Raw genomic sequence first — 72,089 nt, 5'->3', positions numbered from 1 at the left:
GTGCGGCCAGCCCTAGATGGCAAAGGGGAGGCGGCCAAGGGGGAGAGGAGAGGGAGGCGCACCAATATGGGCCTTAAGGCCCATCTGGACTAGGGTTTGCCCCCTCCCACTCTCTCTTGCGCCTTGGACTCCTTGTGGGGGGCGCACCAGCCCTCCTAGGGGCTGGTCCCCTCCCACACTTGGCCCACGCAGCCTTCTGGGGCAGGTGGCCCCACTTGGTGGACCCCGGGACCCTCCCGGTGGTCCCGGTACAATACCCATATCGCCCGAAACTTTTCCGGTGACCAAAACAGGACTTCCCATATATAAATCTTTACCTCCGGACCATTCCGGAACTCCTCGTGACGTCCGGGATCTCATCCGGGACTCCGAACGACATTCGGTAACCACATACAAGCTTCCTTTATAACCCTAGCGTCATCGAACCTTAAGTGTGTAGACCCTACGGGTTCGGGAGACATGTAGACATGACCGAGACGTTCTCCGGTCAATAACCCACAGCGGGATCTGGATACCCATGATGTCTCCCACATGTTCCACGATGATCTCATCGGATGAACCACGATGTCAAGGACTTAATCAATCCCGTATTCAATTCCCTTTGTCTATCGGTATGTTACTTGCCCGAGATTCGATCGTCGGTATCCAATACCTTGTTCAATCTCATTACCGGCAAGTCACTTTACTCGTTCCGTAACACATCATCCCGTGATCAACTCCTTGGTCACATTGCGCATGTGATGATGTCCTACCGAGTGGGCCCAGAGATACCTCTCCGTTTACACGGAGTGACAAATCCCAGTCTCGATCCGCATAAAACAATAGATACTTTCGGAGATACCTGTAGTGCACCTTTATAGTCACCCAGTTACGTTGTGACGTTTGATACACCCAAAGCACTCCTACGGTATCCAGGAGTTACACGCTCTCATGGTCAAAGGAAGAGATACTTGACATTGGCAAAGCTCTAGCAAATGAACTACACGACCTTTTGTTCTAGGCTTAGGATTGGGTCTTGTCCATCACATCATTCTCCTAATGATGTGATCCCGTTATCAACGACATCCAATGTCCATAGTCAGGAAACCATGACTATCCGTTGATCACAACGAGCTAGTCAACTAGAGGCTCACCAGGGACATATTGTGGTCTATGTATTCACACGTGTATTACGATTTCCGGATAATACAGTTATAGCATGAATAAAAGACATTTATCATGAACATTGAAATATAATAATACTTTTATTATTGCCTCTAGGGCATATTTCCAACATTACGCACATTTGTATTGATGAGAATCCCGTGATAAGGGGGACACGATCTCTGCTTTGACAAGACGTGTCAAGAAAACCGCCTCACATTATGTGCGGAGCTGGTTGAGAAAAACGGTTCGAATAATGACCGGGCCATGGCGTGATGTCATGCTGTCAAAACGTGTCAGCAGATTAGATTTGTGGAAATATTATTCTCTCTACGGTGGTATGTGGAACTTAGTTTGCAAGGTCGGACATTGTCCTTGTATTCAAACTCTTCCATGGTGTATTCGGAGGAGGAACCCGCCTTGCAATGCCGAAGACAACACTGCGCGCCGGACTCATCATCATTGAAGCCTGGTTCAGGGGCTACTGAGGGAGTCCTGGATTAGGGGGTCTCCAGACAGCCGGACTATATCCTTTGGCCGGACTGTTGGACTATGAAGATATGGGATTGGAGACTTCGTCCCATGTCCGGATGGGACTCTACTTGGCGTGGAAGGCAAGCTAAGTGACGGTGTCCTGGACTAGGGGGTACTCACCATGTCGTCTCCCGGTCAGTTAGATTGGGCCGAGGACCCCCATGGCCGTATACTCATGGGCCAGTTCGGACAGCTACCGCATACAAGGAAGATTCTACAAGACTTGGTGGTCAAGACAAGGACTCCTCCCCCACCAGCGTATTCGGCTAGGACTCTTGTTATCCTAGGCATCTGGTGCATTATATAAACCAGGGCCAGGCTAGTCAATAGATATACAAACAATCATAATCATAGGCTATCTTCTAGGGTTTAGCCTCTACGATCTCGTGGTAGATCAACTCTTGTAATACTCATATCATCAAGATCAATCAAGCAGGAAGTAGGGTATTGCCTCCATCGAGAGGGCCCGAACCTGGGTAACATCGTGTCCCCTATCTCCTGTTACCATTGATCTTAGACGCACAGTTCGGGACCCCCTACCCGAGATCCTCCGGTTTTGACACCGACATTGGTGCTTTCATTGAGAGTTCCGTTGTGTGATCGGCAAAAGGATCGATGGCTCGTCTGCAGGTCAACTGCGATGCCGGCATCTTCGTCGCCGGCTCGACTGGTCACCTTGGCTCGACCGAGGACCGCGCTCCATCTCCGATCATCATTTTTGGAAGAGGGCCTTCATCAACATCAACTCCAATATCTATCATGATCATAGAGGAATCATCCATGGAGCTCGAGAGCTCAACGTCAACATTGCCCTCGCGCGGCCGTGCTGTTTTTCTGGACAGCGAACTTGTACCCGCCGTCACCGCCTCCTCGAGCATTGGTTTGACGATTGCTTCGGTGGAATAGTGTGGAATTATGTCTACAACAGCCATGCAAAATTTCATCGAGTTCCAATGGAGGAATCTCCGACAATCTATGATATACCGGAGCCTTGTCAAATCTGGACGGGAATCTGGACGAGTTTAGGGCGTGGTGTCCAGCTTCTAGCTCGGACGTCCTTTGGAAGTTCCAACCGTTGATCGGCTGCAGAATTACTATATCTACCACCCCTCAAAATTTCAGCTCGATCTGACCGTCCAAACTCCGGGAACCTTCCGATTAGTGCATCACTTTTCGGATCTGTTTTCTGTGCGAGAACGAATCCGACCCGAATTCATCTTTTTTATGAACGGGATTTCAGACATCCTTTTTGAAGGAATTTTGTATGGGGTATTGTGTTTTGTTCTCAAACACATCCCGCTAATTTTGAAGTCTTTTCCAATATGATCTTCACCATCGCGTTGGTGTCAAACCAGCCCGATAACGTTGTTCTACGGCTGCCGACCTGCGCTAGACACGTTGTCACTTTATTGAGCCGAGCTCAATTTCTTCGGATCATCATCTCGGCAAGCCGAACAAGAGTTCGGCATCGCGAAGGATAAATCATCACCAACATCGCCGCCCCACGGATTACACGGAGCGGGCACACGGGCATCGCCGCACGGTCACTTCATCAAGCCGGCATTGACCACGTCACGACCGGCATCGGCAGGGCCGCACAGTAGCTTCTTCAAGATGATGTCCATCACCCCGACCTACTTCGAATCATCGGCTGACATCGAGGCTTCCACATCTCGGCTGGACCGGGGGCTTCGCCATCTCTCCATCAACCTACTCCGGAGACTTCGGCGTCACTAGCCGACCAGCTCCGTCACGCTAGCTGGATCGAGGGCTTTGCCTCGGCGAGCCAACCTTTGCCAGCATCGCCATGTCGTCGCTTTATCGCCCATCAGGCAATGGGTGTGCGGATCGAGTCCCAATTTTGGGAATCACCTTTCTTCGGATTGCTACAACAAATAAACCAGGTGCTATTAATCCTAGTATTTTTTTGCTTGTTTGGGTTCATTTTTCCCAAGGAATTATTACTCTGGTTCGTCCATCATATGTACACAGGTCTATCAAATGGTGGCTGCATTAACGACGGTCGCATGGTGGTTCGGTCAGTTTCCGTACATAGTCCGGCGAATGCCGCATCCAGAACTCGGACTGACCTGTGAATTCAGGACTTGCCACGCCTTTACCGCATCACGCCGACGCCCTGCATCGACATTGACTTCGGCACCAGGCCATATTTCTTTCATTACTCACTTTACATAAATTATTTATTATGCAACGATTTTTTTAATTATTATTATTACTATTATCTCCTTTTTGCACTATTTTTTGTGCATAGGAAAATGATCTGGGTTGGGCAGTATCGTCAACTCGGCGTACTGACATACCATGTCACCTCGCCTGCACGGGGGGGGCTTAGTCAACACTTCATTACCCCATGACAGGGACTTCGGCATCACTCTACCGGCATGCATTGACTGTACTATGTCACCACTTCGGAGTGCTTCTCTCTGAAAGTCGCTTGAGTTTAGTTTGCTAAACTGACCTCAGAGAAGTTGTGACGCCCCAAGACCGGAGCTTCAGATGCCTTCCTTGTTTTTCCGAGTTTCGCCGTGTGTTTCATTTGTGTCTGCTATTTTATTTTTGCATTGCATCATGTCATCATGTCATCATGTCATTTCTTTTCTTAACTCAACTAAATAAATGGCATGGATCTTTGATCCATTTAAATCGAGGGAGTTCACATGGTGAAATTCTCTTTATAACATATAAAAGTCTCCTACTATTTTTAGGGAGCTATTATAAAGTATTCCAATTATTTGGATTTACCGCAAACACACTTGCAAAATATCCCAATGCTTTTGTTATCTTAAGTCTTGGACTCCAACCTTGTCATATATTCGTTCATCTTATTCCGGTGCTCCACCAAAAATCCGAACATTTTTGGACACCTCTAATTCCTAGCCCTTGTTCGAACCATTTGAATTAAATTCAAATGACTTTGAATTAAATCCTTGCAATCATGCCTCTCCTATTTTTCTTGGAACCAGTGCACTTTTGCGAGTCCGGAAAATTTATTCCCGTGCCCAAACTCTTTCTCTACCTTTTTCTTTTCTTCCCTTTTCTTCCTCTTTTTCTGTTGTTTTTGAATAAGAGCAAATAGAGGGAAAGAAGAGCCCAGCCTCTTAGGCCTGCCAGGCCTGCCCTTCTGCCTTAAGGCCCAGCTGACCCCCCCTCCTCTCTACTGGGTCGGCCCCAAGGCCACCTCCCCTGCATGCCCACCTAATCCCTAGCCCAGTCCAGCCTCCTGCTAACCCTAGCCCGACACCCTCTCCCTCGTTTCCCTCCAGTGCGCCGCCACCACCCACGACGACATGAGCCCCGCTCGATCCCCTCGCGCACCCCATCTCCCTCGAACCCCCTCCTCCTCCTTCGTCCCTTTTCCCTCGCGCCGCCAGAAGCTCCCTCGAACTGCCCGCGCCCCTGCCGGCCCTCCTCCGACCTCATCCTCACGAGCACGGCCACCGGGACGCCACTTTGCCGGTCCCCGTCGCTCCGCCTCTCGAGGAGCCAGCAGGCGCGCCGCCGCCTCACCAGGAGATCGTCGCATCGTCGGAGTACGCCGAGCGCCACCTGCCCCGTTCGGCTTCCTCACCGAAGGCCGCCACCGCGACCCTGCCGGCGCCCGCCGTCCTCCACGAGCAGCCAAGCCCCGCCATGGTCACGCCCCTGCTGCTGAGGCCCTGCCGCCAAGTTCCTTCTGCGACCTCGAGCCCCAAGCACCACCTCGTCACCCTCCTTCGTCCGGCCGCCGCGTCGCCATGCTCCAGCACCGCTTCGAGCTCATCTTCCTCGACCTCCATGCCATCCCGGAGCCTCTCGCCACCATGCCGAGTCCTGCTGCTGCTGTTGCTTCGCTGTAGAGCTCCGCCATGTCAAGTGCCCCTGCTTTCGAGCGACAGGACGGGGTCCTGTGTCTGCGCTGACTTCCCTGTCGCAAGCCTCCATGCGGCTTCGTCGTTCTCCCGAGGTCCTTGTGCTACTTCTTTTCAGACCATCAAGACCGGCAAGGTCAACTACAGGGATACCACGTACCACGACACATGGATGCATGAACGAGTACCATGACAGACCGCCCAGTACCCCTTCGAATCCTTCAAGACCGTCAAGTGAACGACTACCATCGCTCCAAGATCCGAACGGCTACGACGACAAGTGTGACCCTTCGAATGTGCCGAGTTCATCTCCACAAAAACTCCAAGTACCACTCATGTCGGCAAGACCCACAAGTCGGACCCCGAACGATCGACGTCTCGTGGACCGTGTACAACTACCGTCGCAAGAACAGGTCCGGAAAGTCCAAAGACCCCAAGTACCACGACATCGATGACATGAACATCTACAGAAACTCGTGCAATGATAAACATGTACCACTACCGTCGCCGAGATCGCTAGAACCTCTACCGTCGACCCTAGAGCATGCGAGAACGGATACTTCCACTACCGCCGTCACGAGAACGTCTACTTCCTCTACTTTGCACCGAACGAGAACTGTCCCGCTTGCACGCTTCGAAGGTATAACCTCGAGACGATGTCCGTGAAGAATGCTTGCGATGTTTGAGATGCTCGTGTTTGCACCGTGTCCAAATTTGTCACTCGTTTCCTTGTCGCCAACTCGTGGGATACCTGGAATCCGGGAGCGCCCCATGATGACCCACAAGTATAGGGGATCTATCATAGTCCTTTCGATAAGTAAGAGTGTCGAAGCCAACGAGGAGCAGAAGGAAGTGATAAGCGGTTTTCAGCAAGGTATTCTCTGCAAGTACTGAAATAAGTGGTAACAGATAGTTTTGTGACGGGATAAATTGTAACGAGCAACAAGTAACAAAAGTAAATAAAGTGCAGCAAGGTGGCCCAATCCTTTTGTAGCAAAGGACAAGCCGGAACAAACTCTTATAATAGGAAAAGCGCTCCCGAGGACACATGGGAATATCGTCAAGCTAGTTTTCATCATGTTCATATGATTCGCGTTCGATACTTTGATAATTTGATATGTGGGTGGACCGGTGCTTGGGTGCTGTTCTTACTTGAACAAGCATCCCACTTATGATTAACCTCTATTGCAAGCATCCGCAACTACAACAAAAGTATTAAGGTAAACCTAACCATAGCATGAAACATATGGATCCAAATCAGCCCCTTACGAAGCAACGCATAAACTAGGGTTTAAGCTTCTGTCACTCTAGCAACCCATCATCTACTTATTACTTCCCAATGCCTTCCTCTAGGCCCAAATAATGGTGAAGTGTTATGTAGTCGACGTTCACATAACACCACTAGAGGCTAGACAACATACATCTTATCAAAATATCAAACGAATACCAAATTCACATGACTACTCATAGAAAGACTTCTCCCTTGTCCTCAGGAACAAATGTAATTACTCACAAAGCATATTCATGTTCATAATCAGAGGGGTAATAATATGCATATAGGATCTGAACATATGATCTTCCACCAAATAAACCAACTAGCATCAACTACAAGGAGTAATCAACACTACTAGCAACCTACTAGCACCAACCCTGGACTTTGAGACAAGAATTGGATACAAGAGATGAACTAGGGTTTGGAGATGAGATGGTGCTGGTGAAGATGTTGATGGAGATTGCCCTCTCCTGGTGAGAGGAGCGTTGGTGCTGACGATGGTGATGATTTCCCCCTCCCGGAGGGAAGTATCCCCGGCAGAACAGCTATGCCGGAGCTCTAGATTGGATCTGCCAAGGTTCCGCCTCGTGGCGGCGGAGTCTCGTCCCGAAAAGTTCCTTCTTATTTTTTTCTCATCGAAAGACCTCATATAGGAGAAGATGGACGTCGGAGAGCCACCAGGGGGCCCACAAGGTAGGGGGGCGCCCCCCACCCTCGTGAGCAGGGTGTGGGCCCCCTGGCCTTCATCTTTGGCGAGGATTTTTCTTTATTTATTTTAAGACGTTCCGTGGAGTTTCAGGACTTTTGGAGTTGCGCAGAATAGGTCTCTAATATTTGCTCCTTTTCCAGCCCAGAATTCCAGCTGCCGGCATTCTCCCTCCTTATGTAAACCTTGTAAAATAAGAGAGAATAGCCATAAGTATTGTGACATAAAGTGAAATAACAGCCCATAATGCAATAAATATTGATATAAAAGCATGATGCAAAATGGACGTATCAACTCCCCCAAGCCTAGACCTTGCTTGTCCTGAAGCGAAAAGCCGATAACAATAAATATGTCCTCATGTTTAGAGGTAGAGGCGTCGATAAAAATAAAATACGGACATGAAGGCATCATGATTATTCTCATAACAGCAACATATATAGATTTTGTCATATGATTACTTATGTTCAAGTGATGATCTATTCACAATGCAAAAGTATAAATCATAAACCTTATTGGGCTCCGACAAACTATAATCTCAGTCATTGAAGCAATTCAATTTATCATAACATAGGAAAGAGTCTATGTCAGAGCTAAAAAGCAAGTCCACATACTCAACTATCATCTAGTCCTTCATGATTGCTAACACTCACGCAATACTTGTGGTTATGGAGTTTTAATCGGACACAGAGAAAGATAGGGGCTTATAGTTTTGCCCCACAACCTTTTACCTCAAGGGAAATGTCAACAATAATGGTTCATGCTCCCCTACATCCAATTAGATATATATATATCATGTTCTTTCCAACATGCTGAGCTTGACAAAGGATAAAATGAAAAAGAAAAGGTGAAGATCACCATGACTCTTGTAGAAGGTAGAAGATAATAATAAAGGATAGGCCCTTTGCAGAGGGAAGCAGAGGTTGCCATGCGCTTTTATGGTTGGATATATAAAATCTCAATGCGAAAGAACGTCACTTTATATTGCCCCTTGTGATATGAACCTTTATTATGCAGTCCGTCGCTTTTATTACTTCCACATCACAAGATCGTATAAAGCTTATTTCTCCCACACCAATCAATCATACATATTTAGAGCAATTTTTATTGCATTGCACCGATGACAACTTACTTGAAGGATCTTACTCAATCCATAGGTAGATATGGTGGACTCTCATGGCAAAACTGGTTTAAGGATATTTGGAAGCACAAGTAGTATTTCTACTTGGTGCTGAGAATTTGGCTAGCATGAGGGGGAAAGGCAAGCTCGACAAGTTAGAGGATCCATGACAACATACTTTATCTCAGATATAAGAAATACATAACTCATTACGTTGTCTTCCTTGTCCAACATCAACTCTTTAGCATGTCATATTTTAATGAGTGCTCCCAATCATAAAAGATGTCAATGATAATATATCTATATGTGAAAACCTCTCTTTCCTTATTACTTCCTATTAATTGCAACAATGACCAAAGCTATGTCTGCCAACTCCCAACAACTTTTAATCATCATACTCTTTCTATGTGAAGTCATTACTCTCAATAAGATGAATATGAACTCTTTGTTTCTTTTTATTCTTTTTCTCTTTTCTTTTATTCACCCAAGATCATGGCAAAATAATCAAGCCCTTAACTCAACACTAATCTTTATTATATATAGCTCACGGACTCGATTACAAAGAGAGATCATAAAGCAAACTAAAAACTAGATCATGCCATAAACTTTATTCTACTAGATCAAGATACTACTAATAGGATCAAACTAAGAAAAATGGTAAAGATATGAGTTGTGATTGTGATACGATACCGGGGCACCTTCCCCAAGCTTGGCAGTTGCCAAGGGGAGTTCCCATACCCATGTGATTATGTCTCCTTGGTTGGTGAAGAAGGTGGTGGTGATGTTGGCTTAGTTGATGGCTTAGGCTTCTCCCTTAATTTGCGCTTGAGGACGGCATTTTGATCCCTCGGATCATCAATCTCCCACTCCAGGGTTAATATCTTTTTGCATAGGTCCTGCTTATTTTCCCGCAAGAGACGAAAAGGGATAAAATCGAACTTGGGTTTCTTTACCCTATCAGGGAGACTTGACTTTTTGAACTCCACGTGCATGTCCCCAGGTTGAGGTAATGGTGCTTCATCTTCATCTGAGCTTGTCTCCTCCTTCCCCTTGGGTTCATAGTCCTCTTCTTCCTCCGTGGTCCATCCATTATGTTCCACATCTCCATAGACCTTTGGATTTGCTAAGTAATCATCCACATAGCTTTCTCCTTCTGAATCCTAGGAAGACATGTTGATTTAATCTGCAACGGGACAGCTCGAAACAAAGACAGGAGATTTTTGCGTGATACGTGAGTCAAAACCTTCGGGAGAATATATAATGATTTTTTACTGGCCAAAATACATAGCGTGCAAGAAAACGGAGTCCGGAAGCCACACGAGGTGCTCACGAGGTAGGGGGCGCGCCCAGGGGGTAGGGTGATATGTCTCCAACGTATCTATAATTTTTTATTGCTCCATGCTATATTATATACTGTTTTGGGCAATATTGGGCTTTATTATCCACTTTTATATTACTTTTGGGACTAACCTATTAACCGGAGGCCCAGCCCAGATTTGTTGTTTTATGCCTATTTCACCGTTTCGAAGAAAAGGAATATCAGACGGAGTCGAAATGGAACGAAATCAACTGGAGAAGTTATTTTTGGAAGGAAACACACCTGATGGACTTGGACCCCACGTCAGGGGAGACACGAGGTGCTCACAAGGGTGGGGGGCGCCCCCCCCCTACGGCGCGCCCCCCTGTCTCGTGGGACCCCCGTGGCTCCTCCGACGTCCTCCCTGCACCCATATATACCTACGTGACCTAAAACTTCCAGAACACAAGATAGATCGAGAGTTCTGCCGCCAGAAGCCTCCGTAGCCACCAAAAGTCAATCGGGACCCTATTCCGGCACCCTGCCGGAGGGGGGAACCCTCACCGGTGGCCATCTTCATCATCCCGGCACTCTCCATGATGAGGAGGGAGTAGTTCTCCCTCGGGGCTGAGGGTATGTACCAATAGCTATGTGTTTGATCTCTCTCTCTCTCTCTCTCGTCTTCTTGATTTGGCACGATCTTGATGTATCGCGAGCTTTGCTATTATAGTTGGATCTTATGTTTCTCCTCCCCCTCTCCTCTCTTGTAATGAATTGAGTTTCCCCTTTGAAGTAATCTTATCGGATTGAGTCTTTAAAGATTTGAGAACACTTGATGTATGTCTTGTCGTGGATATCTGTGGTGACAATGGGATACCACGTGCCACTTGATGTATGTTAAGGTGATCAACTTGCGAGTTTCGTGACATTGGGAACCTATGCATAGGGGTTGGCACACGTTTTCGTCGTGATTCTCTGGTAGAACTTTGGGGCACTCTTTGAGGTTCTATGTGTTGGTTGAATAGATGAATCTGAGATTGTGTGATGCATATCGTATAATCATACCCACGGATACTTGAGGTGACATTGGAGTATCTAGGTGACATTATGGTTTTGATTGATTTGTGTCTTAAGGTGTTATTCTAGTACGAACTCTACGGCTGTTTGTGACACTTATAGGAATAGCCCAATGGATTGATTGGAAAGAATAACTTTGAGGTGGTTTCGTACCCTACCATAATCTCTTCGTTCGTTCTCCGCTATTAGTGACTTTGGAGTGACTCTTTGTTGCATGTTGAGGGATAGTTATGTGATCCAATTATGTTAGTATTGTTGAGGGAACTTACACTAGCGAAAGTATGAACCCTAGGCCTTGTTTACACACATTGCAATACCGTTTACGCTCACTTTTATCACTTTTTACCTTGTTGTTTTTATAATTTCAGATTACAAATACTCATATCTACTATCCATATACCACTTGTATCACCGTCTCTTCGCCGAACTAGTGCACCTATACAATTTACCATTGTATTGGGTGTGTTGGGGACACAAGAGACTCTTTGTTATTTGGTTGCAGGGTTGCTTGAGAGAGACCATCTTCATCCTACGCCTCCTACGGATTGATAAACCTTAGGTCATCCACTTGAGGGAAATTTGTTGTTGTCCTACAAACCTCTGCACTTGGAGGCCCAACAACGTCTACAAGAAGAAGGTTGTGTAGTAGACATCATAGGGCGCGCCCACCACCCTCGTGGGGCTCTCGTGTCCTTCTCGGACTGCTACTTATTTTTCTATTTTTCTAAATATTCCAAAACGGAGAAATATTGCCTTAAAAATTATTTTGGAGTCGGTTTACTTACCGTACCACATACCTATTCCTTTTTGGAGTCTGAAACGTTCCGGAAAGTGTCCCTTATGTATTCCTCCGGGGTTACGGTTTCAATAATATTGGTTTCAACATTTATGGGATTGCCTGAGATATAATGTTTAATTCTTTGACCGTTTACCACCTTCGGATTTGTGCCCTCGAAATTGTTGATTTTTATGGCACCGGAATGATAGACCTCTTTGATAACATAGGGGCCTTCCCATTTAGAGAGAAGTTTTCCTGCAAAAAATCTTAAACGAGAGTTGTATAGCAATACATAATCACCTATATTAAACTCACGCTTTTGTATCCTTTTGTCATGCCATCTTTTAACTTTTTCTTTAAACAACTTGGCATTTTCATAAGCTTGGATTCTCCATTCATCAAGTGAGCTAATATCAAATAACCTCTTCTCACCGGCAAGTTTAAAATCATAGTTAAGCTCTTTAATAGCCCAATATGCCTTATGTTCTAGTTCGAGAGGTAAGTGACATGCTTTTCCATAAACCATTTTATACTGAGACATACCCATAGGAATTTTATATGCAGTTCTATAAGCCCATAATGCATCATCAAATTTCTTGGACCAATTCTTTCTAGACCTATTAACAGTCTTTTCAAAATTAATTTGAGCTCTCTATTGCTCAACTCTACTTGACCACTAGACTGTGGGTGATAAGGATATGCAATTCTATGATTAACATCATATTTAGCAAGCATTTTATGGAAAGCACCATGAATAAAGTGTGAACCACCATCAGTCATTAAATATCTAGGGACTCCAAACCTCTAGAAAATAACTTCTTTAAGCATTTTAATAGAAGTGTTATGATCAGCACTACTAGTTGGAATAGCTTCTACCCACTTAGTAACATAATCAACAGCAACTAGAATATGTGTGTATCCATTAGAGGCAGGAAAAGGTCCCATATAATCAAAGCCCCAAACATCAAATGGTTCAATAACAAGTGAATAATTCATAGGCATTTGTTGACGTCTACTAATATTACCAATTCTTTGACATTCATCACAAGACAAGACAAACTTATGGGCATCCTTGAAGAGAGTAGGCCAATAAAAACCAGATTGCAATACCTTATGTGCAGTTCTATCTCCAGCGTGGTGTCCTCCATAAGCCTCGAAATGACACTTGCGTAGGATCTGTTCCTGTTCATGCTCAGGTACACAACGTCTAAAAACACCATCTACTCCTTCTTTATAAAGATGTGGGTCATCCCAAAAGTAATGTCTCAAATCATAGAAGAACTTTTCTTTTGTTGGTATGTGAAGCTAGGTGGTATAAATTTAGCAACAATATAATTAGCATAATCAGCATACCATGGAGTACTACGAGAAGTACTTATAACATTTAATTGTTCATCAGGAAAGCTATCATTAATAGGTAGTGGGTCATCAAGAATATTTTCTAACCTAGACAAGTTGTCTGCAACGGAGTTCTCAACTCCCTTTCTATCAACAATATGCAAATCAAATTCTTGTAGCAAGAGAACCCATCTAATAAGTCTAGGTTTAGCATCTTTCTTTTCCATAAGATATTTAATAGCAGCACGATCTGTTTGAATAGTTACTTTAGAATCAACAATATAAGATATGAACTTATCACAAGCAAATACAACTGCTAAAAGCTCTTTTTCAGTAGTAGCATAATTTCTTTGAGCATTGTCTAGAGTCTTACTAGCATAATGAATAACATTTAATTTATTATCAACTCTTTGCCCTAGAACAGCACCTACAGCATAATCACTAGCATCACACATAATTTCAAAGGGTAAATTCCAATCAGGTGGCTGAACAACAGGTGCAGTGACTAATGCTTTCTTAAGTATTTCAAATGCTTCTACACAATCATCATCAAAGACAAATGGTATATCTTTTTGCAATAAATTAGTCAGAGGCCGAGAAATTTTTGAGAAGTCCTTAATAAACCTCCTGTAAAATCCGGCGTGACCAAGGAAACTTCTTATACCTTTGATGTCCTTGGGACATGGCATCTTTTCAATAGCATCAACCTTGGCTTTATCAACTTCAATACCTCTTTCAGAAACTTTGTGCCCCAAGACAATACCTTCATTAACCATAAAGTGGCACTTTTCCCAATTCAAGACAAGATTAGTTTCTTCACATCTCTGCAAAACTCGATCAATATTGCTCAAGCAATCATCAAAAGAGGAACCATAGACGGAAAAATCATCCATGAAAACCTCACAAATCTTTTCACAAAAGTCAGAGAATATAGCCATCATGCATCTTTGAAAGGTAGCAGGTGCATTACATAAACCAAAAGGCATACGTCTATAAGCAAAAGTACCAAAAGGGCATGTAAAAGTAGTCTTTGATTGATCTCTAGCCGACACAGGTATTTGAGAGAAACCGGAATAACCATCTAGAAAGCAATAGTGTGTATGTTTGCATAATCTTTCTAGCATTTGATCAATAAAAGGTAATGGGTAATGATCTTTCTTAGTAGCTTTATTTAATTTGCGGAAATCAATTACCATCCTATATCCTGTGATAATTCTTTGTGGAATCAATTCATCTTTATCATTAGGAACAACAGTAATATCTCCCTTCTTAGGGACACAATGGACAGGACTTACCCACTCACTATCAGCAACGGGATATATTATACCTGCCTCCAGAAGCTCTAGTATTTCTTTTCTTACCACTTCTTTCATTTTACGATTCAGACGTCGTTGAGGATCACGAACTGGTTTGGCGTCTGCTTCCAAATTTATTTTATGTTGACATAGAGTGGGACTAATGCCCTTAAGATCATCAAGAGTATATCCAATAGCAGCACGATGCTTCTTCAGAGTTTTCAATAATCTTTCTTCTTCATGCTCTGAAAGGTTAGCACTAATAATAATAGGGTATATCTTCTTTTCATCTAGATAGCATATTTAAGATTATCAGGCAAAGGTTTAAGCTCAAACACGGGATCACCCTTGGGTGGAGGAGGATCCCCTAAGATTTCAACAGGCAAATTGTGTTGCAGAATAGGTTCCTGTTTAAAGAATACTTCATCTATTTCCCTTCTTTCATTCATGAACATATCATTTTCATGGTCTAGCAAATAGTGTTCTAAAGGATCACTAGGAGGTACGGCAATAGAAGCAAGACCAATAATTTCATCCTTACTAGGTAATTCTTCCTCACTATGTTGTTTACTAAATTTAGAGAAATTAAACTCATGAACCATATCATCCAAGCCAACAGTAACAACATTCTTTATGCAATCTATGGTAGCATTGACAGTATTTAAGAAGGGTCTACCAAATATAATGGGACAAAAGCTATCTTGTGGGGAACCAAGAACAAGAAAATCAGCAGGATATTTAGTTTTCCCACACAAGACTTCAACATCTCTAACAATTCCAATTGGTGAAATAGTATCTCTATTGGCAAGTTTAATTGTGACATCAATATCTTCTAACTCAGCAGGTGCAATTTCATTCTTAATTTCTTCGTATAAGTCAATAGGTATTACACTAGCACTAGCACCCATATCACATAAGCCATGATAACAATGATCTCCTATTTTAATAGAAATAACAGGCACGCCTACCACAGGTCTATGTTTATCTTTATCACAAGGTTTACCAATTCTAGCAGTTTCACCTTCGAACTGAATAACATGCACATCAATATTATTAGACAAGAGATCTTTAACAATAGCAATATTAGGTTCTACTTTAACTTGCTCAGGAGGTGTATAAGTTCTAATATTGCTTTTACGAACAACAGTTGAAGCTTTAGCATGATCCTTTATTCTAACAGGGAAAGGTGGTTTCTCAATATAAGAAGTAGGAACAATAGGATCATTATAAGTGACAGTCTTTTCTTCAACTTTAATAGGTGTAGCTACTTTTACTTCTATGGTAGGATGATATTTAAACCACGTCTCCTTAGGGAGATCAACATAAGTAGCAAAAGATTCACAGAAAGAAGCTACTATCTCAGAGTCAAGTCCATATTTAGTGCTAAACTTACGGAAAATATCGGTGTCCATAAAAGATTTAACACAATCAAACTTAGGTGTCATACCTGACTCCTTACCTTCATCGAGGTCCCAATCTTCAGAGTTGCGTTTAATTCTATCCAATAATTTCCATATGAATTCAATAGTCTTCATCATAAAAGAGCCAGCACAAGAAGTATCAAGCATGGTGCGATTGTTATCAGAAAGCCGAGCATAAAAACTTTGCATAATTATTTCTCTCGGGAGCTCATGATTGGGGCATGAATATAACATTGATTTGAGCCTCCCCCAAGCTTGAGCGATGCTTTCTCCTTCGCGAGGCCAGAAATTATATATATAATTGCGATCATGATGAACAAGATGCATAGGGTAATACTTTTGATGAAATTCCAACTTCAATCTTTTATAGTCCCATGATATCATATCATCACATAGCCTATACCATATCAATGCGTCTCCCTTCAAAGATAAAGGGAAGACCTTCTTCTTAGCAACATCATCGGGTATACCTGCAAGCTTAAATAATCCACAAACTTCATCCACATATATTAAGTGCTCATCAGGATGCTTTGTTCCATCTCCTGTAAAAGGGTTAGCTAGCAGTTTTTCCATCATACCCGAAGGAAATTTAAAAGGAGTTTCATTTTCAATAGGTTCAGTAGGTTGCGGAGCAACTCTTTGCTCTACTGGACGGGATGAAGATACCCCGAACAAGCCCCTCAGGGAATTACTTTCCATAGTAACAAGTGACAGTAAATTTCAGCACACTATATAAATTTTTCCTTACCAAATTCCACCTACCAAAGGCGCTACACTCCTCGGCAACGATGCCAGAAAAGAGTCTTGATGACCCACAAGTATAGGGGATCTATCGTAGTCCTTTCGATAAGTAAGAGTGTCAAACCCAACGAGGAGCAGAAGGAAATGATAAGCGGTTTTCAGCAAGGTATTCTCTGCAAGTACTGAAATAAGTGGTAACAGATAGTTTTGTGACGGGATAAATTGTAATGAGCAACAAGTAACAAAAGTAAATAAAGTGCAGCAAGGTGGCCCAATCCTTTTGTAGCAAAGGACAAGCCGGAATAAACTCTTATAATAGGAGAAGCGCTCCCAAGGACACATGGGAATATCGTCAAGCTAGTTTTCATCACGTTCATATGGTTCGCGTTCGATACTTTGATAATTTGATATGTGGGTGGACCGGTGCTTGGGTGCTGTTCTTACTTGAACAAGCATCCCACTTATGATTAACCTCTATTGCAAGCATCCGCAACTACAACAAAAGTATTAAGGTAAACCTAACCATAGCATGAAACATATGGATCCAAATCAGCCCCTTACGAAGCAACGCATAAACTAGGGTTTAAGCTTCTGTCACTCTAGCAACCCATCATCTACTTATTACTTCCCAATGCCTTCCTCTAGGCCCAAATAATGGTGAAGTGTTATGTAGTCGACGTTCACATAACACCACTAGAGGCTAGACAACATACATCTTATCAAAATATCAAACGAATACCAAATTCACATGACTACTCATAGCAAGACTTCTCCCTTGTCCTCAGGAACGAACGTAATTACTCACAAAGCATATTCATGTTCATAGTAAGAGGGGTAATAATATGAATATAGGATCTGAACATATGATCTTCCACCAAATAAACCAACTAGCATCAACTACAAGGAGTAATCAACACTACTAGCAACCTACTAGCACCAATCCCGGACTTTGAGACAAGAATTGGATACAAGAGATGAACTAGGGTTTGGAGATGAGATGGTGCTGGTGAAGATGTTGATGGAGATTGCCCTCTCCCGGTGAGAGGAGCGTTGGTGATGACGATGGTGATGATTTCCCCCTCCCGGAGGGAAGTATTCCCGGCAGAACAGCTCTGCCGGAGCTCTAGATTGGATCCGCCAAGGTTCCGCCTCGTGGCGGTGGAGTCTCGTCCCAAAAAGTTCCTTCTTATTTTTTTCTCATCGAAAGACCTCATATAGGAGAAGATGGACGTAGGAGAGCCACCAGGGGGCCCACGAGGTAGGGGGCGCGCCCTAGGAGGGGCGCGCCCCCACCCTCGTGAGCAGGGTGTTTGCCCCATGGCCTTCATCTTTGGCGAGGATTTTTCTTTATTTATTTTAAGACGTTCCGTGGAGTTTCAGTACTTTTGGAGTTGCACAGAATAGGTCTCTCGTATTTGCTCCTTTTCCAGCCCAGAATTCCAGCTGCCGTCATTCTCCCTCCTTATGTAAACCTTGTAAAATAAGAGAGAATACCCATAAGTATTGTGACATAAAGTGAAATAACAGCCCATAATGCAATAAATATCGATATAAAAGCATGATGCAAAATGGACGTATCACCCCACCATCTTTTGCACGCATCCGCACACTTCTCCTTTGCATCGGTATCTCAATCGAGTTACCGGAACTGGAATGCTGCCGTGGCACCGTTTTCGTTATCGTTGCCATGGAACCCCTTTCCTTTCCACCACTGTGACAAATGCTTCATAATGCTCTTGTCAGCTTTTAATAAAAATTGCATAAACTTGTTCATGTCATCCGCATCATGATAATAACATTTAGATGTTTAAAATTGTTGTTGCACCAAATTACTAATGCATATGGGGATTTACCGGATTCGTTGTTTGTTATATCCGGCCCCATTTAAATTGCTTAGATTGTGTAGTTTACTTTTGCTTCACCTCTTGCCATGTTTAACTACATTTAATATTGTTGGGTACATAACCGAGAGAGAATTAAATAAGTCATGTGGTGTTTCGTCAATATGCAACTCGTTGCATATTGAGCTCCACTTAATTTGTAGGATTGCTTGTGCACTTTGCCATGCCATGCATATTAAACCGGACATGCATCATACTTGGTTGTGCATCATGCCATGCTTATGTGGTGGATGTTTTACTATGTTGTTTGCTTCTTTCTGGTGTTGCTTCTTCGAGTTGGTTCCGATAACGTCGTGTGTGTGAGGATCCGTTCGACTACGTCTGTTTGTCTTCTTCATGGACTCGTTCTTCTTCCTTGCGGGATCTCAGGCAAGATGACCATACACTTCTATCTTTGCTTGCTAGTTGCTCGCTCTATTGCTATGCCTATGTTGCGATACCTACCACTTGCTTATCATGCCTCCCATGTTGCTAAGCCAAGCCTCCAACCCACCTTGTCCTAGCAAACCGTTGTTTGGCTATGTTACCGCTTTGCTCAGCCCCTCTTATAGCGTTGTTAGTTGCAGGTGAAGATTGGAGTTTGTTCCATGTTGGAACATGGATATTTTGTTGGGATATCACAATATCTCTTATTATATTAATGCATATATATATACTTGGTAAAGGGTGGAAGGCTCGGCCTTATGCCTGGTGTTTTGTTCCACTCTTGCCGCCCTAGTTTCTGTCATCCCGATGTTATGTTCCTTGATTTTGCGTTCCTTACACGGTTGGGTTATAATGGGAACCCCTTGACAGTTTGCCTTGAATAAAACTCCTCCAGCAAGGCCCAACATTGGTTTTACCATTTGCCACCTAGCCTTTTTTTCCCTTGGGTCGGCCAACTCAAGGGTCATCTTTATTTAAACCCCCGGGCCAGTGCTCCTCTGAGTGTTAGTCCAACCTGTCAGCTGCCGGTGGCCACCAGGGGCAACTCTGGGCTGGCCTACCGGAACCTTGGACAATCCGGTGTGCCCTGAGAACGAGATATGTGCAGCTCCTATCGGGATTTGTCGGCACATTCGGGTGCCTTTGCTGGTCTTGTTTTACCATTGTTGAAATGTCTTGTAACCGGGATTCCGAGCCTGATCGGGTCTTCCTGGGAGAAGGAATATCCTTCATTGACCGTGAGAGCTTGTGATGGGCTAAGTTGGGACACCCCTGCAGGGTTTTGAACTTTCAAAAGCCGTGCATGCGGTTATGGGCAGATGGAAATTTGTTAATGTCCGGTTGTAGAAAACCTGAAACTTAACTTAATTAAAAGGCATCAACCGCGTGTGTTGCCGTGATGGTCTCTTTCCGGCGGAGTCCGGGAAGTGAACACGGTGTTGGAGTTATGATTGACGTAAGTAGTCTTGGATCACTTCTTGATCATAGATTCTCGAACGTGCTTTGCCTCCTCTTCTCGCTCTCATTTGCGTATGTTAGCCACCATATATGCTAGTGCTTGCTGCAGCTCCACCTTATACCTTTTACCTACCCATAAGCTTAAATAGTCTTGATCGCGAGGGTGTGAGATTGCTGAGTCCCCGTGACTCACAGATTACTTCCAAAACCAGTTTGCAGGTGCCATTGATACCGTGTAGGTGACGCAACCGAGCTCAAGGAGGAGCTCGATGAAGATCTTGTTCGTTATGTTGTTTCATTTCCAGTTGATCAGTAGTGGAGCCCACTTGGGGTCGATCGGGGATCTGTAGCATTAGGGGTAGTCCTCTTTTATTTTGGTTCCGTAGTCGGACCTTGATTGTATCTGGATGATGTAATGCTTTATTTATGTTATTGTGTGAAGTGGCGATTGTAAGCCAACTATGCACCTCTTTTATTATACAGTACATGGGATGTGTAAAGATTACCCCTCTTGAGACATTGCCTTCAATGCGGTTATGCCTCTAAGTCGTGCTCCGACACGTGGTAGATATAGCCGCATCGAGGTTATTTCAAGTTGGTAATCAGAGCCTTCCTCGACTTAGGAGCCCCCTGCTTGATCGAATCATTGGCGTTGTTGAGTCTAGAAAAATGTTTTGAGTCTTATAGGATTATATATATCGGAGTGTAGGATTATTTTTACTCCTCAGTCCCTTCGTCGCTCTGGTGAGGCATCCTGACGTAGAGTTTTGACTCTTCTCTTCTCAAATTTCACTAAAAAAAATTAGGATCACGCGGGTATCTTGGAATCGTTCCGATGGTTTTGTGACGAGAACATTGTTCTTGGTGCCTCCTGACATTTAGGGCTTGTGGCAGTGTCCCGGGGAGTTGAGCTCCGAGGTGTTATCGTCACAATTTTATCGTTGCAGTTCTGGAATACCTGAGTTCGCCGACATCGAAAATCTCTTTTATGCAGTTGTTGGTGAGATAACCTCGACGCCACCCAGTACTGGGGCGGGAGTTCGGGAGTATTGCCATAACTCGTATAACGGATGCTTTTCGAAGGTTGAGGTAAACGATTTCCGAAGGTTTCTTGGTTATGTGTTGAAGGATGGATACAACTGGATGTAGGATTTGCTAGTTTTTGGTGAGATATTATGCTTCCCCTGTATCCCCAACACCTGATTGCATAACCGGGAGAGTTTCGGGAGTTTATAAGTGGGAATTCAAGTAGCTCTTAGGATATCTTTCCGATAGATGTATGATATGAAATTGGGGTTCGACGTCTAGTGGTCCGCCTATCCACGGTTGGTTTTACAGTGGTCTCATTGTGTCTTAAAGATTCCTTGGCTATGCTAACTCGGGGACGCTTCGTATGTCATGTGCACTGCCTTGTACATGATGGTGTTGTACGATCGAGCCCGTGTAGGCCCCACCACGAAAACTTCGGACGAAATCTCTATCATATGTTTGTTCCGGCTTTTTCTGCAAGCCAATCCTTTGTTTTGTTTTGAGTTGTGGTATTTGAGTTGCTTCGAAGCCAAATGTTGATTCCATACCTTCCCTAAGCGGTGTTCTCATATCTCTATGCGAATACTAACCCTTCTGGATCATCGAGATGGTCATGTCAATCCTTTTCAACGATGTGCTTCTCTTCAAGTGGATCCGATCTTTTTCTACATCCGTAAGATCAATTATCAGTTCTTCTCAACAATGTTTGTTTCATCCATCTCCAAGTTGCTTTTGTTTTCCCACCCACCCACCCTTTTTCTCCAAGGACTCGAATTTCTTAATCTAGTACCCTTTTATGGATGGGAAGTCTCTTCATTCTTTCCCTTCATGTTCTTATCCGGTGATTCTCATGAAGATGTTCTACAAGTTATCATTCTTCGTTCTCTTTTCTTATCCGATGGATCCAATTCAAGCTTTGGTATTGAGCATAGTCCTTTCATTTTGCCCAATGCTTTCTCATGCCGGTGCAACTCTTAATCATCCACTTCTCGTCATTCATTTGTTCTGGAGTGCTCAAGATATCTCGAAGATTCGTGTTTCCACTTTGCATTCATTCAAGATCTTTCGAGGATGTTCTCTCATTCAAGCCGTTTAATTCAACCAGTGTTATCTCCTTTTCAAGTAATCGTTTAATGGTGTATCTTTTAAGTGGGCCCTAACCCACAGGTCTTTTCCTAGGATCTTACCTGACTCTTCTTATTCTCCCGGACATATTCTCAAATCTTCTTAAGCTTGACGTAAGAATGAGTTATCATCAGTCAAATGCCTTTTCTCCAAGATCTTTCAAATTCTTCATCATTGACTCAACCTTTTCTATTCTTCATTCCGGAGTGCCTCAACAATTCTCGGCCGTGTTTCTCGTCATCATTCTCAGGATTGAAGACCGAATAAGATTTTCTCTCTCAATCATATCCGTTCTTTCAAAGATTCGCGATTCTAGCCTGATGCCATACTCTCATAATTGTTTTGATTATGAGAATTATTTTCATCCTTCCGGAGCAATACAGGAGTCTTTTCGGTCTGATTCTTCGGAGGCCATCATTTCGGGTTTATTCATTCTAGTTTTCAGCTATCATCCTCCAAATCTTACCGGTGCATCATTCAAATATTCTCTAATCAGTTCGTGATCTATTCGTTCCACTTGTATCTAAATTCTCTCAAGCATCTTCGTTCATTTGCGAATTCTTCCCAGTGTTTCTCTATCTTTTCTTCGTTCATTTTCAATTCTTACCGGTGGTTCGTTCAAGATTTCTCTTCCTTTGTTATCGTATCAATTCATTCGTTCTTTCATCCTACCGGTGGATCATCAAAGACCTTCTCAAGTTGCGCCATATCTATCCTAATCCTTTCTTCAAGAATAAGTACTATGCCAAATCCGTTGCGTGTCATCAATTATGAAGGATAAGCATGATGTAATTCTTATTCTTGCTTCATCCAAGTGATTAATTCCTTATTCCGGAGGTTCGTCATATCACATTCTCGGTTCAAGAGGCTTTATCTTTTCTTTTCCAAGAGTTCTAAGCTCTCGCAATTATATCATCACGGAGATCCATCTAAATCATTGCAAGGTTTCACCTTGCGTTTTCAACTTCTCTTTCCTTTCGTGTGATCATCCTTCTGTTACCGGAGTTCTTCATGAAGGCGCTACATGTTGTTTCGTCAAGGAATTATTCCTTATCGAAGTGTTCATCGAGATTCTTTTCAAAGGAGATCAAGCATTCTTCATCTCGCATTCCGGAGAGCAATTCTTTCTTTCGTATCATTGGAGGTGGTATTATGTCATTCTTGATAATTTGAGTTCATGTTTCATGATTCACATGTTGTTAAGAATGAGGTATTTTAAATCCATCAACTTCTTCGTTGGAGCTATCTTGGGTTATATCTCACCTAAAGCCTTCCCTAAGGATTGTTGCTATCTATGGTACTTATAAATGACCCAAGTTTCTTCATTTATCCTCCCGGTAAGATAAGCTTCTCATCTCCTTGTTGATATCAATCCAATCTATCGTTTCCGTTAGCGGCAGAATTTCACCTCATAGTTTTGAGATGTTTTCCATAAGCCCACAACAAGCTTATCCTTTTCGTTGTTGTTAATCCAACAACTCCGTTCGACCCTTCTCCTAAGGATGCCTTTTCAAGCTCTTTTGTGATAGAAGTTGGCATTTTCTTCTCCATTCTTTTATTTCAATGATCCATCTTCTATTCTCTCTTCCAGAGGTGTTGTGATGTTGCTCTTTTCTCTCATCATCTCGGATGGTGTTCTTTTCGTGCTTACCCATTTAACCGGAGTGTTGTGCCCCTTTGATCAAGTCCTTTTCATGCTATCAAGTCTTGCATCTCTTTTCAACCGGAGTGCTATACGAATTTGTTCTTCCTTGTTCCTCTTTTCTAACGGAGTGTTTTCAACTTCGTTCATCTCCGTGGTATTCTTTCTTTCATTTTGTTCAAATTTTCAAGGTTCTTTGGTTTCACTCGTTTGTCAAAGAAGCAACTTAGTTTTACCTCTTCTCTTTCTCTTCCGTTTTCCCTCTGGTGCCATCCTAGATCTCGGGACGAGATCCTCTCGTAGTGGTGGAGTGTTGTGACGCCCCAAGACTGGAGCTTCAGATGCCTTCCTTGTTTTTCCGAGTTTCGCCGTGTGTTTCATTTGTGCCTGCTCTTTTATTTTTGCATTGCATCATGTCATGATGCCATCATGTCATTTCTTTTCTTAACTCAACTAAATAAATGGCATGGATCTTTGATCCATTTAAATCGAGGGAGTTCACATGGTGAAATTCTCTTTATAACATATAAAAGTCTCCTACTATTTTTAGGGAGCTATTATAAAGTATTCCAATTATTTGGATTTACCGCAAACACACTTGCAAAATATCCCAATGCTTTTGTTATCTTAAGTCTTGGACTCCAACCTTGTCATATATTCGTTCATCTTATTCCGGTGCTCCACCAAAAATCCGAACATTTTTGGACACCTCTAATTCCTAGCCCTTGTTCAAACCATTTGAATTAAATTCAAATGACTTTGAATTTAATCCTTGCAATCATGCCTCTCCTATTTTTCTTGGAACCAGCGCATTTTTGCGAGTCCGGGAAATTTATTCCCGTGCCCAAACTCTTTCTCTACCTTTTTCTTTTCTTCCCTTTTCTTCCTCTTTTTCTGTTGTTTTTGAATAAGAGCAAATAGAGGGAGAGAAGAGCCCAGCCTCTTAGGCCTGCCAGGCCTTCCCTTTTCCCTTAAGGCCCAGCTGACCCCCCTTCCTCTCTACTGGGTCGGCCCCAAGGCCACCTCCCCTGCAGGCCGACCTAATCCCTAGCCCAGTCCAGCCTCCTGCTAACCCTAGCCCGACACCCTCTCCCTTGTTTCCCTCCAGTGCGCCGCCACCACCCACGACGACACGAGCCCCGCTCGATCCCCTCGCACACCCCATCTCCCTCGAACCCCCTCTGCTACGTATTGAGCTTGTGTTGGTTTTCCCCGAAGAGGAAGGGATGATGCAGCAGAGTAGCGTAAGTATTTCCCTCAGTTTTTGAGAACCAAGGTATCAATCTAGTAGGAGCCCACGCTCAAGTCCCTCGTACCTACACAAAGCGATAGCTACTCGCAACCAACGCGATTAGGGGTTGTCAATCCCTTCACGGTCACTTACGAGAGTGAGATCTGATAGATATAGTATTTTTGGTATAAATATGCAAAGTAAAAAAGTAAAGGCAAAGTAAAAAAGCAAAGCAAGATTAAAGTGATGGAGATTGATATGATGAGAATAGACCCGGGGGCCATAGGTTTCACTAGTGGCTTCTCTCAAGAGCATAAGTATTCTACGGTGGGTGAACAAATTACTGTTGTGCAATTGACAGAATTGAGCATAGTTATGAGAATATCTAGGCATGATCATGTATATAGGCATCACGTCCGTGACAAGTAGATCGAAACGATTCTGCATCTACTACTATTACTCCACTCATCGACCGCTATCCAGCATGCATCTAGAGTATTAAGTTAAAAATAGAGTAACGCCTTAAGCAAGATGACATGATGTAGAGAGATAAATTCATGCAATATGAAATAAACCCCATCTTGTTATCCTCGATGGCAACGATACAATACATGCCTTGCTGCCCCTTCTGTCACTGGGTAAGGACACCGCAAGATCGAACCCAAAGCTAAGCACTTCTCCCATTGCAAGAACTACCAATCTAGTTGGCCAAACCAAACGGATAATTCGAAGAGACTTGCAAAGATAACCAGTCATACATAAAAGAATTTAGAGATGATTCAAATATTATTCATGGATAGACTTGATCATAAACCCACAATTCATCGATCTCAACAAACACACCGCAAAAAGAAGATTACATCGAATAGATCTCCACAAGAGAGGGGGAGAACTTTGTATTGAGATTCAAAGAGAGAGAAGAAGCCATCTAGCTACTAACTATGGACCCGAAGGTCTGAGGTAAACTACTCACACTTCATCAGAGGGGCTAGGATGATGTAGAAGCCCTCCGTGATGACGGCCCTCTTCCGGCGGGGTTCCGGAACAGGCCCCAAGATGGGATCTCGTGGATACAAAAAGTTGCGGCGGTGGAATTAGGTTTTTGGCTCCTGTTCTGATTGTTTGGGGGTACGTGTGTATATATAGGAGGAAGAAGTACGCCGGAGGAGCAACGAGGGGCCCACGAGGCGGGGGGCACGCCCTAGGGGGGGCGCCCCCCACCCTCGTGACAGCCTCTTTTGTTCCTTGGAGCAGGGTCCAAGTCTCCTGGATCACGTTCGGTGAGAAAATCACATTCCCGAAGATTTTATTCCGTTTGGACTCCGTTTGATATTCCATTTATCTGAAACACTGAAATAGGCAAAAAAAAACAGCAATTCTAGGCTGGGCCTCTGGTTAATAGGTTAGTCCCAAAAATAATATAAAAGTGGAAAATAAAGCCCAATATAGTCCAAAACAGTAGATAATATAGCATGGAGCAATCAAAAATTATAGATACGTTGGAGACGTATCAGGCATCCCCAATCTTAATTCATGCTCGTCCTCGAGTAGGTAAATGATAAAAAGAGAATTTTTGATGTGGAGTGCTACTTGGCATAATTTCAATGCAAATCTTCTTAATTGTGGTATGAATATTCAGATTAGAAAGATTCAAGACAAAAGTTTATATTGACATAAAAATAATAATACTTCAAGCATACTAATAAAGCAATTATGTCTTCTCAAAATAACATGGCCAAAGAAAGTTATCCCTACAAAATCATATAGTCTGGCTATGCTCCATCTTCACCACACAAAGTATTCAAATCATGCACAACCCCGATGACAAGCCAAGCAATTGTTTCATACTCTAACTTTTTCAAAACTTTTTCAATCTTCACGCAATACATGAGCGTGAGCCATGGATATAGCACTATAGGTGGAATAGAATGGTGGTTGTGGAGAAGACAAAAAGGAGGGGAAGATAGTCTCACATCAACTAGGCGTATCAATGGGCTATGGAGATCCCATCAATAGATATCAATGTGAGTGAGTAGGGTTTGCCATGCAACGGATGCACTAGATATATAAATGTATGAAAGCTCAACAAAAGAAACTAGTGGGTGTGCATCCAACTTGCTTGCTCATGAAACCTAGGGCAATTTGAGGAAGCCCATTATTGGAATATACAAGCCAAGTTCTATAATGTAAAATTCCCACTAGTATATGAAAGTGACAACATATGAGACTCTCTATATGAAGAACATGGTGCTACTTTGAAGCACAATATATGAGACTCGCTATATCACGGTGCTACTTTGAAGCACAAGTGTGGTAAAAGGATAGTAGCATTGCCCCTTTTTATTTATTTTCTTTTTTTTGGGCCTTCTCTTTTTTTGGCCTTGCTCTTTTTTATTGGGACAATGCTCTATTGAATGATGATCATCACACTTTTATTTATTTACAACTCAATGATTACAACTTGATTCTAAAACAAAGTATGACTCTATATGGATGCCTCCGGCGGTGTAGCGGGATATGCAATGAATCAAGAGTGACAAGTATGAAGAAATTATGAACGGTGGCTTTTCCACAAATACTATGTCAACTACATGATCATGCTAAGCAATATGACAATGATGAATATGTCATGATGAACTAGATGGTGGAAAGTTGCATGGCAATATATCTCGGAATAGCTATGGAAATGCCATAATAGGTAGGTATGGTGGCTGTTTTGAGGAAGGTATATGGTAGGTGTATGATACCGGCGAAAGGTGCGCGGTATTAGAGAGGCTAGGAAAGGTGGAAGGGTGAGAGTGCGTATAATCCATGGACTCAACATTACTCATAAAGAACTCATATACTTATTGCAAAAATCTAGAAGTTATCAAAGTAAAGTATTACTCGCATGCTCCTAGGGGGATAGATTGGTAGGAAAAGACCATCGCTCGTCCCCGACCACCACTCATAAGGAAGACAATCAATAAATAAATCATGCTCCGACTTCGTTACATAACGGTTCACCATAGGTGCATGCTACGGGAATCACAAACCTTAACAGAAGTATTCTTTAAATTCACAACTACTCAACTAGCATGACTTTAATACTATCACCTCCATATCTCAAAATAATTATCATTCTTCAATCTTTTCTTAGTATTCAGCACACTCAAAAGAAAGTTTCACAAATCTTGAATACCAAGCATATTATTATTAAAAAAATTACCATGCTGTTAAGAGACTCTCAAAATAATTTAAATGAAGCATGAGAGATCAATAGTTTCTTTAAAGCAAATTCACCATCGTGCTCTAAAAGATCTAAGTGAAGCACATAGAGCAAAATTATAACACTCAAAAGATATAAGTGAAGCACATAGAGCAAAATTATCTAGCTCAAAAGATATAAGTGAAGCACATAGAGCCAAACTACTTAGCTCAAAAGATATAAGTGAAGCACATAGAGTATTCTATCAAATTTTAATTCATATATGGCTCTCTCAAAAGGTGTGTACAGTAAGGATGATTGTGGCATACTAAGACACAAATACACAAATAATACAAGACGCTCCAAGCAAAACACATATCATGTTGGTGAATAAAAATATAGCTCAAAGTAAATTACCGATGGAAGTGGACGAAAGAGGGGATGCCTTCCGGGGCATCCCCAAGCTTTGACTTTTTGGTGTCCTTGGATTATCTTGGGTGTGCCATGGGCATCCCCAAGCTTAGGATCTTGCCACTTCTTGTTCCATGATCCATCAAACGAATTCACCCAAAACTTGAAAACTTCACAACACAAAACTCAAAATAGAAAACTCGTGAGCTCCGTTAGCGAAAGAAAACAAAAAGACCACTTCAATGTACTGTAATGAACTCATTATTTATTTATATTGGTGTTAAACCTACTGTATTCAAACTTCTCTATGGATTATAAACTATTTTACTAGCCATAGATTCATCAAAATAAGCAAACAACACACGAAAAACAGAATCTGTCAAAAATAGAACAGTCTGTAGTAATCTGTAGCTAGCGCAAGATCTGGAACCCCCAAAATTCTAAAATAAATTGCTGGAAGTGAGTAATTTATCTATTAATCATATGCAAAAATAATTAACTAAATATCACTCTTCAAATAAAAATGACAGCAGCTCTCGTGAGCGCTAAAGTTTCTGTTTTTTACAGCAAGTTCAACAAGACTTTCCCCAAGTCTTCCCAATGGTTCTACTTGGCACAAACACTAATTAAACACAAAAAACACAACCAAAACAGAGGCTAAATAATTTATTTATTACTAAGCAGGTGCAAAAAGCAAGGAATAAAAATAAAATTGGGTAGCCTCCCAACAAGCGCTATCGTTTAACGCCCCTAGCTAGGCATAAAAGCGAGGATAGATCTAGGTATTGCCATCTTTGGTAGGCAATCCATAAGTGGCTCTCATGATAGTTTCATATGGTAATTTTATTTTCTTTCTAGGAAAGTGTTCCATGCCCTTTTTTAATGGAAATTGAAATCTAATATTCCCTTCCTTCATATCAATAATCGCACCAACCGTTCTAAGGAAAGGTCTACCAAGAATAATAGGGCAAGAAGGATTGCAATCTATATCAAGAACAATGAAATCTACGGGCACATAATTCCTATTTGCAACAATAAGAACATCATTAATCCTTCCCATAGGTTTCTTAATAGTGGAATCCGCAAGATGCAAGTTTAGAGAGCAATCATCAAAATTACGGAAATCTAGTAAATCACACAAAGTCTTGGGAATAGTAGAGACACTAGCACCCAAATCACACAAAGCATAAAACTCATGATCTTTAATTTTAATTTTAATAGTTGGTTCCCACTCATCATAGAGTTTTCTAGGGATAGAAACTTTCAACTCAAGTTTTTCTTCATAAGATTGCATCAAGGCATCAACAATATGTTCGGTGAAGGCTTTATTTTGACTATAAGCATGTGGAGAATTTAGCACGGATTGCAACAAGGAAATACAATCAATTAAAGAGCAACTTTCATAATTAAATTCCTTGAAATCCAATATAGTGGGTTTAGCAACATCTAGATTTTTATTTCTTTCAATCCCACTTTCATCAATTTCATCATTAAGATCTAAATACTCCGAATTTTTAGAACGCCTTCTAGGTAAAGGAAGATCATATTCAGTTTCATCAAGATTCATATTGTAAAATAAAGATTTAATAGGGGACACATCAATAACTTTTAGATCTTCATCTTGATTTTCATAGGTATTGGAGGAACACGCTTTAATAAAGGCATCTTTGGAAGCACGCATCCTAGCGGTTCTTTCCTTGCACTCATCAATGGAAATTCTCATGGCTTTGAGAGACTCATTGATATCATGCTTAGGAGTAATAGATCTAAGCTTTAAAGAATCAATCTCAAGAGAAATTCTATCAATGTTTCTAGCCAAATCATCAACTTTAAGTAATTTCTCCTTAAGCAAAGCATTAAGATTCTTTTGTGAATTCATAAACTCTTTAACACTAGTCTCAAATTCAGAGGGCACCTTATTATAATTTCCATAAGAGTTGTTGTAGGAATTCCCATAATTATTAGAAGGATTACTAGGATATGGCCTAGGATTAAAATTCCCTCTATAAGCGTTGTTACCAAAATTATTCCTACCAACAAAATTCACATCCATAGATTCATTGTTATTCTCAATCAAAGTAGACAAAGGCATATCATTAGGATCAGAAGAAACACTCTTAGTAGCAAATAATTTCACAAGTTCATCCATCTTTCCACTTAACACATTGATTTCTTCTATCACATGCACTTTTTTATTAGAAGATCTTTCAGTATGCCATTGAGAATAATTAACCATAATATTATCTAGGAGTTTAGTAGCATCTCCTAAGGTGATTTCCATAAAAGTGCCTCCCGCGGCCGAATCTAAAAGATTTCTAGAAGCAAAATTCAATCCGGCATAAAAATTTTGTATGATCATCCACAAATTCAAACCATGAGTAGGGCAATTACGTATCATTAATTTCATTCTCTCACAAGCTTGTGCAATGTGTTCATGATCAAGTTGTTTAAAATTCATAATATCATTTCTAAGAGAGATGATCTTAGAGGGAGGAAAATACTTAGAGATAAAAGCATCTCTGCACTTGTTCCATGAATCAATACTATTCTTAGGCAAAGACGAAAACCAAGCTTTAGCACGATCTCTAAGCGAAAAAGGAAATAGCTTCAATTTAATGACATCATTATTGACATCTTTTTTCTTTTGCATATCACATAAATCAACGAAGCTATTCAGATGAGTAGCGGCATCTTCACTAGGAAGGCCGACGAATTGATCTTTCATAACAAGATTCAACAAAGCAGTATTAATTTCACAAGATTCAGCATCGGTAAGAGGAGCAATCGGAGTGCTAAGGAAATCATTATTATTGGTATTAGTGAAGTCACACAATTTAGTAGTATCTTGAGCCATCGCGACAAACAAGCAATCTAACACATGGGCAAACAAAAAACAAATGGGCAAAAAGAGGCAAATAGAGAGGGAGGATAGAGAGAGAGGGCGAATAAAACGGCAAGGGTGAATTGGGGGGGAGAGGAAAACGAGAGGCAAATGGCAAATAATGTAATGCGGGAGATAGGGATTGTGATGGGTACTTGGTATGTTGACTTTTTGCATAGACTCCCCGGCAACGGCGCCAGAAATCCTTCTTGCTACGTCTTGAGCTTGCGTGGTTTTCCCCGAAGAGGAAGGGATGATGCAGCAGAGTAGCGTAAGTATTTCCCTCAGTTTTTGAGAACCAAGGTATCAATCCAGTAGGAGCCCACGCTCAAGTCCCTCGTACCTGCACAAAGCGATAGCTACTCGCAACCAACGCGATTAGGGGTTGTCAATCCCTTCACGGTCACTTACGAGAGTGAGATCTGATAGATATAATATTTTTGGTATTTTTGGTATAAAGATGCAAAGTAAAAAGTAAAGGCAAAGTAAAAAAGCAAAGCAAGATTAAAGTGATGGAGATTGATATGATGAGAATAGACCCGGGGGCCATAGGTTTCACTAGTGGCTTCTCTCAAGAGCATAAGTATTCTACGGTGGGTGAACAAATTATTATTGAGCAATTGACAGAATTGAGCATAGTTATGAGAATATCTAGGCATGACCATGTATATAGGCATCACGTCCGTGACAAGTAGATCGAAACGATTATGCATCTACTACTATTACTCCACTCATCGATCGCTATCCAGCATGCATCTAGAGTATTAAGCTAAAAACATAGTAACGCCTTAAGCAAGATGACATGATGTAGAGAGATAAATTCATGCAATATGAAATAAACCCCATCTTGTTATCCTCGATGGCAACGATACAATACATGCCTTGCTGCCCCTTCTGTCACTGGGTAAGGACACCGCAAGATCGAACCCAAAGCTAAGCACTTCTCCCATGGCAAGAACTACCAATCTAGTTGGCCAAACCAAACGGATAATTCGAAGAGACTTACAAAGATAACCAATCATACATAAAAGAATTCAGAGAAGATTCAAATATTATTAATGGATAGACTTGATCATAAACCCACAATTCATCGGTCTCAACAAACATACCGCAAAAAGAAGATTACATCGAATAGATCTCCACAAGAGAGGGGGAGAACTTTGTATTGAGATTCAAAGAGAGAGAAGAAGCCATCTAGCTACTAACTATGGACCCGAAGGTCTGAGGTAAACTACTCACACTTCATCGGAGGGGCTAGGATGATGTAGAAGCCCTCCATGATGACGGCCCCCTTCCGGCGGAGCTCCGGAACAGGCCCCAAGATGAGATCTCGGGATACAGAAAGTTGCAGCGGTGGAATTAGGTTTTTGGCTCCTGTTCTGATCATTTGGGGGTACGTGTGTATATATAGGAGGAAGAAGTACGCCGGAGGAGCAACGAGGAGCCCACGAGGCAGGGGGGCACCCCCACCCTCCTGACCGCCTCTTTTGTTCCTTGGATCAGGGTCCAAGTCTCCTGGATCACGTTCGGTGAGAAAATCACGTTCCCGAAGATTTTATTCCATTTGGACTCCATTTGATATTCCGTTTATCTGAAACACTGAAATAGGTAAAAAAACAGCAATTCTAGGCTGGGCCTCCGGTTAATAGGTTAGTCCCAAAAATAATATAAAAGTGGAAAATAAAGCCCAGTTTAGTCCAAAACAGTAGATAATATAGCATGGAGCAATAAAAAATTATAGATACGTTGGAGACGTATCACCCTCCTCCTCCTTCGTCCCTTTTCCCTCGCGCCGCCAGAAGCTCCCTCGACCTTCCCGCGCCCCTGCCGGCCCTCCTCCGACCTCATCCTCACGAGCACGGCCGCCGGGACGCCACTTCGCCGGTCCCCGTCGCTCCGCCTCTCCAGGAGCCAGCAGGCGCGTCGCCGCCTCGCCAGGAGATCGCCGCATCGTCGGAGTACGCCGAGCGCCACCTACCCTGTTTGGCTCCCTCACCAGAGGCCACCACCACGACCCTGCCGACGCCCGCCGTCCTCCACAAGCAGCCAAGCCCCACCATGGCCGCGCCCCTGCTGCTGAGGCCCTGCCGCCAAGTTCCTTCTGCGACCTCGAGCCCCAAGCACCACCTCGTCATCCTGCTTCGTCCGGCCGCTGTGTCGCCATGCTCCAGCACCACTTAGAGCTCGTCTTCCTCGACCTCCATGCCATCCCGGAGTCTCTCGCTGCCATGCCGAGTCCTGCTGCTGCTGTTGCTTCGCTGTAGAGCTCTGCCGCGTTAAGTACCCCTGCTTTCGAGCGACAGGACGGGGTCCCGTGCCTACGCTGACTTCCCTGTCGCAAGCCTCCATGTGGCTTCGTCGTTCTCCGAGGTCCTTGTGCTACTTCTTTTCAGACCATCAAGACCGGCAAGGTCAACTACTGGGATACCACGTACCACGACACACGGATGCCCGAACGAGTACCATGATAGACCGCCCAGTACCCCTTCGAATCCTTCAAGACCGTCAAGTGAATGACTACCATCGCTCCAAGATCCAAACGGCTACGACGACAAGTGTGACCCTTCGGATGCGCCAAGTTCGTCTACACAAAAACGCCAAGTACCACTCATGTCGGCAAGACCCGCAAGTCAGATCCCGAACGATCGACGTCTCGTGGACCGTGTACAACTACCGTCGCAAGAACGGGTCAAGAAAGTCCGAAGACCCCAAGTACCATGACACCGATGACATGAACGTCTACGGAAACTCATGCAACGATAAAACATGTACCACTACCATCGCCGAGATCACGAGAACCTCTACCGTCGACCCTAGAGCATGCGAGAACGGCTACTTCCACTACCGTCATCGCGAGAACGTTTACTTCCTCTACTTTGCACCGAACGAGAACTGTCCCGCTTGCACGCTTCGAAGGTATAACCTTGAGACGACATCCGTGAACGAATGCTTGCGATGTTTGAGATGCTCGTGTTTGCACCGTGTCCAAATTTATCACTCGTTTCCTTGTCGCCAACTCGTGGGATACCCGGAATCCGGGAGCGCCCCACCATCTTTTGCATGCATCCGCACACTTCTCCTTTGCATCGGTATCTTAGTCGAGTTGCCGGAACCGGAACACTGTCGTGGCACCATTTTCGTTATCGTTGCCGTGGCACCCCTTTCCTTTCCACCACGGTGACAAATGCTTCATAATGCTCTTGTCAACTTTTAATAAAAATTGCATAAACTTGTCCATGTCATCCGCATCATGATAATAACATTTAGATGTTTAAAATTGTTGTTGCACCAAATTACCAATGCATATGGGGATTTACCGGATTTGTTGTTTGTTATATCCGGCCCCATTTAAATTGCTTAGATTGTGTAGTTTACTTTTGCTTCACCTCTTGCCATGATTTAACTGCATTTAATATTGTTGGTACATAACCGAGAGAGAACTAAATAAGTCATGTGGTGTTTCGTCAATATGCAACTCGTTGCATATTGAGCTCCACTTAATTTGTAGGATTGCTTGTGCACTTTGCCATGCCATGCATATTAAACCGGACACGCATCATACTTGGTTGTGCATCATGCCATGTTTATGTGGTGGATGTTTTACTATGTTTTTTGCTTCTTTCCGGTGTTGCTTCTTCGGGTTGGTTCCGATAACGTCGTGTGTGTGAGGATCTGTTCAACTACGTCTGTTTGTCTTCTTCATGGACTCGTTCTTCTTCCTTGCGGGATCTCAGGCAAGATGACAATACCCTCAAAATCACTTCTATCTTTGCTTGCTAGTTGCTCACTCTATAGCTATGCCTATGTTGCGATACCTACCAGTTGCTTATCATGCCTCCCATGTTGCTAAGCCAAGCCTCTAACCCACCTTGTCCTAGCAAACCGTTGTTTGGCTATGTTACCGCTTTGCTCAGCCCCTCTTATAGCGTTGTTAGTTGCAGGTGAAGATTGGAGTTTGTTCCATGTTGGAACATGGATATTTTGTTGGGATATCACAATATCTCTTATTATATTAATGCATCTATATACTTGGTAAAGGGTGGAAGGCTCGGCTTATGCCTGGTGTTTTGTTCCACTCTTGCCGCCCTAGTTTCCGTCATCCCGATGTTATGTTCCTTGATTTTGCGTTCCTTACATGGTTGGGTTATAATGGGAACCCCTTGACAGTTCCCCTTGAATAAAACTCCTCCAGCAAGGCCCAACATTGGTTTTACCATTTGCCACCTAGCCATTTTTCCCTTGGGTCAGCCAACTCAAGGGTCATCTTTATGTAAACCCCCGGGCCAGTGCTCCTCTGAGTGTTGGTCCAACCTGTCAGCTGCCGGTGGCCACCGGGGGCAACTCTGGGCTGGCCTATCGGAACCTTGGACAATCCAGTGTGCCCTGAGAACAAGATATGTGCAGCTCCTATCGGGATTTGTTGGCACATTCGGTGGCTTTGCTGGTCTTGTTTTACCATTGTCGAAATGTCTTGTAACCGGGATTCCGAGCCTGATCGGGTCTTCCTGGGAGAAGGAATATCCTTCGTTGACCGTGAGAGCTTGTGATGGGCTAAGTTGGGACACCCCTGCAGGGTTTTGAACTTTCGAAAGTCGTGCCTGCGGTTATGGGCAGATGGGAATTTGTTAATGTCCGGTTGTAGAAAACATGAGACTTAACTTAATTAAAATGCATCAACCGCGTGTGTTGCCGTGATGGTCTCTTTCCGTCGGAGACCGGGAAGTGAACACGGTGTTGGAGTTATGATTGACGTAAGTAGTCTTGGATCACTTCTTGATCATAGATTCTCGAACGTGCTTTGCCTCCTCTTCTCGCTCTCATTTGCGTATGTTAGCCACCATATATGCTAGTGCTTGTTGCAGCTCCACCTTATACCTTTTACCTACCCATAAGCTTAAATAGTCTTGATCGCGAGGGTGTGAGATTGCTGAGTCCCCGTGACTCACAGATTACTTCCAAAACCAGTTTGCAGGTGTCGTTGATACCGTGCAGGTGACGCAACCGAGCTCAAGGAGGAGCTCGATGAAGATCTTGTTCGTTATGTTGTTTCGTTTCTAATTGATCAGTAGTGGAGCCCAATTGGGGTCGATCGGGGATCTGTAGCATTAGGGGTAGTCCTCTTTTATTTTGGTTCCATAGTCGGACCTTGATTGTATCTGGATGATGTAATGCTTTATTTATGTTATTGTGTGAAGTGGCCATTGTAAGCCAACTATGTACCTCTTTTCTTATACAGTACATGGGATGTGTAAAGATTACCCGTCTTGAGACATTGCCTTCAATGCGGTTATGCCTCTAAGTCGTGCTCCGACACGTGGGAGATATAGCCGCATCGAGGGTGTTTCAGAAGTACTCCGCCTTTGGGATAAGGAGTTTGAAGCCGTAGGCTGACCCGCGTAAAGTCTTGAGATCGGATGTGTCATGTTAAAGCACGACAGAAGCACATTTTTTTTCCAATTTTCGGATTGGCACCGGACACTTGATCTTGTTCGTACGTCAAGTTTTTACTGACGTTTTTTGGTTTTCCAAGCTTATGGCACTTTCAAACTATTTGTGTGTTTTCAGCACAAGTCTCACAGTGCAACGCCGGACACCTTTAGAGATTCGGCAAAAACATTCTCGAATATTGCTATATATGCATCGGTTTCGAATTGTGTCTTCGGTCAATAGTTGTGTTGCCCGGCTCCTGCGCTTGCCTCCTACGTTCCGCTTTGTTCGGCTAGGTGTGCAAAGGGAGAACCACTGCGATTGTGCTTCCAACTCACATGGTTAAGCACCTCAGTGGAGAAAGCTGAAAACTGACTGTCACAATAAGCGTAAACTGGTCAGCGATCCGATGACTGTGTTAAATGACGGGTCATTCATAACATTGGCCGAAGTGTTTATGGCTTGACCTCGACTGTCGCCGAACACTACCGGGGGCTAGTAATTGGCCTCCCAAACTAAATCCTCTATATTCTGCTCTTACATTAGAGCTGGGGTTTCATGATCATACTTAGCATAACAACCCAAAGAAAGGAACCGATAGCGGGACTATTTTCTTTGGAAGACATTTCTTATTTTAAGTAGTAATATAACATATCTCTCTGCGTACCTTTGTTTATAAAACCGTATGGCCAGATTGCCTTGTTTGTCGTAAATCTTTGCCCTCATAAAGGCTTTATAAAGTAGGACAAACACTCCTTGGCTACTGGCCGAGGAGGTGGAAGTCGATGGTCGGTCAACAAAGTTTTGTACAATGCGGATCCAAGCATTAATGACGTAAAGTACTTGGATACATAGAGTCATTACACATGATTTGTGATTTTACTATGGATATTGATCCTTAATTCGGCCACCCGTGCCCACATTAAGGCTCGGGGGCTACTGGGCTTCGGGCTTATTATTTACAAATATTAAAGGGCACATCGAACCCCTGATCTGGTGTTGCCACTCGACCAGTGTCTCGGGGGCTACTGCATTGCCTGTTCAATGCAGAAAATTTTAAGTGCAATACAGTTTCCGAGGAGATTTTGATCCTCAGGTTGGTCGGTCGCACCCAACCTGGGTCTCGAGGACTCTGCACACCGCTTTTTGTGTCCCGAAGTATTCTATCGAGCTAGGAATTGATCCTCAGACTGATTTTGCAAATCAACCTGAGTCTCAGCGGCTACTGGGATCAGCGGTCTTATGTCATCCTTCAGGTGCATCTCGGGTTTTAGACCGATACACACCTTGAAGGCTACTGGCTATATATCTCGGCAGAGAATAAATTGCACCAATCAAAAAATATTGACAAAAAGTCGGCCCCCATTCGGGGTGGTGCACCACCTCGGAAGCAGTCTGGCATAAAAGCGCGGGCGCTAGTGGCTGGCTCCATAGAGGGCATTTACGGCATTAAGCTCGGCTAAACTCCTTCAACTTCTTTGAACCAAGGTGATTTATGACAACTCGGATACATTCCAGCGTTGGAGCTCGGATACAGTCCGGTGTTGGATCTCGGATACATAGTCCGGCATTGGAGCTCGGGTACATTCCGGTGTTAGAGCTCGGAAGCGGTCCGGCGTTGGTGCTCGGCTGCAAAAGATACCTCGAATGCAGTCCGGCGTTGGAGCTCGGACGCAAGAGGACGCTGCCGCCCGGGAACAACTTCAAACCCGAGGTGTGGCATAAAAATAACAAGGCATTGATAAAGACCAAAGACTTAAAGGGCTCCTCGGATACCTGACATGTGAGATCTTCATATTTAGCTCGGCAATCCTCAAGATAGAAGATGGGAAGATTTGTTGAACCAGTGTTCAAGACCGACGACCGAAGACAAAGAATAGTTCGGAAGAATCGAGGAGCGTCCCCAACCTGAAGACCGGTTCAGGGGGCTACTGACGGTGTCCTGGACTAGGAGGTACTCACCACGTCGTCTCCCGGTCAGTTAGATTGGGCCGAGGACCCCCATGGCCGTATACTCATGGGCCAGTTCGGACAGCTGCCGCATACAAGGAAGATTCTACAAGACTTGGTGGTCAAGACAAGGACTCCTCCCCCACCGGCGTATTCGGCTAGGACTCTTGTTATCCTAGGCCTCTGGTGCATTATATAAACCAGGGATATCTTCTAGGGTTTAGCCTCTACGATCTCGTGGTAGATCAACTCTTGTAATACTCATATCATCAAGATCAATCAAGTAGGAAGTAGGGTATTGCCTCCATCGAGAGGGCCTGAACCTGGGTAAACATCGTGTCCCCTATCTCCTGCTACCATCAATCTTAGACGCACAGTTCGGGACCCCCTACCCGAGATCTGCCGGTTTTGACACCGACACTAGGCAATACGGATATGTATATCTCCTCCTTTGTAACCGACCTTGTGTAACCCTATCCCCCTCCGGTGTCTATATAAACCGGAGGGTTTTAGTCCGTAGGAGAACATACAATCATACCATAGGCTAGCTTCTAGGGTTTAGCCTCTTTGATCTCGTGGTAGATCAACTCTTGTAATACTCATATCATCAAGAACAATCAAGCAGGACGTAGGGTATTACCTCCATCAAGAGGGCCCGAACCTGGGTAAACATCGTGTCCCCTGCCTCCTGTTACCATCCGCCTTAGACGCACAGTTCGGGACCCCCTACCCGAGATCCGCCGGTTTTGACACCGATAGTCCCCACAATGGCTTCGAAGCTCAAGAAAACAAGGGCAGCTGAAGCCGAAGCCCGTAAGCGCAAGACCAAGAACACCATTGACGATGCTCCACCGACCAAGAAGAGAAAAACCAAGAAGAAAGATCTGGCTGCTCCCATAGAGCCCCTTGTCGTTGAACCAATCTCAGTGGCTCGTCCTGCGTCTGAACACCGTGAGCGCCAGTTGATAGTTCATGAGCCTACTACCACAGAAGCTCCTGAAGCTGAAGAAGATCCAGCTGTTAATCCCATCGCAGCTGAAGATACTGGTCCCCAAAACAATGTTGAAGATGATGAGGTCCTTCCTCAGATCGAGCACAACATGGTATCATCGCCTGTTCTGACAAACAACGAACTCATCAGCATTGGTCGTCCTTTGACACCAATTGCTCAGGTTGATTCATGGGCTGATCACCCTCAAGACTACCCCCGTCAAGAATCACCAAGTACCCCCCCCCACCTCTAGCCACCACTCCGGTGCTTGAAGATGATGACTTTGTGGCCCAGCCGACTCCCTCTCCAAAGGCGTCGCCAGCGTTTCGTAGGCTTCGCAAAGGACCAAGGCCACAAGTCACTCTTTCGAGTGTTCCAGAAGGAGAAGAGCATCACCACTCAGTATCGCGCCAAGTATTTCCTGAAGCCACTCCAACTGCGAACATCTCACAGTCTAAAGCCAAAGCTTCTGAAGACATTCCAGCTGCATCAGCCGATGAACAAGAAGAACCAAGTCAAGAAGAAGAACGTGTTGCTACACCCCCGTCCAACAAAGAAGTTGTTCTTGAGGAGAACGTGTCCGACCCTCCAGCTACTCAAGTGGAGTTTGAAAATACTGAGGCGGACACAAACACCAATACTGAAGCCAATAACATTGCCATGGCCGAAGCAAATGTGGCGCATGAAGCTAATGTGGCGCCAGAAGTGCATGTGAACCCCGAAGCCATTGTGCGGCTCGAAGCCCACGTCAATGCCAATGCCCCTGTGCCTCCTCCAAAGCCTCATACCATTGAGCTGGCTTTTGACCACGGCCAACCTGTCATGGTTCGTTGGCCCATTCTGGTACCTCCTCCTGCTCCTGGACCACAATTCGACTATCATGTGGAGCACAGGCCTCAGGTCCAGAAGCCAAAGCCTAGGCTACCAAGGTTTCCCGGTACTGCAACTTCACCAGGATCATTTAATTTGAATGACTTCAAGGCACACAACACATTCTTTGACAATGCCAAGAACCCCTACACAAGGCCAAGAATTTCATCAGATCGATTCTGGAGTTATCAGCAACGCAGTTACTATTCCTGCATCTTATACAATCAGGGGCGCATTTTCCTTCATATGCGTCTAGACTACGAAGCCATGGCTGGCCTGCCCTGCCTAGAATAAGCCCTTGGCTGCTTCAGAGATGCTGGCCTTCTATAGTTTGTGACTGCCAAAGAACATTGGAATGAAGAGCTTCTGCTACAATTTTATGCTACTCTCCACATTCGCGGCTACAACAGGGATCCGAAGACTTGGATCCTTGAGTGGATGATAGGTGATGTACACCATGAAGCTAAAGCCCAAGACATCATTGAGCTTACTGCCCTACCCACTCCTGGCGAACATTATGAACCAGGTTGTTAGCTACACCAGAATGCTTTGGAGAGCATCTTCCAGAAGCCAGAGCCTAACATGAGCCAAATGCTGAGCATGATGAAGCCACTGCCCCATGACGCTGACTATCCCAAGGAGTTCTTTGTTGAAGACCTAGAGTATCTGCCCCGCACTATTTACCATATCATCAGGCAGATCTCTATGGCCTGTCAAAGGACATTCTCATGCAGCGAAGCTTGAAGGAGCAATGAAGACATTGGTTTTCTATATCTTCAATGGCATCAGCTTCAATGCTCAAGAGTTCTTCATCTGACAATTGGCTGCATCTGGCTCTGATATCTTTGGTCTAAAGTTCTATGCTCCATGGGTAATGCGCCTCATCAAGCTTCACTCTGCAATCAACTATCAGCCTTCTGCATGCAATCATCTCATATTCTTGCCAGAGGTTGATCTGTCTGTCGAAGCCATCTACCCAGAGCCTGCCAAAGAGCCTGTTTATCTTCACAATGCTGATCACCAAAGCTTCACACAACCCATTGAAGGAGTTCAGGCCGTCACTCATGTTTATCCTTTGGCTGGCAATACACGTGCCCCTCATACCCAAACTGAAGCCACTGAAAGCACAATTACCCAAAGGCCTCAGAAGTGATCGCGTGTTCTCGATGACCGAGAGCTTCTAGTCGCCCTGCATCAGAAACAGGATAAGCATCATGACTGGCTCAAGCGTCAAATGCAGAGCCTCCTGGTGGATGTCAATTACATTCGCAACCTTGCCACCAAGAATGCCTTTGTCACTCATGAAACCTGTCACCGATCGTGGAAGATTTTGACTCTGCTGAGCTCTGAAGATGATCTTCAACAGGATGGGTTCACAGAGAGATTCAAGTTTGATTCAACTCCTCCCCAGAACGCTCACTTGCTTCGGACTCCCTCACTCGAAGACTCTGAATATTCATCCTCAGTTGCAACAGTTAATGCCAGAGTCATTGATGACCAAGATGATGCTACTTCACCACCTCCAACTTCGGCGCGTATCGACACTGCACCAAGTTCGTCTGCACCACCAAACCTCAACAACGACCCTGCTGCTTCGCCTACTCCTCATGGGAACGAGTAGCAAGCTCTATGTCTTCAAACCTTTTTGGTCATTACTGACAAAAGGGGGAGAAGCATATGAGTTGATAGTCTTCAAGCGGGTCCATATGGGTGGTTGCTATACTTTTCCTACATTTGCCAAGTGCTTACAACCCTCTCTTTTGATACATTTGGTTCTTTTGAGTTGTAACACTTAAACTTGATGGTCGTCTGCTACCTTTTCGTCAACTATGTGATGCGATGATAAATTCCGCATGTGTGACGATAAATTCCGCACGAAGTCATCTTGCAGACGTCCATTTTTCATTATGCATGTCATTATCTTCGCTATATTCTTTCATGCATGATGAATTGTCTTCATAAGTAGAAGAGGATCTCCGCAAGTACAACCTGCTATGTGCATTTGCATTCAAAAGCAAAATACTTATATGCACATCTTCAGGGGGAGCCTTTTTGCTACTTACGAAGGCAATACCTCAAGCCTTTACAATTTCACATACTTTTATCCCCATTGAAAACTTCAACCAGTTTGTCATCAATCACCAAAAAGGGGGAGATTGTAAGTGCATCTAGTGCCACCCCTAGTTGGTTTTGGAGTATTGACGACAAACCTGGTTGAGGGACTAATGTGTTTGTGAGAATTGCAGGACACCACAGGTAGTAGTCCCTCATTTATTCGGTTTACCTACCGGAGATGGCCCCTAAAAATGTGTGAAGACATTGAACACAATGGTGGTATGTGAAGATATTCACACTGAAGACTATGACATGAGAAGACATCGCATGAAGACTTTGGAGCGCGAAGACATAGTTGTTTCGTAGTTTCATCTTCTTCTTTGTTGAGTCATAGAAACCACCGTACTGTTAAGTGGGGTCCAAGTGAACAAAGTCAGAATGACTAAAGTGATGCTCAACCAAATCCTAAGTCTTCGAGCGAAGACAATGAGAGCAAATCTTATCCAGAGTTGGGTAAGTCAGCTTTACTTGTAGCCTAGGTCAAGCTGCCGCGTGTGTTTGAAAACTGACCGTTGGAACACGTGTCAGTTCCTTAGTGACCCAGGGTCATTTCGGACAAATCAGGCCAGGTTGCCTTGTGGCTATAAATAGCCCACCCCCACACCATAATTTGGTGGCTGTTCAGAGTTATTGCACGGCTTTTATCGTTTGAGAGCAACCCACCTCTGAAGCCTTTGAGAGAGAAATCCTTGCGAGGACGAAGCCCTAAACACCCAGAGCCAAAGAGTGTTAGGCATCACTGAGGTCTTCCCGTCTGTGTGATCTGAAGACTTGTTACACTTGAGGACTGTGAATCCTCCAGTCGGTTAGGTGCCGCGTTCTGAGCATCCAAGAGTCATTATGGATCGCCGTGAATGAAGTCTGTGACGGTTTGGAAGTCTACCTTGAAGACTTACCTGAGTGATTGGGCGAGGACTGTGTGTCCTTAGCTCAAGGGGAATAAGGGGAAGACACGGTCTTCTGAGTTAAATCTCAGCCTCCCTAACCAGACGTACAGTTGTCACATCAACTGGAACTGGTCCAATAAATCCCTTGTCTTCACCAAGCATCTGGTTCTATCATTTCCTTCTCTTTATTTACAGTTGGTCCTTGTGAAGTCATTACCTGCTTGCATTATCAGTTTGTCTTCATTGTGTGACTGTTTGTTCTAATTGGCTTCATTCTATCTTCCATCCTAATCCATACTGCCTAGCTGCTATTAGTCTTCGTGCTTTCACTTCATTGTATACTTGACTATGGCTTGCCTAGTGTAGTCTACCTTCCGCTACATGTTAATAGGTTCATTTCTATCGTTTGCCTTCGAAACTTCCATGTTTTGAAGACTTATATAAAAATCGCCTATTCACCCCCCTCTAGTCGATAACTAGCACTTTAAACGTTCGAGGGGTTATTTCCTTCACATCAATCTTCTCGTCTACATGTCTTCATGAGTTGTAGCTCTTTCTTCTCTGCAATGCAGATATACTTCGGTGAAGTTCCTCGAACTTGGCACCAGAGACAACATTCTCTTCAGTTCTGTATGGACTATTTCTCTCTGTATGCACTAGCAAACAAATCAGTCCATATATGTTTCTGTCAACAATCTCCAGAACACAGGTAGGCAGATATTGCACCAACAGAGTCGAGGCGTGTGCGTTACAAGATCTTAATTACTCGGCGAACAACCATATTTTAGGTAACATTTACAAATTAAGAATGACTCAAACTTCACTGGTGACCAACAAAGATGATGACCTTTTTTTAGGTCAAGATGATGACCATGAGTGGGTGGAGCTACGTGATGGGCAACAAGTGACACGGCCCACCAAGCTCTAGAGCAATCTCCTCACCGTTATAGATGGCCCATGGGTTGTTGAATGATGGCGAGAGCAATTTCTTAGAATCTAACCCACTCAACTTTTTGATGTAAGCTCCGCCACCGGTGATCATTAATGTATGGACACATCCTAATCCATACCAACATATGAAAAAGGATACCACCTATTACGTCCACCGTTTAGATGCCAGTAAGGTTGTTGGGCCAATTTGTCGTAACCAAAAAGTGCGTGCATGATTAATTTGTCGTAATCAGTAAATGCGTGCATGACTACTTTGTCGTAACCAAAAAGTGTTTGCGTGATTTAAACCCTCACTCTCGTGGCAACTGAATGACCGATGGACATGTGAACATCCCCTCATGCCGTGGCTTCTAGCCACTCTACTCAACCGTGAAAAGTATCACGGAGGAACACCGGGGGCTCCGTGTGAGGCCAGGGGAGAGAGAGAAACCGACACAGAGGGAGGGAGCCGAGGCGCGTGCGTTGCAAAATCTTAATTAGTCGGCGAGCAACCTCATTCTAGGTAGTAGTAACATTTACTACAAATTACCAAAACATTGCTTCAAAGAGCTTCTCACATTTGGTGCACTTTCCCCACAAGTGCAAAATCCATTTTATTGCCTCACCCCTCCAAATCCGGCGTGCGCCATCAAGGCCTCGAGGCAAGTGCGGCGCAGCCGAACAGCCAGCGATGGCGGGACGAAAATTTGGGCTGTCTCAAAAAGATTTACCGCGAGCGCCGAGCCGCGGCGGTAAAACACGCGACGAAAAGCCCAGAACCCCGGCGCGCGAGCGGGCGGGAACCCCATGCCCGTCCTCTGGAGTCTGGACCAACGAGATCAACCCGTCCCATAGACCATGTCCACGAGCCGCAGTCTCACTGACACCCCGGCCCACGGCGCGCGCGCGCGAGCGTGGCTCACCTGGACCCGCCCCCGCCGCGCGACTCAAATTTTCACCGCACGCGATTCACCCCCCACGCCCGGGATACCCCCTGCCCCGAATCCGGACTGGCCTCCACCCTCGCGCCGAACCAGGCCACGCTACTGACGCGCGGGCCCAGAAGAGCCCAAGCCCCACATGCAGCGGCACGTGTGGCGGTTCGTGGCGTGCGTCCGGCGGCGAGCGTCGCGGCGCTGGTTCGGCTTCAAATACCCAAACCTCTCCTCCTTCTCCGGTTCCTTCCCTGGTACTCACAACGCCACTCCCGAAATCCTCAAAACTCCTTCCACCGCCGCTGCCTCCCTCCGCTCTCGTATTTGGATATTCCCCTCTCGGTTCGAAGCACCAGGGTAGGGTAGGGTTCCTCCGGAGGGGTTAGGTATTTTCCGACCGCGGTGATGGCGGAGGGGGTCGCGGAGGAGGGCCGCCGGGGCGAGGAGCCGGAGCCGGTGACCCCGGCGGCGGCGGAGGGGTCGCAGGGGCTCGAGGACAGGCGTCTGCTGCGGTCGCGGTACCTCGCCGTCAAGAGCCAGATCAACGGTACGGGGGGGCACCCGCGCGCCCGCGACGGCGGTGTTTCTGGGAGTTTCTGGGTGCCGTTTTGGAGTTCGGTTTGGCGTCTAACAATGTGCTGTGTTCCGTGCAGACGAGAAGGACCAAATGGCGAGCGCGGACTCATTCAAGTTCCAGTCCGTCATCTCGCAGGTGGAGAGCCTGCACCAGCACGGTGAGCCCGGCTCACTCGCCATTTTTTTGAATTTCGCTTCGGTAGTTTGGACGAGGCGTAATGTGTGGTTAGGCCAAGTTTCATGCCCTTTTTTATTTTATTTTTAGCCATGTGTGGGGTCTCCTAATAACAAAACCGTGCTGCATATGTGCTGCTCTACTACTCTGTGTTTTGCCACAGTGATAAACATGTTCTTGCCTTAGGAAACACACATTTGACATTTACATTCAGTAAATCGACAACGCAGAAGAAAATAATACTAGTACATAATATTTTCTTGTTTGCCATATGCTCTGTTACTACTCTGGTGCACTTTTGCTGTCGGCCAATGCTATTTACTAAAATGTAAAAACTGATCAATTGTGCCTTCATGCTGCAGTTCACAATCCCAGGGAGCAGGTAGCTGATGCAGAGGCATTGCTGGACATTGCCAGCAGTTTGGCAGCATCTGTAAGGTCCCAGTCAGCACTAGGAATCACTCCTTCCCATTTAGTTGCTGCACTCCTCAACAAGTTTGGGACGCAAGGGGATGCCGATGGTGAGGGCGCCTCGTTGAGATGGTCTGCTGTTGGGCTTGCTGCGTCTCATGTCTTCATGGCTGTGCCTGGATGCTGCGCCATGTAAGGCATCTGATCATTTATCTCACATTTTTTCCATTGATGTCTGCCTTACAAATTTCAACTGACTAACTATGTATGGCTACTATTCTGACAGGTTTGGTCCCATGACGACAGAAGTGAAGCCACGGAGAACACATACCATTAGAAAGAGGACTGCAAGGCCGAGTAGAAATGATCGCCCTGAACAGGTGTGTGTATCATCTAGATGCTTTAATAATAAACAGAGTCGTATATGTTTTCTTTTTTGTGCTTGAAACATGAAGATACACTCTATAGCAGTTGATATTGACTAAATTGCTACACTTAGTCATATTTATTTGGTGATTGCTGCCAATTTACTGCAGAAGCATACTCTTTGATTATGTAAGGTGGGGTTTACTATTGTAAACTCCAATATATCCACATTGATGTATAAGTGAATTGCATAATTGAGCGTTATTTGTGCATGTTTCCTTAAACTAATTTGTTTTGATCTCCTTTCCATTGCCATATGCAATTTTAGTGTAATTGCTACTGTTTTCCATTTTGTGAAGCAAGTGGCAGGTTCATATTTCATTGACTAATCATTCCCTAGTTAATCTTACTGTAAATATATAAATGTTACATAGCCTAGCAGTCAGTGTGGTTACTGAACTACTACAAACCTTTTACATTGCACTCGTTGATCTTTTGTGATAGAGGTGGTGGTTGCATCTTAATGTCACAGAAGCATTCTGCTATATTTCGTCACACAATGAGCCTTTTTTTAGCATGTTACCATCAGTAGTAATTGCCTTCAAGTATCAAAATCGTTTAGCTCATTTATTTTGTAAAATCTATGTTTGGCCATCTTCATTTTGTATTCTGTTATACCAAGACTAGTTGTCACAAGCAGTTTGCCTCTGGTCACATGAATAGTTTCTTTGTTCTGCTATAGCTGTATCACTATGTAAATGCAAGTAGTCTATATTTAGATCATCTAATTGAATCCGCTTGCTGGTCTAATTATCAAATTCATTTAGCTCATAATTCATAAATGGATGTTTGGCAATATCAGTTTGTATTTAATTTTGTATTCTGTTATCCCAAGATCAGTTTGTGACTGTCATTTTGTATTTTGTTATCCCATGATCAGTTTTGGCAAGATCAACTTCTAATAACATGTTGATCTAATCTGCCGTATTACGCAGCTTGCTGATCCAGAGACAACAACGACTGATACAGACAGGAACATGGCTGCTCTGTTTAATGTTCTGAGGAAGAAGAAAAAAACAAGACTTGAAAACCTTGTTTTGAACAGAATGTCCTTTGCCCAAACGGTGGAGAACATATTTGCCTTGTCATTCCTAGTTAAAGACGGCAGAGTGGAAATGAATGTGAATGACGACGGCCATCATATCCTCTGTAAGGGCTTTGTTGCTTTATTGCTCTTTTTGTTGGTGTGGCATCATGTATACCCTGTTGTGTATCTGATATTATCTTATCAACTGGAACAGCTCCAAGAAATGCACCTGCTGCTGGTGCAATTGCCTCAGGAGAAGTGAAATACAACCATTTTGTCTTCAGATACGATTTTAAAGACTGGCAGGTACTATCCACATCATTGATTGCCATTTTCACAATCAAGTGTTGAGCATGTACCGTTCATAGTCTTTTTGGGAGGTTGTGCAAGATAATGCAGTTTTCACCATTATCACAAGTTATAAATTCATTATTACAAGTCTTACCTACAGTTTATCAAACACACAAGACAAGTACTGTAAACCAAACGTATGACAACATGTTGTCAATTAAATGCTAATCATTTTTCATGGATTATCACACAAACCAAACGTATTCTTCTGTACTTGGGTGAATGCTGGGAAGATCAATTTACATGGCTAATCCATGTACTTGCCACTCACTCCAATCTAATTAATCTGTTTTACATTTGCTCCTAGCTCATGAAAGGGATAGTCGCGGAGGGGGAAGAACTGATGGTGCACAGTCCGCCTTCTCTCAGCACGTCTGGAGGAAATACCCAGGCGGAGATGCCTACTCGCAGCATGCCTGGAGGAAATAACCAGGGGGAGGTGCCGGCACACGGCACGCCTGGAGGCAACGAGGATCCCGCGACGCCTGTGCATGGCACATCCGGAGGAAACAGCGAGCCTGAGATGCCTGCGCACACAACTTCAATCAGGAAGCACTGCAGGAACCGGGGCCTGGTCACACAAGCGCGGCAAGACGAGACGACAGCCATGGAGGATAAGCGGCAGACGGATGCGCAAGATGAGGTGATGCGCACGGTGGTCAAGCGGGAGGACATGGAGATGGCCAAGGACAGGCAGGAGGTGGTCCAGACGTACAAGCGCAAGCGGTCTGATCGCCATCCACCCGCCGGCGGCCACCGCGCGCATGCGTCTTGGGGTTCCTTTGGTGTCGGTAAAGAGTTTACCCGGCTGACCTAGCTCTAGCTCTAGCTTTATCCGACTGACCTAGCTTTAGCTTTTGAGAGGACTTTTGTAGGGGTGGGCAAGTCCAGATCTATGATTTGGATGCTGTGTAAGTGTAAAGTAGTCCGAGTTAGAGAAATGTTGATCAGTGTTATGAGTTTGCAGTGTTGGTTTACTGCTGGATTTTTTTAAGCAGTGATCTTGAGCTACCTGGCTCGTTATTATACAGCTGTTATGCTTTCAGCTGCTTGATTAGATACCCTGAACATACCAAGGGTGTTCCATCTCAAACTGACCAAGAACATCCAGCGAAAAATATACTTCTACTAAGAGCAAGCGGCAATTATCACTCGTCTGGACAAAGGGAAACAATTTACGCCATTCAGCAACTTACTCTCTGGCGGCACCACCACGTTTGGGTGAGGCAAACCGTTAGGGTTATCGATTCTTTTGATTCATCATTAAGTCTTCTTAACGAGATTGGATGGTGACTGGACGCTGTGGCTAGATGATGCTCCGGATCAACAATCTTATTGTATCCAAACCGAATGCAATAGTAGTTCATTGTCAAAAATTAAAGGGAAAAAGGAGGTGAAAGATAATAAAATTTTGGCTTATAATCTAAATACCAAGGATGTTCGGTCCCAGACTGACCAAGAACATCACACGAAAGATACTGGCTTGATTCTATAACTCTCCAGAAATAGAATCGCTAAATTTGCCATATTAAAATGCCTTAGAAACAGTACAAAAATTGGATGCAGAGCAGAGAGAAAAAAAAGACGGCAATACACTAAGCCTATAATAAACCTCAAAAGCAAATCCATTCTCGGATATCTATCAGTTACAGCGAGCTGATCAAAACCAAGCCATGACAGTATCTCCCAATCAATCAACAACAGGCTTATGCAACTCAACATGACCATGGGTGAGTGGCCTCAGATTTGGAGCTCAGGCTTTGCTAGTCACTATTAATCATGAAAAGCCATGAAAAAAGAAAAGCATCCCTCAAGCCGCAGCCGACTTGCGCAGTTCACTCTCACCATGAGCGAAGTGGCATCTGTCTCCAAATGTGCAAGAGCCTTTGTTGAAGTTGTCACACAGCTTGGTCTTGAAGTTGCTTCCCCCACCACCACCTGCAGGCCCCCTCCCCGGGTTCTTTGCTTGAGGAGGGGCGTTGCCGCCAATGCGGAGAATCAGCTCTTTCACCATTGCACTCGCATGGTTGACCTGATCGAACGATCCCTCGAGCTCAATGTTTTTATGGTTGGGGTCTGCCTCATTATCCCGGATGGCTAGCTTGGCCCCAGTCATTCGGGATATGTGCTTCGTGTTGACTCCACCTTTCCCAATAATGGCGCCAGCAAGGGATGCATCAACACTGATCTTGGCTGTGGCCGATGCGCCAAAGGTTGAGGGAGGAACCATGTCTGGGCCAGGCATCGGTGAGGGCTGGAAGTGACCGTTGGGTCTTGGTCCCATTGGAGGTGCCATCGAGTTGTTCAACAGCATGGGCTTTCCGAGCTCCCTCTCTCCATGAGCAAAATGACACTTGTTCCCCCATTTACAGCCTTCTGCTGTGTTGAACTTGTTACACAAGCGAGTCTTCAAGCTGGGTGTAGGTGGCCCATCAGGAACACCAGGTCCCATGGGCATTCTTCCTTGAGGAGCTGAAACAGCTGGACCACCCAAGTTGGTCATCTTTGAAACAGCCTGGTGACCTCCAGGGAAGTTATGGAGAAAATGGCAACTTGAACCAAAGGGACAACCAGCAGTGCTGCACACAGAGAGTATCACATAAGCAAGCGAACTTACACAACAATCTAAACTGTAACACGACTGATGATTTATAATGCAGCCAATACTGATGAAAAAAGATCATGATCTATTTAGTTGAACAAGATGACAGTATTATTATATTAACTAATGAGAGGCATCTGGTGAATGAAAAGAACCAAACATTATCAGTACTATGGGGACACTTAGATTCTACTTTTGATGTGTAGTGTACAGACGATACTTAGATTCTACTTCTGATGTGTAGTGTACAGACGATACTTAGATCCTATGTTTGATGTGTACACACAGTATCACTACTATGTGGACAACCACAGATGCTTCACCATATATCTACTACAGTCAATTTTTATGTCATAAATATATAGAATATCAAAATAGCAGAGTACATTTTAGAGTAATGTTGTAGTTTCTCAATAAGAAGTGTTTTCAATTTTATCTTCCAATATTGTTGTGAGCTATTCTACTTCCATGATACCTGATTACCTCCACATAATGAAGACACTTTGTAACTTATAACAAAACCAAAGATAGCTTAACATCATAAACTGGAAATTATAAATATATAAAATAAAAATATCTTTGCAAGTAGGTATGGCATTGGTACTAGATAGTCAAAACATCCATGAGTGATACTGGATTATCAACGATCTAGATGAACACTCAATTGCTCCCCATTAACATGTTCAATCTTCTTATCTTGGTTTCTGCAGGTGAATCTGTGCCATTGTGTTACTGACTGATTTTCCATCTGAAAGCAAGTTACATATCCTTATAATTCTTGTTGCATTCTTCCAATTTTCACAACGATATACACACCGGCTGTACTAATTTTTACTCCACTGGATATTCATTCTTAAGCTTGAGTTAGATGAGGAACCTGTAGTAGAACCTTGCTTGACCCATTCGTTAGCATCAATAACAATTTTTAGCAAGATAGCAGAATTTTAATGAAAAATAACAGCAAATTGCATAATAATAATAATAGATGTTACCAGGTGGGAGTGGATTTTAGGTTGGATTATAACCTGAAAAATTTGGTGCATGGCTTCGATTTGCTTCCTACACCCGTTTGAACCGACTCCGATTCTGCTACACCAAATTTATTACTTCCACCAGTTAATACCGTGTTGATTTTACTAAAATCTTGGCACTTGTAAGAAAACATATACTAATAATTTAATAATTTAATACTAGCACAGAGATATTGTAATAAAAACTAAATGCTGGAATTAACTCCAGTACCCCAAGCAGAGCTATGCCAACGATTTAAATTAGGACTATCCGTATATTTCTGCTTTGGGCACCGGATGCCAACGTCAGCGTGGCTTGTAATTAACACAACAGAACATTTAAGAAAGGATCCTCTCTACCAGAATAGTACTAGCCTAGATCCTGCTAATAATTTGCCCCAACCCCCTCCCCCGGGAAAAAAGCAAGCGAATCACATCTTCAGATCTTTGGAAGAAAAAAAAAACAAAACAAATCCCCGCAAGAACCTACACGGCAGCAAGCCATGAAACCCGTTCAATACAGACCGCAGAAAATTTCAGGCTCGCTACAAGCTCCTAGCAGCCCCCGATATCCCCGTCCCATCCACCAACCGAAACCCGGCTTCTCGCCACCCACGCAACGAAGCGAACCAGCGCCTCCCAGATCCGGCAAAGGGACGGGAACGAAAACCCTAAGGAGCCCCATCCAGCCAGAGCGGGGCAACGAAACCAGAAACCAGGAGGGGGGGCGAGAACGAGGCTGCTCACCTCTGGCGCGCTTGACGGCGGCGCCGCCGTTGGTGCCCTCCGGCACGGCCCTCTTGCGGCCCGCGTCCATGGCGAGCTCGGGGGGAGGGCGACGCGGGGTCGACGTCGGCGGCGGCGGCGGCGCGTGGAACCCTAGGCTAGGGTTTCTCTCTGGCGGGGGCGGCGTCGGTAGAGAGAGAGAGGAGGAGGAGGCAGCACGGGGCCTCACAACCGGAGAAGATGGGGTGTCGCGCTGGGGCAAAGGTTTAGTTTGGCACGTGGCGTTTTTAACGGTGCGCTCTGGTAAGGAGGGATCCAGGAGTTTGGGCAGGATTCTGGCTGGAGACCGGAGCTGGAGCCAGTTTTTGTCTCGTTTCTTTCCTATCTCGGAGCATCGTAAAATTTGCTAACCATTGGATCCACGATCCAACGCTGCAGGTGCGCTCGTGTCAAGGGAGCTGGAGCCAGCTTTTGTCTCATTCCTTAGCCTCCCGTATAACTTCAATCTTAATAATATTTTTGAAAACTACTACTTCTCTATAAACTACCCTCTCCGTCTCATAATATAAGATGTTTTTTAACACCGCATTAGTGTCAAAAAACATCTTACATTATGAGACATAGGGAGTAATATAAGAAGACAGTTAAACTCTAGAGATAGTTATTATTAGAACAGTGATACGTATTGGTCGGATGATAATCTAAAGAGATCCATCGTCTCGACAACCGTTTGATGGAGTCACGATAAGTCATTTTATCTCTCCCATGTGAGTGTCGGCCTTTGCAACAAGCCAAGTGTTGCACTCGATCCTCTGCAACAAGAGCATTGTTGCAATCTCGTATGAACCATTCCCCCCTTTGAAACAATACTTATCTTACAGAAATCGCACTGTGACCACTGTTGCAATATCGCAGATGTTTTAAACACACAACCCCGCTGCAAACCATTGCAACAACACAAATGTTTCAGAAACATAACCCTAGTTGCAAAGCATTGCACCGGATGTATTTGTCGGTGTGAACCTTGTATGTGCACAAGCCCTCCGCCCCTATTCTACAACAGCACCTGTGTAAAAAAATGACGGATCACCACCGTGCGTGCTTGAGCAAACCATGTCGGTAGTCTTGATTGGATCAGATGAATTACCGGTCGGACGCTGGTGTGCATACCTTGGAGAGGAGGACGCTGGTGGCGGCGCGCTTGTCGTCCCAGCGGACGGTGTAGCTATCTTGCTCCCGCCGAGGGTGTGCTCGTCGGAGGTGATGTACGACATGTATACCCCTGCGAAGACAACGATGCAAGGTGTAGACATGCGATGAGAAGAAATTGAAGGGGATTCCTAGGGAAGAAGAAGAATCAATGGAGGGGAAATGTGTGGGCAGCCGTATTTGTTGGGATAAGGTTGGGTGTGATAGCGGTGGGTAAACCTGTTCAAACCCTAGGCCAGGTTGGGTTTCGGCCCAGGCTTTGTAAAGCCCTAAGCAAAAATCCTAAGCGGGCCCGACCCAAAGCACATGAACAGTGCCATTTTTCAATTCAAATAATTATATTCTAGATATTAAAATAATATAATATACTTATATTTCAAATAAAATATACATTTGTTGCCATTTCGGGCCTTTTTGGCTTTCATGTCGGGCTTCGGGCGGGAAAATGGAGCACGGGCCCAACCCGGATGCTGGGCCTTCGGGCTCGGGTCTCCGGGCTAGGTTGCCCATGCACAGGTCTAGCGGTGGGTGGGCCCTCACATGGACACGCGTCGCACAACAGAGGCAGCGGATGAAACCCAATTATCATTCAAGTGAGAAGAAACATTTCCCTCATTCTTAAGCCTCTTCGATCTACAAGAATTTTGTACGATTTTTTAGCCTTTTGGTTTGTAGGAATATAACAATCCTAATTCTTGTGTAAGATATGAATCAATCATTTGTATTCATAGAAAAAATACTTCTTTTAGTGATCTAAACACTCTTATATTTCTTTATAGAGGAGTATTATCCTAGGCTCGATGAAAAATACATCTTATCATGTGAATCAAGGGAAAGTAGCGGCTGCACGCCTGCACCCACCTTCATTGTGGAAATGATCATCAACAAATGTTATGGGGCTTGCAAAGTTTTATGGTCAAATAACATTTGAGGAGCTCTCTACAAAAAAGACAAAATTACAAAATCTGCTCAAACAGTGCACTTACATTTTGACTAATTTTCAGTGAATTTGTCTTTTTTATAGAGAGCTCCTCGAATGTTATTTGACCACCAAATTTTGCAAGCCTCTCTAACATTTGTTAATGATCATTTCCACAATTTTTCTGATTTTTAAAAAGTGGTTTGATATGTTTTCTTGCGTGGGCGCACCGTGGGTGCACCGAGAGTGGGTGTAGAAGAACCACTCTCATGAATCCAATGACACCTCCCGATCACACAAATTTTGACGGGAGGAAACTTCAGCCACATATCGCTACCAGGCGACCGCGCTGTCGCGGCTATGGGCCCCGACTACCCTCCTCGGGATCCACAGGGAACGGAGAAACCGTCATTCGCCCCGCCCGCCACCAACAAGGTAAGCTTTGTTGCCCGGCGAAGCCGACATCGTGGCACCTCCTCTCGAGGTACCGATGCTACCTCTTGAGCATTGCGTTGGATTTCCCCGAAGAGGAAGGGATGATGCAGCAAAGTAGTGTAAGTATTTCCCTCAGTTTTTGAGAACCAAGGTATCAATCCAGTAGGAGGCTACGCCCGAGTCCCTCGTACCTACACAAACACAATAGCTCAACGCAACCAACGCGCTTAGGGGTTGTCAATCCCTTCACGGTCACTTACGAAAGTGAGATCTGATAGAGATGATAAATAATATTGTTGGTATTTTTGGTATAAAGATGCAAAGTAAATAAAGTAAAAGCAAAGTAAAAGCAAAGCAATAATAAAGTGATGAAGATTGATATGATGAGAAAGAGACCCGGGGGCCATAGGTTTCACTAGTGGCTTCTCTCAAGAGCATAAGTATTCTACGGTGGGTGAACAAATTACTGTTGAGCAATTGACAGAATTGAGCATAGTTATGAGAATATCTAGGTTGTTGGAAATATGCCCTAGAGGCAATAATAAATTAATTATTATTATATTTCCTTGTTCATGATAATCCTTTATTATCCATGCTAGAATTGTATTGATAGGAAACTCAGATACATGTGTGGATACATAGACAACACCATGTCCCTAGTAAGCCTCTAGTTGACTAGCTCGTTGATCAATAGATGGTTACGGTTTCCTGACCATGGACATTGGATGTCGTTGATAACGGGATCACATCATTAGGAGAATGATGTGATGGACAAGACCCAATCCTAAGCATAGCACTAGATCGTGTAGTTCGTATGCTAAAGCTTTTCTAATGTCAAGTATCATTTCCTTAGACCATGAGATTTTGCAACTCCCGGATACCGTAGGAGTGCTTTGGGTGTGCCAAACGTCACAACGTAATTGGGTGGCTATAAAGGTACACTACGGGTATCTCCGAAAGTGTCTGTTGGGTTGGCACGAATCGAGACTGGGATTTGTCACTCCGTGTGACGAAGAGGTATCTCTGGGCCCACTCGGTAGGACATCATCATAATGTGCACAATGTGATCAAGGAGTTTATCACGGGATGATGTGTTACGGAATGAGTAAAGAATGCCGGTAACGAGATTGAACAAGGTATCGGGATACCGACGATCGAATCTCGGGCAAGTATCGTACCGCTAGACAAAGGGAATTGTATACGAGATTGATTAAGTCCTTGACATCGTGGTTCATCCGATGAGATCATCGTGGAACATGTGGGAACCAAAATGGGTATCCAGATCCCGCTGTTGGTTATTGACCGGAGAACGTCTCGGTCATGTCTGCATGTCTCCCGAACCCGTAGGGTCTACACACTTAAGGTTCAGTGACGCTAGGGTTATAGAGATATTAGTATGCGGTAACCCGAAAGTTGTTCGGAGTCCCGGATGAGATCCCGAACGTCACGAGGAGTTCCGGAATGGTCCGGAGGTAAAGAACTATATATAGAAAGTGCTATTTCGACCATCGGGACAAGTTTCGGGGTCACCGGTATTGTACTGGGACGACCGGAAGGGTCCCGGGGGTCCACCGGGTGGGGCCACCTGACCCGAGGGGCCACATGGGCTGTAGGGGGTGCGCCTTGGCCTATATGGGCCAAGGGCACCAGCCCCAAGAGGCCCATGCGCCAAGAGAAGAGGAAAAGGAAGAGTCCTAAAGGGGGAAGGCACCTCCGAGGTGCCTTGGGGAGGATGGACTCCTCCCCCCTTGGCCGCACCCTTCCTTGGAGGAAGGGGCAAGGCTGCGCCCTCCCCCTCTCCCTTGGCCCTATATATAGTGGGGGGAAGGGAGGGCAACCATACCTAAGCCCTGGCGCCTCCCTCTCCCTCCCATGACACACCTCCCTCCTCCCGCAGTGCTTGGCGAAGCCCTGTTGGAATCCCGCTACTTCCACCACCACGCCGTCGTGTTGCTGGATCTCCATCAACCTCTCCTTCCCCCTTGATGGATCAAGAAGGAGGAGACGTCGCTGCTTCGTACGTGTGTTGAACGCGGAGGTGCCGTCCGTTCGGCGCTAGGATCATCGGTGATTTGGATCACGACGAGTACAACTTCATCAACCCCGTTCTCTTGAACGCTTCCATGCGCGATCTACAAGGGTATGTAGATCCACTCCTCCCTCGTTGCTAGATGACTCCATAGATAGATCTTGGTGACACGTAGGAAAATTTTGAATTTATGCTACGTTCCCCAACAGTGGCATCATGAGCTAGGTCTATGTGTAGTTTCTATGCACGAGTAGAACACAAAGTAGTTGTGGGTGTTGATTTTGTTCAATATGCTTGCAGTTACTAGTCTTATCTTGATTCGGCGGCATCATGGGATGAAGCGGCCCGGACCGACCTTACACGTACTCTTACGTGAGACTGGTTCCACCGACTGACATGCACTAGTTGCATAAGGTGGCTAGCGGGTGTCTGTCTCTCCCACTTTAGTCGGATCGGATTCGATGAAAAGAGTCCTTATGAAGGGTAAATAGCAATTGGCATATCACGTTGTGGTTTTTTGCTAGGTAAGAAACGTTCTTGCTAGAAACCCATAGCAGCCACGTAAAACATGCAACAACAATTAGAGGACGTCTAACTTGTTTTTGCAGGGTATGCTATGTGATGTGATATGGCCAAAGGATGTGTTGAATGATATATGTGATGTATGAGATTGATCATGTTCTTGTAATAGGAATCACGACTTGCATGTCGATGAGTATGACAACCGGCAGGAGCCATAGGAGTTGTCTTAATTTATTTATGACCTGCGTGTCAACATAAACGTCATGTAATTACTTTACTTTATTGCTAACCGTTAGCTGTAGTAGTAGAAGTAATAGTTGGCAAGACAACTTCATAAAGACACGATGATGGAGATCATGGTGTCATGCCGGTGACGATGATGATCATGGAGCCCCGAAGATGGAGATCAAAAGGAGCAATATGATATTGGCCATATCATGTCACTATTTGATTGCATGTGATGTTTATCATGTTTATGCATCTTGTTTACTTAGAACAACAGTAGTAAATAAGATGATCCCTCACTAAAATTTCAAGAAGGTGTTCCCCCTAACTGTGCACCGTTGCGAAAGTTCATCGTTTCGAAGCACCACGTGATGATCGGGTGTTTGATTCAGACGTTCACATACAACGGGTGTAAGACAGATTTACACATGCAAACACTTAGGTTGACTTGACAAGCCTAGCATGTACATACATGGCCTCAGAACACAGAAGACCAAAAGGTCGAGCATGAGTCGTATAGAAGATACGATCAACATGAAGATGTTCACCGATGTTGACTAGACCGTCTCACGTGATGATCGGACACGGCCTAGTTGACTCGGATCATGTAATCACTTAGATGACTAGAGGGATGTCTATCTGAGTGGGAGTTCACAAGATGAACTTAATTATCCTGAACATAGTCAAAAGGTCTTCGCAAATTATGTCGTAGCTCGCGCTTCAGTTCTACTATTTAGATATGTTCCTGGAGAAAATTTAGTTGAAAGTTGATAGTAGTAATTATGCGGACTAGGTCCGTAAACTGAGGATTGTCCTCATTGCTTCATAGAAGGCTTATGTCCTTAATGCACCGCTCAGTGTGCTGAACCTCGAACGTTGTCTATGGATGTTGCGAACATCTGACATACACATTTTGATAACTAGTTCAGTTAAACGGCTTAGAGTTGAGGCACCGAAGACGTTTTGAAACATCGCGAAACATATGAGATGTTTCGAGGGCTGAAATTGGGATTTCAGGCTCATGCCCACGTCAAGCGGTATAAGACCTTCGACGATTTTCTTAGCCTGCAAACTAAGGGAGAAAAGCTCAATTGTTGAACTTGTGCTCCGATTGTCTGAGTACAACAATCGCTTGAATCGAGTGGGAGTTGATCTTCCAGATGAGAAAGTGATGTTTCTCCGAAGTCATTACCACCAAGCTACTTGAGCTTCGTGATGAACTATAATATATCAGGGACATATATGATGATCCTTGAGACATTCGCGATGTTTGACACCACAAAAGTAGAAATCAAGAAGGAGCATCAATTGTTGATGGTTGGTGAAACCACTAGTTTCAAGAAGGGCAAGGGCAAGAAGGGATACTTCATGAAACGGCAAATCAGCTGCTGCTCTAGTGAAGAAACCCAAAGTTGAACCCAAACCCGAGACTAAGTGCTTCTGTAATAAGGGGAACAACCACTGGAGCAGAATTACCCTAGATACTTGGTAGATGAGAAGGCTGGCAAAGTCGATAGAAGTATATTGGATATACATTGTGTTGATGTGTACTTTACTAGTACTCCTAGTAGCACCAGGGTATTAGATACCGGTTCGGTTGCTAAGTGTTAGTAACTCGAAATAAAAGCTACGGAATAAACGGAGACTAGCTAAAGGTGAGATGATGATATGTGTTGGAAGTATTTCCAAGGTTGATCAAATATCGTATGCTCCCTCTACCATCAAGATTGGTGTTTGCGTTGAGCATAGATATGATTGGATTATGTCTATCGCAATATGGTTATTCATTTAAGGAGAATAATGGTTACTCTGTTTATTTGAATAATACCTTCAATGGTCTTACACCTAAAATGAATGGTTCATTGAATCTCGATCGTAGTGATACACAAGTTCATGCCAAAAGATAGTAATGATAGTACCACCTACTTGTGGCACTGCCACGTAAGTCATATCGGTATAAAACGCATGAAGAAGCTCCATGTTGATGGATCTTTGGGCTCACTCGTTTTTGAAAAGTTTGAGACATGCGAACCATGTCTATTGGTGTATATGCATGAAGAAACTCCATGCAAATGGATCGTTTGGACTCACTTGATTTTGAATCACTTGAGACATGCAAACCATACCACATGGGCAAGATGACTAAAAGCCTCGTTTTCAGTAAAATGGAACTAGAAAGCAACTTGTTGGAAGTAATACATTTTGATGTGTGCAGTCCAATGAGTGCTGAGGCGTGTAGTGGATATCATTATGTTCTTACTTCACAGATGATTTGAGTAGATGTTGAGTATATTTACTTGATGAATCACGAGTCTGAATTATTGAAAGGTTCAAGTAATTTCAGGGTGAAGTTGAAAAATCGTCGTGACAAGAGGATAAAATATCTATGATATGATCATAGAGATGAATATCTGAATTACGAGTTTGGCACATAATTAAGACATTGTGGAAATTGTTTCACAACTAATACAACCTGGAACACCATAGTATGATGGTGTGTCCGAGCATCATAACTGCACCCTATTGGATATGATGCATACCATGATGTCTCTTATCAAATTACCACGATAGTTTATGGGTTGGGCATTAGAGACAACCACATTCACTTTAAATAGGGCACCACGTAATTCCGATGAGATGACACCGTATGAACTATGGTTTAGGGAAACCTAAGCTGTCATTTCTTAAAAAGTTTGGGGCTATGACGCTTATGTGAAAAGGTTTCAGGCTGATAAGCTCAAACCCAAAGCAGATAAATGCATCTTCATAGGACACCCAAAACAGTTGGGTATACCTCCTGTCTCAGATCCGAAAGCAATAAGGGATTGTTTCTAGAATCGGGTCCTTTCTCGAGGAAAAGTTTCTCTCGAAAGAATTGAGTGGGAGGATGGTGGAGACTTGATGAGGTTATTGAACCGTCTCTTCAACTAGTGTGTGGCAGGGCACATGAAGTTGTTCCTGTGGCACCTACACCAATTGAAGTGGAAGCTTATGATATTGATCATGAGACTTCGGATCAAGTCACTCCCAAACCTCGTGGGATGACAAGCATGCATACTACTTCAGAGTGGTATGTAATCCTGTCTTGGAAGTCATGTTGCTAGACAACAATGAACCTAAGAGCTATGGAGAAGCGATGGTGGGCCCGGATTCCGATAAATGGCTCGAGGCCATAAAATCCGAGAGAGGATCCATGTATGAAAACAAAGTGTAGACTTTGGCAGAATGGCTCGATGGTCGTAAGGCTATTGAGTATAGATGGATTTTAAAAGGAAGACGGACAATGATGGTAAATGTCACCATTAAGAAAGCTCGACTTGTCGTTAAGATGTTTCCCGACAAGTTCAAGGAGTTGACTACGATGAGACTTTCTCACTCATAGCGATGCTAAGAGTCTGTTGGAATTATATTAGCGATTACTGCATTATTTATGAAATATTGCAGATAGGATGTCAAAACATTGTTTCCTCGACGATTTTCTTGAGGAAAGGTTGTATGTGATACAACCGGAAGGTTTTGTCAATCCTGAAAGATGCTAATAAGTATGCAAAGCTCCAGTAATCCTTCTAAGGACTGGAGTAAGCATCTCGGAGTTGGAATGTACGCTTTGATGAGATGATCAAAGATTTTGGGTTTATACAAAGTTTATGAGAAACTTGTATTTCCAAAGAAGTGAGTGGGAGCACTATAGAATTTCTGATGAGTATATGTTGTTGACATATTATGGATCAGAAATGACGTAGGATTTCTGGAAAGCATATAGGGTTATTTGAAAGTGTTTTTCAATGGAAGGCCTGGATTAAGCTACTTGAACATTGAGCATCAAGATCTATGAGGATAGATCAAAATGCTTAATGGTACTTTCAAATGAGCACATACCTTGACATGATCTTGAAGGTGTTCAAGATGGATCAGTCAAAGAAGGAGTTCTTGCCTGAGTGGTAAGGTATGTAGTTAAGACTTAAAGCTCGACCACGGCAGAATAGAAAGAAAGGACGAAGGTCGTCCCCTATGCTTAAGACATAGGCCCTACAGTATGCTATGCTGTGTACCGCACCTGAAATGTGCCTTGCCATGAGTCAGTCAAGGGGTACAAGAGTGATCCAATAATGGATCACAATACAGCAGTCAAAGTTATCCTTAGTAACTAGTGGACTAAGGAATTTTCTCGATTATGGAGGTGGTAAAAGAGTTCGTCGTAAAGGGTTACGTCGATGCAAGCTTAACACCTATATGGATAGCTCTGAGTAGAGATACGGGATACGTATAATGGAGCAACAATTTAGAATAGCTCCAAGTAGAACAATTATTTGGAATGGCTACACATGTAGTGTAGTAGTTGCATCTAGGAGATGACATAGAGATTTGTAAAGCGCACACGGATCTGAAAGGTTCAGACTCGTTGACTATAACCTCTCTCACAAGCATAACATGATCAAACCCAGAACTCATCGAGTGTTAATCACATGGTAAATGTGAACTAGATTATTGACTCTAGTAAACTCTTTGGGTGTTAGTCACATGGGGACGTGACCTTGAGTGTTAATCACATATCGATGTGAACTAGATTATTGACTCTAGTGCAAGTGGGAGACTGTTGGAAATATGCCCTAGAGGCAATAATAAATTAATTATTATTATATTTCCTTGTTCATGATAATCGTTTATTATCCATGCTAGAATTGTATTGATAGGAAACTCAGATACATGTGTGGATACATAGACAACACCATGTCCCTAGTAAGCCTCTAGTTGACTAGCTCGTTGATCAATAGATGGTTACGGTTTCCTGACCATGGACATTGGATGTCGTTGATAACGGGATCACATCATTAGGAGAATGATGTGATGGACAAGACCCAATCCTAAGCATAGCACTAGATCGTGTAGTTCGTATGCTAAAGCTTTTCTAATGTCAAGTATCATTTCCTTAGACCATGAGATTGTGCAACTCCCGGATACCGTAGGAGTGCTTTGGGTGTGCCAAACGTCACAACGTAACTGGGTGGCTATAAAGGTACACTACGGGTATCTCCGAAAGTGTCTGTTGGGTTGGCACGAATCGAGACTGGGATTTGTCACTCCGTGTGACGGAGAGGTATCTCTGGGCCCACTCGGTAGGACATCATCATAATGTGCACAATGTGATCAAGGAGTTTATCACGGGATGATGTGTTACAGAACGAGTAAAGAGACTTGCCGGTAATGAGATTGAACAAGGTATCGGGATACCGACGATTGAATCTTGGGCAAGTATCGTACCGCTAGACAAAGGGAATTGTATACGGGATTGATTAAGTCCTTGACATCGTGGTTCATCCAATGAGATCATCGTGGAAAATGTGGGAACCAACATGGGTATCCAGATCCCGCTGTTGGTTATTGACCAGAGAACGTCTCGGTCATGTCTGCATGTCTCCCGAACCCGTAGGGTCTACACACTTAAGGTTCGGTGACGCTAGGGTTATAGAGATATTAGTATGCGGTAACCCGAAAGTTGTTCAGAGTCCCGGATGAGATCTCGGACGTCACGAGGAGTTCCGGAATGGTCCGGAGGTAAAGAATTATATATAGGAAGTGCTATTTCGACCATCGGGACAAGTTTCGGGGTCACCGGTATTGTACCGGGACCACCGGAAGGGTCCCGGGGGTCCACCGGGTGGGGCCACCTGCCCCGGGGGGCCACATGGGCTGTAGGGGGTGCGCCTTGGCATATATGGCCCAAGGGCACCAGCCCCAAGAGGCCCATGCACCAAGAGAAGAGGAAAAGGAAGAGTCCTAAAGGGGGAAGGCACCTCCGAGGTGCCTTGGGGAGGATGGACTCCTCCCCCCCTTGGCCGCACCATTCCTTGGAGGAAGGGGCAAGGCTGCGCCCTCCCCCTCTCCCTTGGCCCTATATATAGTGGGGGGAAGGGAGGGCAACCATACCTAAGCCCTGGCGCCTCCCTCTCCCTCCCATGACACACCTCCCTCCTCCCGCAGTGCTTGGCGAAGCCCTGTTGGAATCCCGCTACTTCCACCACCACGCCGTCGTGTTGCTGGATCTCCATCAACCTCTCCTTCCCCCTTGCTGGATCAAGAAGGAGGAGACGTTGCTGCTCCGTACGTGTGTTGAACGAGGAGGTGCCGTCCGTTCGGCGCTAGGATCATCGGTGATTTGGATCACGACGAGTACGACTCCATCAACCCCGTTCTCTTGAACGCTTCCGCGCGCGATCTACAAGGGTATGTAGATCCACTCCTCCCTCGTTGCTAGATGACTCCATAGATAGATCTTGGTGACACGTAGGAAAATTTTGAATTTATGCTACGTTCCCCAACATAGGTATGATCATGTATATAGGCACCACGTCCGAGACAAGTAGACCGAAATGATTCTGCATCTACTACTATTACTCCACTCATCGACCGCTATCCAGCATGCATCTAGAGTATTAAGTTAAAAAGAGAGTAACACCTTAAGCAAGATGACATGATGTAGAGGGATAGTTTCATGCAATATGATAAAAAACCCATCTTGTTATCCTCGATGGCAACAATACAATATATGCCTTGTTGCCCCTTCTGTCACTGGGAAAGTGAAGGAAATATGCCCTAGAGGCAATAATAAAGTTATTATTTATTTCCTTATATCATGATAAAAGTTTATTATTCATGCTAGAATTGTATTAACCGGAAACATAATACATGTGTGAATACATAGACAAACAGAGTGTCACTAGTATGCCTCTACTAGACTAGCTCATTAATCAAAGATGGTTATGTTTCCTAACCATGGACAAAGAGTTGTTATTTGATTAACGGGATCACATCATTAGTTGAATGATCTGATTGACATGACCCATTCCATTAGCTTAGCACCCGATCGTTTAGTATGTTGTTGTTGCTTTCTTCATGACTTATACATGTTCCTATGACTATGAGATTATGTAACTCCCGTGTGCCGGAGGAACACTTTGTGTGCTACCAAATGTCACAACGTAACTGGGTGATTATAAAGGTGCTCTACAGGTGTCTCCAAAGGTACATGTTGGGTTGACGTATTTTGAGATTAGGATTTGTCACTCCGATCGTCGGAGAGGTATCTCTGGGCCCTCTCGGTAATGCACATCACTTAAGCCTTGCAAGCAATGCAACTAATGAGTTAGTTGCGAGATGATGTATTACGGAACGAGTAAAGAGACTTGCCGGTAACGAGATTGAACTAGGTATTGGATACCGACGATCGAATCTCGGGCAAGTAACATACCGGTGACAAAGGGAACAACGTATGTTGTTATGCGGTCTGACCGATAAAGATCTTCGTAGAATATGTAGGAGCCAATATGGGCATCTAGGTCCCGCTATTGGTTATTGACCGGAGACGTGTCTCGGTCATGTCTACATTGTTCTCGAACTCGTAGGGTCCGCACGCTTAAGGTTACGATGATAGTTATATTATGAGTTTATGCATTTTGATGTACCGAAGGTTGTTCGGAGTCCCGGATGTGATCATGGACATGACGAGGAGTCTCGAAATGGTCGAGACATAAAGATTGATATATTGGAAGCCTATGTTTGGATATCGGAAGTGTTCCGGGTGAAATCGGGATTTTACCGGAGTACCGGGAGGTTACCGGAACCCCCCGGGAGCTATATGGGCCTTAGTGGAAAAGAGAAGGGGCAGCCCAAGATGGGCCGCGCGCCCCTCCCCTCCCTTGGTCCGAATAGGACACGGAGAGGGGGCCGGCCCCCCTCTCTCTATTCCCCTCTCCGTGAATCCTATTCCAACTAGGATTGGGGGGGGGGGGAATCCTACTCCTAGAGGGAGTAGGACTCCTCCTGGCGCGCCTCTCCTAGGCCGGCCGCACCCCCCCTTGATCCTTTATATACGGAGGTAGGGGAACCCCAGAGACACATAAGTTGATCCACGTGATCATATTCTTAGCCGTGTGCGGTGCCCCCTTCCACCATAGTCCTCGATAATATTGTAGCGGTGCTTAGGCAAAGCCCTGCGACGGTAGTACATCAAGATCGTCACCACGCCGTCGTGCTGACGGAACTCTTCCCCAACACTTTGCTGGATCGGAGTCCGGGGATCGTCATCGAGCTGAACGTGTGCTCGAACTCGGAGGTGCCGTAGTTTCGGTGCTTGATCGGTCGGGCCGTGAAGACGTACGACTACATCAACCAAGTCTAATATGTAAGCAGCTTCACCGAGGTCTTTCATTGAAAAACTATTATTCAAGTATCCCTTTATGCTATCCAGAAATTCTATATCATTTCCAATTAGTAATATGTCATCCACATATAATATCAGAAATGCTACAGAGCTCCCACTCACTTTCTTGTAAATACAGGCTTCTCCAAAAGTCTGTATAAAACCAAATGCTTTGATCACACTATCAAAGCATTTATTCCAACTCCGAGAGGCTTGCACCAGTCCATATATGGATCGCTGGAGCTTGCACACTTTGTTAGCTCCCTTTGGATCGACAAAACCTTCTGGTTGCATCATATACAACTCTTCTTCCAGAAATCCATTCAGGAATGCAGTTTTGACATCCATCTGCCAAATTTCATAATCATAAAATGCGGCAATTGCTAACATGATTCGGACAGACTTAAGCATCGCTACGGGTGAGAAGGTCTCATCGTAGTCAATCCCTTGAACTTGCTGAAAACCTTTTGCGACAAGTCGAGCTTTGTAGACAGTAATATTACCGTCGGCGTCAGTCTTCTTCTTGAAGATCCATTTATTCTCAATTGCTTGCCGATCAGTGGGCAAGTTAACCAAAGTCCATACTTTGTTCTCATACATGGATCCCATCTCAGATTTCATGGCTTCAAGCCATTTTGCAGAATCTGGGCTCACCAACGCTTCTTCATAGTTCATAGGTTCATCATGATCTAGTAGCATGACTTCCAGAATAGGGTTACCGTACCACTCTGGTGCGGATCTCACTCTGGTTGATCTACGAGGTTCAGTAGTATCTTGTTCTGAAGTTTCATGATCATTATCATTATCTTCCTCACTAATTGGTGTAGGTGTCACAGAAACAGGTTTCTGTGATGTACTACTTTCCAATAAGGGAGTAGGTACAGTTACCTCGTCAAGTTCTACTTTCCTCCCACTCACTTCTTTTGAGAGAAACTCCTTCTCCAGAAAGTTTCCGAATTTAGCAACAAAAGTGTTGCCTTCGGATCTGTGATAGAAGGTGTATCCAATAGTTTCCTTTGGATATCCTATGAAGACACATTTCTCCGATTTGGGTTCGAGCTTATTAGGTTGAAGCTTTTTCACATAAGCATCGCAGCCCCAAACTTTCAGAAACGACAACTTTGGTTTCTTGCCAAACCACAGCTCATAAGGCGTCGTCTCAACGGATTTTGATGGTGCCCTATTTAACGTGAATGCGGCCGTATCTAGAGCGTATCCCCATAACGATAGCGGTAAATCAGTAAGAGACATCATAGATCGTACCATATCTAGTAAAGTACGATTACGACGTTCGGACACACCATTACGCTGTGGTGTTCCGGGTGGCGTGAGTTGCGAAACTATTCCACATTGTTTCAAATGTACACCAAACTCGTAACTCAAATATTCTCCTCCACGATCAGATCGTAGGAATTTTATTTTCTTGTTACGATGATTTTCAACTTCACTCTGAAATTCTTTGAACTTTTCAAACGTTTCAGACTTGTGTTTCATTAAGTAGATATACCCATGTCTGCTTAAGTCATCTGTGAAGGTGAGAAAATAACGATATCCGCCACGAGCCTCAACATTCATCGGTCCACATACATCTGTATGTATGATTTCCAACAAATCTGTTGCTCTCTCCATAGTACCGGAGAACGGTGTTTTTGTCATCTTACCCATAAGGCACGGTTCGCAAGTACCAAGTGATTCGTAATCAAGTGGTTCCAAAAGCCCATCATTATGGACTTTCTTCATGCGCTTTATACCGATATGACCTAAACGGCACTGCCACAAATAAGTTGCACTATCATTATCAACTTTGCATCTTTTGGTTTCAACACTATGAATATGTGTGTCACTACTATCGAGATTTAATAAGAATAGACCACTTTTTAAGGGTGCATGACCATAAAAGATATTACTCATGTAAATAGAACAACCATTATTCTCTGATTTAAATGAATAACCGTCTCGCATCAAACAAGATCCAGATATAATGTTCATGCTTAACGCTGGCACCAAATAACAATTATTTAGGTCTAATATTAATCTCGAAGGTAGATGTAGAGGCAGCGTGCCGACTGCGATCACATCGACTTTGGAACCATTTCCCACGCGCATCGTCACCTCGTCCTTAGCCAATCTTCGCTTAATCCGTAGTCCCTGATTCGAGTTGCAAATATTAGCAACAGAACCAGTATCAAATACCCAGGTACTACTGCGAGCTCTAGTAAGGTACACATCAATAACATGTATATCACATATACCTTCATTCACCTTGCCATCCTTCTTATCTGCCAAATACTTGGGGCAGTTCCGCTTCCAGTGACCAGTCTGCTTGCAGTAAAAGCACTCAGTTTCAGGCTTAGGTCCAGGTTTGGGTTTCTTCTCTTGAGCAGCAACTTGCTTGCTGTTCTTTTTGAAGTTCCCCTTCTTCTTCCCTTTGCCCTTTTTCTTGAAACTAGTGGTCTTGTTGACCATCAACACTTGATGCTCCTTCTTGATTTCTACCTCCGCAGCTTTCAGCATTGCGAAGAGCTCGGGAATAGTCTTATTCATCCCTTGCATATTATAGTTCATCACGAAGCTCTTGTAGCTTGGTGGCAGTGATTGGAGAATTCTGTCAATGACGCAATCATCTGGAAGATTAACTCCCAATTGAATGAAGTGATTATTATACCCAGACATTTTGAGTATATGCTCACTGACAGAACTGTTCTCCTCCATCTTACAGCTATAGAACTTATTGGAGACTTCATATCTCTCAAACCGTGCATTTGCTTGAAATATTAACTTCAACTCCTGGAACATCTCATATGCTCCATGACGTTCAAAACGTCGTTGAAGTCCCGATTCTAAGCCGTAAAGCATGGCACACTGAACTATCGAGTAGTCATCAGCTTTGCTCTGCCAGACGTTCATAACATCTGGTGTTGCTCCAGCAGCAAGCTTGGCACCCAGCGGTGCTTCCAGGACGTAATTCTTCTGTGCAGCAATGAGGATAATCCTCAAGTTACAGACCCAGTCCGTGTAATTGCTACCATCATCTTTCAACTTTGCTTTCTCAAGGAACGGATTAAAATTCAACGGAACAACAGCACGGGCCATCTATCTACAATCAAACATGAATAAGCAAGATACTATCAGGTACTAAGTTCATGATAAATTTAGGTTCAATTAATCATATTACTTAAGGAACTCCCACTTAGATAGACATCCCTCTAATCCTCTAAGTGATTACGTGATCCAAATCAACTAAACCATGTCTGATCATCACGTGAGATGGAGTAGTTTCATTGGTGAACATCACTATGTTGATCATATCTACTATATGATTCACGCTCGACCTTTCGGTCTCCGTGTTCCGAGGCCATATCTGTATATGCTTGGCTCGTCAAGTATAACCTGAGTATTCCGCGTGTGCAACTGTTTAGCACCCGTTGTATTTGAACGTAGAGCCTATCACACCCGATCATCACGTGGTGTCTCAGCACGAAGAACTTTCGCAACGGTGCATACTCAGGGAGAACACTTCTTGATAATTAGTGAGAGATCATCTTATAATGCTACCGTTAATCAAAGCAAGATAAGATGCATAAAAGATAAACATCACATGCAATCAATATAAGTGATATGATATGGCCATCATCATCTTGTGCTTGTGATCTCCATCTTCGAAGCACCATCGTGATCACCATCGTCACCGGCGCGACACCTTGATCTCCATCGTAGCATCGTTGTCGTCTCACCAATGTTATGCTTCCACGACTATCGCTACCGCTTAGTGATAAAGTAAAGCATTACAACGCGATTGCATTGCATACAATAAAGCGACAACCATATGGCTCCTGCCAGTTGCCGATAACTCGGTTACAAAACATGATCATCTCATACAATAAAATTTAGCATCATGTCTTGACCATATCACATCACAACATGCCCTGCAAAAACAAGTTAGACGTCCTCTACTTTGTTCTTGCATGTTTTACGTGGCTGCTACGGGCTTAAGCAAGAACCAATCTTACCTACGCATCAAAACCACAACGATAGTTTGTCAAGTTGGTGCTGTTTTAACCTTCGCAAGGATCGGGCGTAGCCACACTTGGTTCAACTAAAGTTGGAGAAACTGTCACCCGCTAGCCACCTTTATGCAAAGCACGTCGGGAGAACCGGTCTCGCGTAAGCGTACGCATAATGTCGGTCCGGGCCGCTTCGTCCAACAATACCGCTGAACCAAAGTATGACATGCTGGTAAGCAGTATGACTTATATCGCCCACAACTCACTTGTGTTCTACTCGTGCATATAACATCAACGTATAAAACCTAGGCTCGGATGCCACTGTTGGGTTTCGTAGTAATTTCAAAAAATTTCCTACGCACACGCAAGATCATGGTGATGCATAGCAACGAGAGGGGAGAGTGTGATCTACGTACCCTTGTAGATTGACAACGGAAGCGTTAGCACAACGTGGTTGATGTAGTCGTACGTCTTCACGGCCCGACCGATCAAGCACCGAAACTACGGCACCTCCGAGTTTTAGCACACGTTCAGCTCGATGACGATCCCCGGACTCCGATCCAGCAAAGTGTCGGGGAAGAGTTCCGTCAGCACGACGGCGTGGTGACGATCTAGATGTACTACCGTCACAGGGCTTCGCCTAAGCACCGCTACAATATTATCGAGGACTATGGTGGAAGGGGGCACCGCACACGGCTAAGAATATGATCACGTGGATCAACTTGTGTGTCTAGGGGTGCCCCCTGCCTCCGTATATAAAGGATCAAAGGGGGAGGTGCGGCCGGCCAGGGAGGGCGCGCCAGGAGGAGTCCTACTCCCTCCGGGAGTAGGATTCCCCCCTTTCCTAGTTGTAATAGGATTCGGGAGGGGGGAAAGAGGAGAGAGAGAGGGAAGGGGGGCGCCGGCCCCCTCTCCTTGTCCTATTCGGACTAGGGGGGGAGGGGCGCGCGGCCCAGCCCTGGGCACCTCTCCTCTCTTCCACTAAAGCCCACTAAGGCCCATATACCTCCCGGGGGGTTCCGGTAACCTCCCGGTACTCCGGTAAAATCCCGATTTCACCCGGAACACTTCTGATATCCAAATATAGGCTTCCAATATATCAATCTTTATGTCTCGACCACTTCGAGACTCCTCGTCATGTCCGTGATCACATCCAGGACTCGGAACAAACTTCAGTACATCAAAACTCATAAACTCATAATATAACTGTCATCAAAACCTTAAGCGTGCGGACCCTACGGGTTCGAGAACAATGTAGACATGACCTAGACACGTCTCCGGTCAATAACCAATAGCGGAACCTGGATGCTCATATTGGCTCCTACATATTCTACGAAGATCTTTTATCGGTCAGACCGCATAACAACATACGTTGTTCCCTTTGTCATCGGTATGTTACTTGCCCGAGATTCGATCGTCGGTATCTCAATACCTAGTTCAATCTCGTTACCGACAAGTCTCTTTACTCGTTCCGTAATACATCATCTCACAACTAACTCATTAGTTGCAATGCTTGCAAGGCTTATGTGATGTGCATTACCGAGAGGGCCCAGAGATACCTCTCCGATAATCGGAGTGACAAATCCTAATCTCGAAATACGCCAACCCAACATCTACCTTTGGAGACACCTGTAGAGCACCTTTATAATCACCCAGTTACGTTGTGACGTTTGGTAGCACACAAAGTGTTCCTCTGGCAGACGGGAGTTGCATAATCTCATAGTCATGGGAACATGTATAAGTCATGAAGAAAGCAAT

At 44.3% G+C, this 72,089-nt stretch overlaps 2 protein-coding genes across 3 annotated transcripts; one reads left to right on the top strand and one right to left on the bottom strand.

Moving 5' to 3' along the window:
• The first annotated feature begins 45,741 nt into the window (after positions 1-45,741).
• On the top strand, positions 45,742-49,444 carry LOC123148459 (non-structural maintenance of chromosomes element 4 homolog A). Its single transcript, XM_044567895.1, has 7 exons — positions 45,742-46,031; positions 46,138-46,218; positions 46,598-46,838; positions 46,933-47,026; positions 48,008-48,221; positions 48,314-48,405; positions 48,758-49,444. The coding sequence occupies exons 1-7, from the start codon at positions 45,890-45,892 to the stop codon at positions 49,265-49,267; spliced, it is 1,374 nt and encodes a 457-aa protein (XP_044423830.1). The 5' UTR covers positions 45,742-45,889; the 3' UTR covers positions 49,268-49,444.
• A 610-nt stretch (positions 49,445-50,054) lies between these two features.
• Positions 50,055-53,097, bottom strand: LOC123148458 (zinc finger CCCH domain-containing protein 44). Of its 2 annotated transcripts, none has more exons than XM_044567894.1 (3): positions 52,810-53,097; positions 52,078-52,138; positions 50,055-51,029 (listed from the first exon to the last, which is right to left on the bottom strand). In XM_044567894.1, the coding sequence occupies exons 1-3, from the start codon at positions 52,877-52,879 to the stop codon at positions 50,261-50,263; spliced, it is 900 nt and encodes a 299-aa protein (XP_044423829.1). In that variant the 5' UTR covers positions 52,880-53,097; the 3' UTR covers positions 50,055-50,260. The 2 variants fall into 2 exon arrangements, with proteins under 2 accessions (XP_044423829.1, XP_044423828.1); XM_044567893.1 differs by having other exon boundaries at positions 52,078-52,141; positions 52,810-53,064.
• Between the last annotated feature and the right edge of the window lie 18,992 nt (positions 53,098-72,089).

This window comes from Triticum aestivum, chromosome 7A, assembly GCF_018294505.1.
Source record: "Triticum aestivum cultivar Chinese Spring chromosome 7A, IWGSC CS RefSeq v2.1, whole genome shotgun sequence".
NCBI lineage: Eukaryota > Viridiplantae > Streptophyta > Magnoliopsida > Poales > Poaceae > Triticum > Triticum aestivum.
This window is presented reverse-complemented; position numbering and strand designations above follow the sequence as displayed.

Coding starts and splice junctions, on each gene's coding strand:
- LOC123148458 (XM_044567893.1), bottom strand. CDS start 52,879: ATGGACGCGGGCCGCAAGAGGGCCGTGCCGGAGGGCACCAACGGCGGC. Junction 52,142..52,809: donor CGCCGTCAAGCGCGCCAGAG/GTGAGCAGCCTC, acceptor AATTTGGTGTAG/CAGAATCGGAGTCGGTTCAA. Junction 51,030..52,077: donor CCATGCACCAAATTTTTCAG/GTTATAATCCAA, acceptor CTCTGTGTGCAG/CACTGCTGGTTGTCCCTTTG.
- LOC123148459 (XM_044567895.1), top strand. CDS start 45,890: ATGGCGGAGGGGGTCGCGGAGGAGGGCCGCCGGGGCGAGGAGCCGGAG. Junction 46,219..46,597: donor GGAGAGCCTGCACCAGCACG/GTGAGCCCGGCT, acceptor TTCATGCTGCAG/TTCACAATCCCAGGGAGCAG. Junction 48,222..48,313: donor CGACGGCCATCATATCCTCT/GTAAGGGCTTTG, acceptor CAACTGGAACAG/CTCCAAGAAATGCACCTGCT.